Source organism: Numenius arquata, chromosome 1 (assembly GCF_964106895.1).
Source record: "Numenius arquata chromosome 1, bNumArq3.hap1.1, whole genome shotgun sequence".
In the NCBI taxonomy this organism is placed as follows: Eukaryota; Metazoa; Chordata; class Aves; order Charadriiformes; family Scolopacidae; genus Numenius; species Numenius arquata.
The window spans coordinates 48,417,601-48,489,689 of NC_133576.1; the positions used below are offsets into that span (position 1 = coordinate 48,417,601).

Here is a 72,089-nt window from a genome sequence, read left to right on the forward strand (position 1 = left end):
GTATGAATCCCCAGAGGATGGGGAATCTAAGTAGGTGTAAAATCACTTTAGGAAACCAAACGGCAAAATTACTGTTGAACAATTGTCACAGTTAATAAGATTAATGATTGAACTGGCCAAAACCCACTGTTATTGTTAAATCCACTGTTATCTCACAGGGGGAGTTCAGGAGAAAAAAGTCCTACTCTGGCTAATAATTAACATGCATGGGCACGCCTGAAGGGTATCCCAGCCCCTTCCAAGAAAACTGCATGGTTGTGCAAATCATTCTGGCACGTGCTTTAATCACATCACTTTACTACACAAACCCACTGTGTGTCTCATCTCAGCAACTCATCAGATGGCGACAGGCACATGAACATATTCCCTCTGTTCAATGACATCAGAAGATCTTGGCTAGAGCTGTCAACTGAATGAAAAACACAATAATACCATGTAGTTCTGGAAACTGGAGATTTGTTAACGATTTATTTTCATTAGAGGCTCTTTGATTATGTTGAACCAAGTCTGCCTTTTATACAGTGCATTAAAATAACCCAGGGAATGCCAGAACACCAGCACTGTACACGGGCTCACCTGCTGCCTGTTTCTAGCGTGCAGCACAGTGCACTGGCCTTCCTTGGTGGGCTGCTTGGTTCCAAGCCTGCCACCCTGCACGCGACACAGCCCACCAAGCAAACACGATAAAGAAAGATTATTCGTTATCCTTCATAACATTATGGCTTTTTCTCTTTCAAATACCAAAGCACAGACTCACTCTGAATCTGTTTGTACTGTATCGCTGCTGTCTTCTAGGCCATCTTTGACCCAGATGGAGATATGTAAACCAGGCATTACTTACTAAACGACTAACTAGAGAATTTGCTCACTCTGTGCACCCACCCTAACCCCCATGCAGAGGTTTTCGTCAGCTGCACACTGGTCACTAGAAGGGACAGAGAAAGCCAGTCCAATCTCTGTACAAGGTCAAATTCTCACTGGCTTCAGGAGAAACATAATCCATACCAGAACCCTGGGTTAAACACGTGCACATGAAAGTGCAGAATGCATTAAAGTCTCACTTGGAGCCTTAATATCCAAGGCAGAGGGTACAATCCTTTCACAATTCCAAATGGGCAAAGTGAAAAAAGCCTGAACACCACTGAAGTGAGGAGTACCTGTGGTACCCCTCAGTAGCTAAAGTCTTTCAGAGTCTGCGTTTTCCCATGCTGGATCTTAGCATTAGTATCCCTTCCACAGGAGCTCCAGGACTGTCAATCATCTTCTGCCAGAGGTGCTGCTCTTCCCCTTGAGAGTCCATCCAGTCAACCTCCTTGCCATTACTTACACCTGGTAATTGCAAAAACATGAGGTGTTTTGGCATATTAATAAGCAGTTACTCAATACTTTCTTATGTGCTCCAACAGTCTAAAGAAAGATGACAAGCACTTCACACTACTCACCTGCACAGGGAGTTATACTGAAAACAGGTAGCTCCTGGAGAGCACCGATTTGTCATTACACCCCTTTGCGGTGCATGGTACAGAAACCTCCCCCCTCTGCACCACGAGCAACTTTCTCCTAACAGAGGAGGAACGCATTCACACCTCTTCCAGAGCACACCATCGCCAGCAGAAAGGCTGCTGTTGGACAAAAGTGGTCTTGTCCTCCTCACTGGGATGCTAAGAAACACTTCCAAGTAATTCCCAGTTCTTCTAGACTTTGCTAAAGTGCAACTGGGCGCCAAATTTTTGTGTCTCACTCAATGGTGGAAAGAACTAAACCATCTACGTATTAGATGGTACCTTCTCTCCCTTTTCAATTTCCCCAAGTTCCCATATACTTTCCATACACTCCATAACATTTCTGTCCCTCATACTCATGAATCACTTGCGGTGAGGAAGAAGGAGAGCAGAATAATAAAAGCAAACACGAGTCAGGTGGGACCTTACCATTTCCAGTGCTCAAACGGACACCTCCCAGAAAAATATTACTGGAGAGTGACTCCTTGTCCCACACAGTCAGTTCTAGACAGACATTACGTATATCCCTTGCATTCAAGCCACCGAAAGCAAAGGTATGATTCCACTGGGGGTTCACACTCTTTTTTATGATGGGAGTTTTGTGTTTTGTAGCTTTGCTGTCATCTGGGAGAAGGTACCTGGGAGATATGAAAAAGCAAGATTGAATATGTAGATGGAATGTCACATAATACTCACAAAGAATTACAATCATGTAGAGGTTCAAATAGGATCAGAACCCTGTTTCCCCACTGTTATTAAATTAAGCATATACCTGAATTGCATAGTTTGCACTTGTGCTCCATTTGTTCTTATAGTTACAGTGTCAGTTATCACCAGCAGAAACTAAAATTAGGTCTCCTTACTCCATGCCTTCGGTCTTAACCACAAACTTTTTCTTTGAGTGAGACTAAATATAGACAGGATCATAAAAATGTTGGCTAGAAAGGGCCTCTGGAATCACCTAGTCCGGTCTCGCTCTCAAAGCGGGAGAGAGGAAGACATTTCTTTCTCCAGAAAGAAATGGACATGACTGATAAGGAAGGAACTTCAGCAGGTTAGCATTATTGATTTGAGTTGCCTAATCCCCCTAATGAGTGCAGAAGCACTAATGCTGTAAAGTCTGACAAGCTTTTCACATTTTACTTTTAGTGGAGAATTCCTTTAGTGGAACTAAGTGAACTTAATACTCTTGTTTCAAAATCAGAGGTCTGTACAAATTTCCATAGTCTGTACCTTCACCTCCTTCAGCAAAGCTAACAGAATAACTTTGTGGTTGCACATGAATACTAAAGGGTCAGACATACAAACAAATCGTAACGCTAGATGTTGATCAGGATCCCTGTGCAGGCTTTTACTTGACAACAAACATGAGCTGGTTTACTGCAGCAGGCTAACCTATGTCAAATTATCTCAAGCTAACAGTGCAGAGTAGACCACTGCAGCACCACAACCGGTTCATGGCGACTTGGTTATGCATTTAGCCATGACATGTGACAGATCTACAGTCCAAGGAATCACAGAATATTTTTGGTTGGATGGGACCTTTGAGATCATCTGTATTGAATAATCCGTGTCAGCAACAGCAGACACCACTAATTAAAGATAGTCTGGAGAATTATTGGTCATGCATTGCTACTGCTAATTTAAAAAGGCTTTGACAACGTTTTCTCCCTGAAGTCTGTTGCAAGCTCCAGTAAGATCAGAGAGTCTATTTTCAGTAAAAGGAAATGCGCTCACACATAGCAGGAAAAGAGATGGCATGGGAGAACAAATACACAGGAAGAATAGCTCAAACTTTTTCTACATGAAGTGTATAAGGTTACTGATAGTTTGAAGCACGCTACAAAATCAAGATAAATTCTCAGCTCCGCCAAGGAATTAAAGGCAGGATATTTTCTACAGTCACCATTTAGTAATAACACTCAAACCATTACTAATGAACTAGAGCATATCCAAAAATCAGCAATTCTGACAGCTAGTATTGAAAGCAAAAACTGGCAAAAAAAAATGTTTTAAGCTATCCATTATTTCCAAAATTTGACATTTCAAAAGCATAACTTAAACTTATGAAAAATCCAATATAATGAGGCATGGGCAAGTATGTTCGTTTTATTCAAACACAAGTATACCCTATATGTAGCATTTTCTATATAGTCTGGATTTTGACTGTCCAACTCAAAATGTTGCTTGTATAATAAAAAGGTACATATATATGTCATACTAAACATATTTTTACGTACCCAAATGCATACAGACATATAAGTGACACAGACTGTGAGTTCCCTAATTTACAACTTCTTGCCTCCAGGAGAGATGAATAAGCCTCTCTCTGCTGACTCAGTAGAAGTGTTTTATTTTACCAAACTTTATATTCTATAACAGCGTGCACATTAGCACAGTGGATACTTATGTATGAATGGTTCTTGTCCTCGACTGAGTAGTATTTAAATATCGTTGTATTTAACTACTGGGACAACCCGTACCTCTCTACCCTTATCCCACAGCATCCTTCTCTTCATCATACCATTTTGAATTGTCAGTTGCTTTTCAGGACTGACACTCCATGTACATATATATTGAAAAAAATTTGATCAGCCAAAATATGATTGTGTGCAGCCATTAAAAAAATGGGGAGAAACAAACCACAGACCCTTTCACGAAAGTGTCAGATGTGCCTCCTGATTTCACCGCTGTTAAATTCTTTGCTTCTTTGATGAGGACTTCTAATATACCTCCAGATGGCACAGGAGAGTCTCCCTTTTTTCCTTTTTTAAAGCTCTTCTTTCCTATACATAGAACAGAGTTGCAATGTCATCAGAATCATCAGAAATTATATGTACACTACAAGACTGATTTGGAAATGTAAGTCAGCTTGGCTAGATTCTTTCGCTCATTTCCGGCAATGGGATTAAAGTATTTCTTATAAGGAGATTGTGATTCTCTATGGGTAAAGAAACTAATAAGGCAGGGGCAGAAAAGTCACTCCATATTTGATAAAGGACTTGACTATGTAACTATTCCTTCCTGGACACAACAGGGTGCCCTATCTGAAGTTGTTTCCAAATACAAGTATTTGTGGATTACCGTGCTGAACACAAAGAACTGCACGTCCTTTAAGTCCTACCTTCTTGTCAGAATCTACTTCCGCCACTGATGCTAAGGCAGCCCTACACCACAAGTAAGGTATAAAACCTCTGTCCCAAAGCTTAAAATGCAGAAATACACCGCATGTATTCCACTTGTAAGGATGCAGTGCTCCTCAGAGACTGTGACAAAAGGACACAGCGAGCACTGACACACTACTGCTTTTGAACAGCAGTGTGAAGGCACTTGTACCTGCTACTGCTGCAGATTTTAAGAGGCTTATCAGCAGGGATCGTACACCCTGACTCAGGCTGAAAACCTCAGAAAAAAAGATCAGGAGTGATGTTAAAATTCACCAATTTAAAAAAATGCAGATAGTGTATATCTGGGCTCAGACAACAATTAGCTTTTAAGAGAGAAACCCTTGGAATTACTACTAGCAGAGGCAATATCATCTGCCAAAAAAAGAAAGAGAAAAGTCTAATATACCTGTCAAATCCTAATGCTAACAAGCAATTTTGTCACTAAGGCAGTGATATACCTGTGTTGGGTATATCCCTGTACACTCAGGTGTTACCCAGTGATTGGTTTCATTTCAGATGACTGCTGTTCCTCATGCTACTACAATGCGAAGAGTTAGTAACTATTTTCCCCTGTTCATTGTTGATAAAATAATGTCTTACCCTAAAGAATTCAATAATATTTTACAGGACTGAATTCCAGCAGTAACACAGCAAAACTGAGCAGAGGTAAAGCAGTGTGAAAAAAGAGTGAAAATGAGGGGAGAGGTACACTTAAGGACAATTAAGCACACAGAGAACTAAGTGAAGTCTATTACTTTGATCAGCTATACACTGTATATAACTAGCTGAAGAATGATGGAGACAGTTTATTTCTATGTGGCTGTCCTTGATCATGTTATCTAACTTCTTTTTTTTTTTTTTTTTAGTTAGGTCATAGCCATGTATCAACACTCGACTGCACACCCCTCTACCCTTCTCTCTCCTTAGCTTCAATGTAAGCGAAGAGTCTGAAGCAGGAGAAACACACAGTTCAGATTTTCCCCACATAAAGACAAGCAGTATATTTAAGTATGGTTTCAATCTTCACTAATAGCATTATTTCACCCTAGAAAAGCATTTTAATACTCAAAAGGATGTAATCATATGCTGCCATTAATGCTTGTTTTACCTTGAAACTGCCCTAGAGGAAGCATTAGGTTTCTGTCTGGGGGAATGTAACGTAAAACAACTGTCAGTTCTCCTTTATATTGAAGCCCAACATCTGTTGCAACCTCCACCTGAAAAGAACAAAAACAAACAAGCAGACAGAAATACAGCTTAAGTTAAGCATTCACCTTCTCCTTTTGATTTTAACTTTTTTTGTACCCATACAGTGTTTGAAACACTTCTTAAACATATCAAGACATACCAACCCACTTTCAGATAATTAGACATTCCAGACTGAATGCAGTCACATTTCAGAAAACTTGATGAGCTAGGGAATGCAAGCACTAAGGAGAATAAAGCCACTTGGCATTAGACATTCTTGAGTGAACATACACAGGAGAGCGATATCTAGCATCAGTAAGTGAAGCACACAAACAGAAAAAAACTTGAACTTATTTCTGAACATATAAACATTAGTTAATCTAAGCGGATGTGCAGCTCTTATTTCCCCCGATCAGGATTTTAAACCATAATTGGTTTCATATATTTTAGAAGCGTCACTACTGAGTCACTCATGGAATGGAGATGTGGGGAACCAGGGTGGCGGAAGAGAGCAGAGTCCAGCTCTGAAATAGAAAAACATTTTTGAAACCTGTTACCGCCAGTATCCTTTTCCTTCTCTACACAGCTACTATTTCTTTATCTTTTTGTTTTATAAATGTTTGAATCTTGCCCAGAAAGAATGCATTCAGTACTCTTCAGGCCTTCACTGACCTGTGCTGAACTTCCATTCATATTGTAAGTTGGAAACTAAATTTTAAAAACAATAGATGCAACGCAAAGAGAACATGGTGTGTCAGTTCAAATTGACTTCTCCTATTAAAATAAAGGGCAGTGAAAAAGAAGTTTTGCACATTTACATTAGAGATCAGGTCTATGAAAACCTTGGGCTTATGCTAACCTTGCTCAGGGATGCCCAGTAACGGAGGTGGGACCACCCAGATGCTTGCATTTCTGTGCTTAGGTTTGGGTGCAAATAAACAAATCCTGTGATCCATCACAGCGACAAAGCACATGTATAAAGAGAGAGTGCCCTGGAGTGCTAAGACACACACCCCCCAAGGTACCACACAAGCTTCTAGAGAACTGCTTATAGATGAATGTCTGTCTGATCAGTGACCGTATTTCTCCGAGATGCATTCAGCTTGTTTCCTGACTCCCCACAAAGGCTAAAATTCTATCAAGAGGAAACAGAACCAAACCCCACACCAGAAATACATACAGTGATGTGCACAGTCAGCACTGCCTTTATACCATAGACTCCAGGCCAAGGCACTAACCATGTTCAGTGGGGCTAAGGCTGTACACAAGAACGGGACAGGAAACAAAACTATTTTAGTGATAACAACATGGCCCTTCTGTGACTTTGAAGCACTTTTACGGCAACACAGGTATTCCTGCAGTGACTCTGAGAAATATGGTCCTGTTTCCACCACTGTCTGATGCCAGCTGCTACAACAGAGAACAGAAGAAAACCTGTAGTAAAGTGCTGTGGGGTAATTTGCACAACATCTAAATCTTGCCAGTCAGGCATCTCACTTTTAGTCTAAACTATGTAACTTTAGGATCAAGTTTCCCATAAAGGCAACAAGGATAATTTTTTTATGTTCTGCTGGTGGACAAGTGATGGCATAAGTTCTTACGTCAGGAACAATTTGTCAGTCTCCTCCCCAAACCCGCACATAACATGGCTCTAGACTCTGTCCCCTCTTTAACCACAGAACTATTTTCTCTTCTTTTTCTGATTTAACCACACTCCTCTTGAAAACCGACATTCGATGCTCATAGAAGAAACAGGGCTTAAAGTCTCCAACCTTTTCACTAAAGCAGCTAAATGATTCATGATAAAATAAATAAAGCGCTGTAATAAAACCCAGGAAATGTTTCACTGCCTTTCCTGTCTCTATCAGGCAGTTCATACGGGAGGACAGCATGTAATTTGAATGTGTATTAACCCATGCTTTTTTTCTTCTTTTTTTTTTTTCTCAAAATGCAGTAATTGATTTTTCAAAAATATTATCATCTTTGCTGATCAGCAATCTCAGCAGCGTTTTAAGTTTAGAAATATTATTTGTAACAACTTAGGAGGCAGACAAGACCAATTCTGCGATTGCTTTCTTTGGTAAAAAAAGAACTCATTTAAAAAAAGAACTAATTTAAAAATCCTTTTAACAGGTTTGGAAATAATCAGACAACACCTTCCAGCTGGAATGGCTGAAATGCCTAGCGCCTCGTTACTTTTTTCCTGAGCAGGAGAGCTTCATGACTGTCTTTTTTCTTTCCCCCTGTTAGGGTTAAAAGAAACCACCCATATGCACACACAAATCCCCAAAGACTGAAATGAGATGACAAAGAGACAACTGCATGATAAGAAGCTCAATTTCAGACCAGCATTGCATACAAACTGCGAGCAAACCAAATACTAGATGTGTATCTTACTGTTGTAGACCAGCGGGTACTGAATAAGAGCAACATCTGAGCAACAGGCAGAGCTATGGCAGAGGTGAAGCAGACATTTCTTCTGCTTCAAAAGCCCCCCTATCAACCCAAGAGGAGTAACTTACACAAAGCAAGCTTGTAAGGAAGACGGTATAATCCTTGCCTGGACACAGTGCTGATTGAAACACGTTCGCAGAACATTGTTAGCCTCTTTCTCTTCCTGGTCTCGCCTTGTCTGGACCATGAAGGAAGGTGGTCACCCTTATTGACAAAGCTGAACTAGGAAACTGGGAATGATCTTCCTTGCTACTTACAAAGTGTGAGGTAAATGTTCAAAGAAGAGACCAATTTCCTTATGTATCTTCTGGGAAATTATTTACTAAACCATAAATTTGTGACAGTTTAGATGTAAGCCTTACAAAGGGCTATACCTAGAAATTAGTTATACAGCAATCAGATCCATCTCCCAACTTGAGAGAAAGGCACAAATCGAACACTCCCTCCTAAAACCCTGGATATAACACTAGTTCCTTAAAAATAGTGAACACAGAGCAAACAAGTCATCAGAGTCTATCTCCACATCACTTGCAGTAAAACCTTGGATTTTTCTGCATCAAGAAAAATATGCTTTCTGAAATGGCAATCTAAACCACTGGAATTTGTGGGGATTCTGCCTGCTGCAGGAGCAAGCAAGGCAGAAGCCTTTAATCCTCTAGCTTACAATAGCTCTTTGAATCTCTTCCAAAAATAAACACCTTTGCCAAAGCAGGGGGTGCCCTGGAGACAGAAGTCATCCTAGCCTTAGCTAAGTACAATGCAAGTCCTGTTTCACAGACCAATTGATTTGCCTGCTGAGAACCCTTATCTTGTACCTTCCTAGTTAAGATGAAGAAGAGATTAATAAGTCATTTTGTCACAGCTGAAAAGCGTGAAGCACTTTGAACTGAAACAAAAAAGATCTATTTCTTTAATAAACTGTTAAGGGCTGGGTAGAGGGGTAGAAAAGTCTTCTGGTTTAAATGCTAGTTTTAAAAAATAATCAATTTCTTTACTAGGTCATTTCTTCACTGCAGTTTATTACAAGATAACTTAATATTTTATTTAAAAGCTGGGGGGGTTTTGTTTGTTTTTAAGTAGCCAATTGTGTGTAAAGTTCTCATGAAGACTTAAAACCCAGTATGTTTTGATTGAATAAAGAACAAAGATATTATTTTTATTACCATATTAGACACTCAAAGTCACCATCTTATAAATATGTTCCAAAGGAAAAATAACTAAGCCCTGCTAAATTTGTTTCGCAACACTTTCATTGGCCCCTGGAAACCCTTACCTTAGGCTGGAGCACAAACCACTCATCGCCCTGATTTTCGAAGTTCCAGGAGTCAAATGGAATTTCTACCTCCCCAAGGAAGCTGTTGCGTCCAAATCTGTCATAGTGCCAGACAGAAAGCTGCAGGGTCCTGGTTTCTAACTGTGTGTGACTGATGACATACTACCAACAGAAAAAGAGAAAAGGAAACTCTCAGAATAAGCATAAATAATAGTTTCCATGGGGCCTTTTACAGCTCTAGCTCAATTTCACAAAGCCCACAGCAGCTAACAAATGAAGCATGAAAGAGATTTGTTTTCTTTGCAAACAAGATTGATCTAGCTAGAAAGCTCATGAGGTTAATGTTAAACCCACCTCTTTTCTTTGCAGTATACATCCAATTGTAATTAATGTTACTATTATAATTGTGTTTTTTCTGTATTATTTACTGGGTACTTATGACTATAGAGTAAATTATGATGCTTAAAACTATGATCCTGTTAATTCCTTAGAAGTTAATGTAAAAGAAGCAGATCAACATCAAAGTTTAGTTCGTAAGAAGAAACCCCACTGGTTCTTTCATCCCTAAAGAGAGTCTGCTGTACACTGCTTTCTAGAAATAGTATACTCTCCTTTTCAATTGTATCTTTGTAACTTATGAAAAATTGTTCTGAAAACAAGAAAAACTGCATCTGCAGAACATGCACCGAGCATATCAGTCTTAGTAACCATTGTTGGTTTTGAAAGCTATTAAAAAACTCCTCTGAAGAAACAGCATGTTCTAGCAAATACACAGAAAATTACAAGCATCTGGAATTCTAGCTCTGCACACTCTGCTTTTAGCAAAAGGCCCATTAATTCCCTGAAATTCACCCTTCTCCTAGTGTTAGCTGAAGAGACCCAGATGTCTTTTGGTTTTTTTTTTTTTTTTTGCATCAGGAACAACGTCTGGACACAGACACGTATTCTCCAAAAGCTGAACCAGTCAAGTCGGTTGGCGAGCCACACAAGCAGGCTATTCATCTATAGATACGTCTACAATGCTTAAACCTAGATGCCACAGTTCCACTGTGAAAGATTTAGCAACAACTGAATAAAAGCCAAAGAGGGAAGTTGCAGACAGATATAATTATTTTTCTTTTCTTTTTTAACAGTAGTTACAGTTGGGAGGAACAGATGAAGCTCTTGCTTGCTTACCCACAATTGAAGTAAGCTCTCTTTGTTACAATTTGCATTTTTAGCAAGCTGCTAGATCCTATCCTCACTGAGTTCCCTACCAGCAAACGTGCTTAGGGCTATGGTCCTTGCTAAATAGAGTCTAACGCCTTTTTTTTTTCTTTCCCCAGTTCAGGCAAGTCTTTACTATATGCCATTTAAAAAGGAGGCTATACAAGAGGCTCTCCCCTTGGCAAGCAGTCTGGCCGGACCAAGTGTGTATAAGCCTGCAAAATGGTTTTGTAGCCAGGTTAAGCCAAGTATATTGGCCAGGGAACGTCTATTGGCCTCTACTATAAGAAACTTATTTAAAACATCACTGAAATTCCAAAAAAAAAAAAAAATTCAGAAGAAATGAAAAAGAGTTTCTGGCCTCATGACAGATGACTGGGATAACTCTCGTCAATTGACAGGAAGGGGAATCACCAGGAGCCTTGCGGTCCCGTGAACTGGGCAGAAACTCTGCCATTCCCTCCTTCACCACAGAGTCAAGGAAGTGAATAAGCAGCTCATGAGGAGCTCAAAATACTTCAGCCTCTGTAGTGGATGTGGGTAAAAGGCAAGGAAAGAAAGAGCTTGGGCATTCTGCTCCACCAGTCCTCAAGGAAGTGATTTGTCATTGTCTTTTGCAAGAGAAAATTAATTTCACCACAGCTTTTTAGGAAAGCAGGTAGTGAAGCCGTTGTTGGCATTTTCTTACCAAAGTCAGTTCTGCTTTAAAAATAAATAAAAGCCTCCAGAGAAATTCAGATCTTACTGCAAAAGGTTATTTTCTCTTCGGAATCAGTTAGATGGGACGTTTTAAGCCAGATCTACTTCAGCATCAGTTGCTAACTTAGGGCATACGGAATATTTGAGGTGCTTTTAACAACTCTGAGCTCAGGTTAGATGGGAACATGAACAATTTTGAAAGAGACCTAAGGAAACTAGTAGAAGTTTTACCTGTAAAGGGGAGAACCAAACAAAACCACTTCCTCAATGCTGAAAGCCAGAAATTACAACTCATAGGATTACTACATATTTTTGCTTAAATACCTTCCCTGTTGAGGCATCTCTTCCAAATTCTAATCCTCATACTGGAACACATATAGAAAATGCTTGTGAGCACAAGCGGAACATTCATCACAGCCTGAGAGAGAGACAGTGTTCTCACCTTCAGCGTTTCATTAAATTCTGGATTGGTGCTGTTACTTTTAATTTTGGTCTTGCGTTTACTTTGGCGGGACTTATCAGGCAGAAGGTATGCTTTGACATATCTGCAGACCAAGTAGTAAATTATTAGCAAGGAATAAAAACGACCAGTTTGAGCAAGGACCTGACATTGCTGCATCAGCAACACATATGAGGAAATTACTTTTTGCAGTCTAAACAACATACACGTGTAACAGAGAATAAGTGAAACAGAGAGAGGTGTGGTCTTTATCTACAAACATAGCAACTTTAGTCTGATAGGATCAGAATAACAAAAAGCAGAGCTAAATTAATTTACTTATTGTCAGAAATGCAGAAAGCTTTCCCTTTTGTAGTATATGATTACTGACTGGTTACTTATGTCAATACACACACTGAAAATACAAGAGAATGAAAATCTTTATACCTTACATATGATAGGATTACACATGATTAGAGACACTAATTACTACTTCTTGAGGAGAGTGTGTACATATTATATAAAAACTATAATGAGAAGCTCAGAAAACATTGTCCTTACAAAGTAAATCTATAGATGCATGAAACCAGTTACCTCTATCCCTTCCTCCGTCCAAAACATATACTTTAGTTTTGATTCTAGAAGTAAGAAATCAATTCAGCCTCCCTATTCCTTGGTAGTAAAAGGCCAAAAAATACAAAACAGGTTGATAATTTAAGTAATCATATTGTTTCCCCAGAACAAGCACACGTTGCCCTAGTAAATATATTGAAAATGCATTTCCCACAGGGAATCCAAAATCAACCATCATCAGAATGCTGCCTTGTAGCAGCTGGATCCTATGTGTTCTCAGGCTCACATCACAACCCCAGGCTACATCACTGACTACAGCACGTGACAAGGTGGAGGACACCCCTGGCAGAGCCTAAAGGGAAATTATCCTGTGCTTACGGATCAGTCCTTTGCTTCTTCTCATCTGCAACAGCCAGGTTTCTGCAACTTTTCACCAGGATGTTGAGGGCACCTGTTTTGTAGCTGTAGTTGATGCTCAGAAGGATTTCGCCACTGACCTTCACGTTGCCATAGTCACCAGTTTCACTATATACACTCAGCATGCTGTTAATGCTAGTCTGGAGGGGGAGAGAAAAAGGATTTAGAGGTTTAAACAAATTACTCTTTTCCAGAATCTGTTTTTTTTTTTTTCATACAGCTACAGCTTTGCAATATTGTCACACTTGTTAGGACTTGTTATGAAAACAGATATATCATAGAACAGAAATACCGCCATTTGATGTAAAAGGGAATAAGAACTATAATTAATAGGAGCTAAAATGTCTAGACAGTCAATGTTTTTCCACACAGGACTCAAACCTATTTATAAACATGACTAAATCTAAATTACCACCATTTAATTCATGCATGAACTGAAGAGCAGACAGGCTACATAAATTGTAAGCTCACATAAGTTCCAAGCAGGAAAAAAAAAAAAATCACCTCTATGGCTCAGCTGTCTACCTAATTTTTACTCTCATAAGACAACTGCTGACAGAATCATTAGAAAAAGTTATAAGCATCCTTCCTATAATGGAGGCATAAATCTATATTTGTTTAAAGTGAAACTCACCTCTCATTAGCAATTCTAAAAGAATGAGCAAAATTCACTACCCACCATTTCTCCAATTTTCCTAAATCCAAAAGTTCAGCAGTAATCCCACAAAATTTTCCACTGCAACATAATGTATCACCCTTCGATCTCCTTTTTTTCATTCATACCGTGCAGAGCATTGCTACGGGGATTTTGTCTTCCAAAAGATTACAATTAGGAAAGAACTACATGTTTTTAAAGAAAAACCAGAGCAATACCTACACTCTCAGAATCAGAAGCATTCGAGAAATCTGGTGCACGCTTTCTTTTGAGACATTGAGCGAGATTGCTCAAAAACATATATAACTATCTAAATCCTAGCACATAGGAACCTAGCAAGACACATAGGTACTGTCTTCGACAAAAAGGGAGAAATGAGAGAGAAACCTTAAAAGCAAGCTAAGCAGAGGATTCAGGAGAACTCACAGTATCACCATCTTTTTCAGGCACATTTAAATACGTCCATTTTCTGTCAGAGCCTTCTGGGGAGTTCTTTAAAGAAGGCAGTGCAAAAGATCAAAAGAAAAGAGCATTAGATAGCTGCGATAAGAAAGAATAAGTACAGTGATAAATCTTTACCTATACAGACAGGCAGAGGAAGTTTGCGTTGCAAAGCCATAGCGAGAAAGAAAGAAAAAGGTATGACCAAATCAGAGAAATGCTAAAAGTGTTTTCCATATACTTTGAGTATATAGAATATATATGAGTATAAGTGTTTTCCATATACTTGAGTATGACTCGAGGTAATTAAATAGAAATGAAGTATCTATCGTATCAAAATAAACAAACTACACTTTAGAACACCAACTCAACAGATTCGGATATGTATTGGACTGTATTTGGATTTGTCCTCATTTACGTCTGCATCAAGTCAGTTCTCACTCAAGCTAGTTAAAAGCTAAGCATTCATCTATTTGCAGGATTGGCAATTTTGTAAGAAATTGCATTTTCTCTGTGGAGTTTGTAAGAACAGATACAACCACATACAAATATTTAAACATGTCACTTTGGGAAAACATACAGTAATAGAATATTCGAGGAAACACATTCTCCCCTCTGCTTGCCAGAGCAGTATCTGGAAACCTCACAATGACTTCAAGGGAAACTACACCTTGATCTACCTCTTCCTCTCTCAGCTGCAGGGAAGAAGAAAGAGCACAGTCAAAGGGAAGTGCCACACAAAAAGAAAAACTCAACTCTCAGAGCGCCTTGCCTAAGGGCCCTGCAGCAAAGAAAACTGGAGGGATAAGCAGGCCTGTGTCAATATGGTAAACAAGAACAGACATGAAAAAACAGAATGAGCTATCATTATCCATAGAGTTAATTTTATACATCATGTAGGAATAATAAATAGCAAAAATGGTGGTGGTTTGTTTTGTTTTGTTTTTATTTCTGCTGGCCTTCTCTATTCTTTATTTAAAAAGAAAAGAAAAATGCTTGTCCTTTTGTACCTTTGTACAATCAGCTAAAATTCCATGAACAGGACTTATTAAAATTACTGAAGAACTAACAACACACACTGACAAATGTGCCGTATTTTCTCCTATTCCTAACATGCCTCTAGCTAAATTCCAGCCTTTACCATTTATGCATTTCCACCTCTAGCATACGTGAAAATAGGTATCCTTCCTTGGACACTGTTAGTGAACTTAACAGTCTCAGTATGTGTTACAAAATGCCTAAATTTCCTGTAACAGGAAAGTAACAATTTGTGTGCCCACTTCAGAAAACAAACAAGGTTATACCAACATGAAGAGATGGACAAGTTTTTCTCTACTGAATCTTTAGTTAAGTGGGCAGCAAGGGATAAATGATTGGGGGGGGGGAGGGGAGGGCCGGGGGGGGGAACCAACATAAAATCCTAACGGATAACCTCTAATATAACCCTAAATAGATGACCTCTGATGACAGAATTTATGCAAATACAATTTCTAAATTGCTTACAAACCACAGACAAGATAATAGAAATTTAGTAGGAGTATTTGATATACTTTACTTTTGTCCCCACAGACTCTGTTCGGTGGCATTTACATTGGACATCACCTATGCTAAATGTGATGTCCTTAAGAAATCTACTCATTTTCCAGTTTCATAAGTAGTACACAACCACACATATGGAGGATGCAGATCCTTATTTTAGTACCTCACTAAGAATTATATTTGTTTTGCATCATGTCTTATCACTGTAGTAAGGCACTGGAATAATTCAGTCTTACTGATGTGATGCATCTTGACACAAGCACATAAATGTGTTTAGGAGAGGAATCGGTGAAGGATGCAGGGAAAAATAAATACACAGTTCATATATTAGCTTTGGGAAAACTTAAAAGAAAGATACCTAATGCTGAGATACAGTTCCTTTTCAACATCACTTTTCATTTCCATTTTTGCTCACTCATGTTACAGGTGGATAACAAGTATCTTTTATCCTTCGAGATATCTCTTCCTCTACCTCAAATGCTCATTGTCAGAGTACCCGTTCTTTACTTTAAATTCTCATATTTGAAAAAAGGGGAAAAAAAAAAAAAAGAGCCTATTGTTTATTAATAACATTATTCTCATGTGACTTAATAGTAGACAGTCATTTGACAGATAAGTACACAAAAAAAAATCTGTACAGTGCAGAAGGCTCAAAGGCTTACAACAAGCAGAGTAAAGGTAAAAATAAGAGAGAGGGGGAATGTTAATTACTAGTAACACACACTTAAGGGGAATGAAAAAAGAACCTGTAAAATTAACCTGCTCTTGCAGGGAGCAGAAGCTTGCCATTTGCAACTTTGCCATTAACGTAGCATTGCAGTGACATTAAAAATCGTGTCATGGTGAATACAGAGAAACAAGAGCACTGTGATGTGAGATTATCTCAAACTTACAGCAGTGGAAAAGCTGTGCTCTGCTTAAGAAAAAGGTCAAAGGGAAATCTACAGGAAAGGACAAAACCCAATGCCCAGGCAGAATGCTGCCTACAGTACACAGAGGGAAGGCTCTCTGAATGCAGTCAATTAGTGGCCTAAACAGAGAAAGCACTTAAGCACCTGCAACCTTCATATCAATATTCAGAGGAAATAAAAATAATTCTGTCTGTAAAATCCATGGAACCAGCAAGCATTGGAGACAATGAGTCACAGTCAGCCTTGGGTAACTGGGTCTAATTAGACCAGTGTCAACAGACTACACTTGCTCAAGTCTGATTTGGTGTGAAGTGCTGCACGTTTCCATTCTGTCTGTTCCTGTGAACTACACAAATTAGAAGGGAAAAGGGTCTGGACACGGCCAGATCGACGATACTAAAATGCTCTGATGGCAATTTTGTCAGCCTTTTCTCCTTCCCAGAGATGCCAAGCTTGGATTCAGTCAACTCCATTTCTTTGTGATCGAGAACTTAAATGGCACTCCTTGAGCCCAGCTTGCATGGGGACTAATGGGGATGCAGCCTAGAAAGGACAGTTCATTGGTAACTGTCACATACCAAATTTTCTCTTCCCTATTAGCATACAGACTCATCTCTCTCCATTCTCGTCAACTCTCATCTTCTACCTGGATTTTGTTGCAGTTTTCTGGTACTCTATATGCTGACCAGAGCTATTCTTAGGCACAAGTCATGAAGAAGAGTGGACAGAGGGGGTTCCGCGACTTTCCTGAAGATGCTATTTAGTTGCCCACATCCTAAGTGTCAGATCCCAAAAATCACAGAATCACGGAATTGTCAGAGTTGGAAGGGACCTCTAGAGATCATCTAGTCCAACTCCCCTGCTAAAGCAGGATTGCCCAGAGCACATTACTCAGGACTGCATCAAGGTGGGTCTTGAAAACCTCCAGAGAAGGGGACTCCACAACCTCCCTGGGCAACCTGTTCCAGTGCTCTGTCACCCTCACCGTAAAGAAGTTCTTCCTCATATTTGAATGGAACTTCCATCTTGTGCCCGTTGCCCCTCATCCTATCGCTGGGAACCACTGAAAAGAGTCCAGCTCCATCATTCTTCAACCCACCCTTTAGGTACTTGTAAAGATAGATAAGGTCTCCCCTCAGCCTTCTCTTTTCCAGGCTAAAGAGCCCCAGCTCTTTGAGCCTTTCCTCATCAGGGAGGTGCTCTAATCCCTTAATCATCTTAGTTGCCCTACGCTGGACTCTCTCCAGTAGTTCCCTATCTCTCTTGAACTGGGGAGCCCAGAACTGGACACAGTATTCCAGTTGTGGCCTCACCAGTGCAGAGTAGATGGGGAGAATGACCTCCCTCGACCTACTGGCCACACTCTTCTCTATGCAGCCCAGGATTCCATTGGCCCTCTTGGCAACAAGGGCACGTTGCTGGCTCAAGGAAGTTTGCTATCCACCAGGCAGTCATAAACTAGACATGTTAAAGGCTACTTTATCATCCATTTTCTTCCCCAGTCAATAACAGACTGCATAATAAACTGCATAAGGTTTACTATATCAATTGTTGCATCTCAAGCACCTGTTACAACCTGAAAATGCAGCTATCCTTTTAAAACCAATGTTGAGTTGCAACAGTTTGACAACCACAAGACTCAAACATCTGATTTACAGTGTATAGTTTGTGGGTATGACAAGAAACAAAAAGATATAAAAGAAAAATACTACAATTATTGCAGAAGGTAGACAGTTGTTACCAACCAATATCCCCAAGTATTTTCCTCCTCATGGTAAAGAGAAATACTTTTCAGATATGGGTGGCATAGAAATCACGTCATGAAAAACGGGAGAAGCTGGGCTAGAGGGTGGACAATAATGCCATGGAAGTGCAAACACGCATATGAGTATTTCTGTCCCAATAACCTGAACAATCAGAAAGTGGTATGTGATGGAAGATCCCACCACAGTTTTGTTCTCTTCACTTCAAGAAAATTGAGATTGAGTGCTCCTCTACAAAGCTGAGCAGTCATTATGGTTTGCCTTCTCCATGCGTCAGCTTGGTGGTAACCTGAGCATGTGAGGAAATCTGCTGATGAGTATGCAAAATGGTTTTCTCTTTCCATGCACTGCAGAGAACAGCATTTTAGCTTTGAACAGCATTAAAAATATAAAAAAACTATCTAAATGTTAAAGGATGTTTCTGAAGTGCAGGATGAAAGATGGTCTTTTGCTAAGTGGTATGAAATTAAACTTCTTTTTGGAGGAGCAATGGTCTTTTGTGGCAGAAAAAAGCATGTGTTTTCTACTCAAGATCTTACTGTTGATAATCCACTTGCCAAATGTCCGTGTTTCCTTGAATAACGAGAGGCCACTATGTCATCAATATCTTCTGTTTCATCCAGATAATCCTAAATGACAAACAGGCATTTTAGTTGTGTTCTGCTCTGTGTTTGGTCAGCTTCTGTCCCTTATTTTTGTTTCATATATTTCCCACTTCAGGAAGATGGTGCAGGATGCATTCAAAATTCCAATCTCTAGAGGGATTTTGATTTACATTTTCCACATCTTTGCGCAGGCACACAGCATAAAGGGAAAAGATGCTGTTAGGTTTTCAGGGTTCAGTTGCTTAAGAAGTGAAAAACTTGACACACATGCTTCATATCTTATTCTGGAGACACATACCTTTGCATGGCCAACAACTGTGCACACAAACAAAACCCACTTCCATGCCCACTTACAATGCCATGTGAATTACCGTATTTTACTTACTATTATTTGCATTCAGGAATTCAGGTTTGGAAATGGGGACATGGTGAGAATTTTTCAAATCTTAACAAAAGAAATGAGTGAATTATGGTCTGATACCAGTGGCCAGGGGATCACTGATACTGGTTTATCTAAAGACATTTGTAACCAGAAGCCAGAAGATGATTGATTTCCTGGTTACAGCCCAGGTTCCACAGGTTCCATGTTTTTATGGGAAATTATTATTATTTCTTTTTTTTTTTTTTTTTACAATCCAGCAACCCGGTTTTCCAATTATTATCCACATTTTTTTCAGTCACACTTTCACATGCACACAAATGGACAACCGGACACGTTGCATTACACTTGCAGCCTTTCACACTGTCTTTGGTGACAGGTGACGATTTCATGAACACGATCATTAGCACAGACCCACGATCTAACAGGCAGTGCTGAAAGCCCCAAGTTATTGTCAAACCACGTGGGAAGAAACTTGTTCTGACATCATACACACTGAATATATTTGAGGGTAAGCCAAAAAAAAAAGAACCAGTTGATGTGCATGTTTTAAAAAGAATTAAATTCCTGTGTAATTTTAATATTTTTTTTAAACGGGGAGAAAAAAAATCAGTAATTGCACAGCTTCATGTATGTTCTTGAGTTTTAATAAACAAGACTGAACTGTAACATCTTTAGCTCATATACAGGAAAAAATAATTTTCATTTTTTAAACACAGCAATAAAGTAAAATCTACAAAAAAACCTTAAAATCTGGTTAATGGTCCTAATAGGACTGTTAACTTTTACTTAAAGTTACAGGGAAAAAACCCAACAGAGAGCTATCATCCTATTAACCGTAACTTGAAAATTTCAAGCATTTCCTTAAACCTTATGGCAGGTTTTGAAAGACTCCGCTTTTATTTTAAATGAAAGTTAAATGTTCAAATTCCTTATATCTGCTTTGCAGCTATAAAAATCTCACACATGGTGACCTACCTCACTCTATTGCTAAGTCACCTCTCACCCTCTTAAACTGAACAGAAAAGTACTGTATTCAAACTCAGGAGTCTCAAAGACTTCTATGCTAATCAGAAAAAACAGAGCAGAGAAGAAATCCTGCTGGAGAGTTGAACTGTCATGGTTTACGTAGAGATCTGCAGAGCATTTATCACTGGCATGCATAAAACTAGCTGTTACGTCTCTTCTTTGCTCCAGTGACTGAACTGAAATAAAATCAGATGAAAGTGATGCTAAATTTTCTATTACTACTTTCCAATCATAACTGCATATTTAATATTAAGCAGAGGGAAATCAGGAAAAGCAATTACTCTATTTGGGACCAAAATTTACATACTGAAGCAAAAATTGCTCTTAGCTTCATGTTCTTACAATAAGCCTCCTCTGCTGGTCTCTTTCTAATCTATTCAGGGCACTGCTACCACTCCACAGGAAAAACAAGTCACAGATACTTCAAGGAAAAAGTCCGTGGAGACTCAGGCACAGCAGAGCTAACTATTTCAGGGAGACAGAGCGCGAGCTGAATCCTTCAAAAGTAAAAACAAAAAACCCACCCTAAAATAAAAAAAAAAACCAAACCCATCCCATCCTTCACTTCTACTCTCCTCATCGACTTCAGAGTTCAGAGGATTTACTCAAGTTTAAAGTTTGGCACAAGAATACACAACTTAGTTTCTTGCCCACGCAACACGAAGAAGCAATTCTGGTAACACATCCAAAACTCATTCCTTTACAGTTGTATACATACCTGAGGGCTTTAAAATAAACAATGCTACATTTTTATTGCTGAATAATTAAATACAGGACAAAAAAAACCCAGTAAAAGAACATTTTCAGACTGGGGTGTTTCAGGTTTAGGCACTCAAGTATTAACAGTGCTTCACAAAAAGTCCTAACGACAGTTAGTTGACTACCAAATCAAAAACTAAAAAAAAAAAAAAAAAAGTTAACATTCATTTTGCACCACAATGATTATGTTTCTCAGGAGGTGCCACAGAACTGCAACTACATAATTGGTTAGTGGTATTAACTTATTATAGTTAGTGCTAGTAGGACGTTAATCTCATGGTCTCCAGTGGGGGTTATAAAATGCACATTATCCAATTGCTTCTAATGAAGCAGCTGAGCGTGTAATGAACGTTGCTTGGTCAGGAATTCCAAACACACCTCTCTAGATAAGGTGCTCACACTTGAACTCAACACTAGATTTAACCAGTTCCCCACACTCCTTGATAAATAGGTACTACAGTATGTGGGTTTCTAGCGTTGTCCCTTTTCACTGTCAAGAGAATGGTAAGTTAGAGAAGCAAAATACCCATTCAATTTTCCAGCTGCATGTGTAATGGGTTTTCCTGGATAAAATTGGGAGCAAAGCAGCTAAAAGCCTTTTCCCACACTTTCAGCCAATAAATTCCAGCAATCTGCTTATCCTATTGACGTGTGGCATCTCCCACATCACTGTCAGCTCCCATCACCCAGAAATAAGAGAACGAGGCACCTCAGCCAACTCCACCAGCTGGCCAGGAGAAAAGAAGGTATAACTTTTCTCAGGCTGCAGAAGCTGTTGTTATTTTAATCAGATATCTTTCTTTTTGCCTCTTATATCGAACACCAAAGAAGCTAAACTGTAGCAGGAACACAACCTTTATATCAAGACTGCATACATAATGAATATAGGGCAAGACTCTGAAGGACTCCTGTGAGTAAAACTATCCTAAAAACCACAGTAACGCTAAAGCTGATGAATGCAGTCAATTGTCTTCATAAGATAGAACAAGCAAGAACATGAATTAGAGAATTATGAACCCTGTTGTGAATGAAGTTTAAAGGGGAATTAACACTCTCACAGACTGCGGAGCAACTAAATCAAGGTTATGTCACAGGAGAAGTCTCCTATGTTAGCAAAGAAACTAGAGACCTGCTGAGATGCAATCTGAAATTTCATTCAGAGTCTGCAAGAAAAGAAGGAGGGGAAAAAAAAATTTAAAAAAAGCTCTGAACATGATTTTTTTTTTTTGTCTTCCTCAAAGAACAGAAAACCAGTCTGGATTTGGAATCTCTTGAAAACCTACCTCAGAGAAATTACTAGGTGATAACTACTGCACCATGTATAATTAGAGCAGAAAACTAATATAAAGGTATTTAAAGCCTGTATTTTCTTATTACAAATATTATTAAAAATATTAAAAATAATATTGCTTTTCTTCTGCAATTTTTTCCAACTTCTCAATCAGTAACACATTCTTTTTCTTTGCTACAATTAAAAAATAAACCGCTTTTTTTAAAGTTTTTCTTCCACAGAAATCTGACACACAAGAAGGGCTTGTTTTATTTCTTTAAAGATTAACCCAAAAAAGCAATGCTGCAGACAAATTCTTCTGAGTGCTTACAATCCAAAGAACAGATGGGAAGGCCCAACATGTTCTCCACCAAGCCACAAGTATCAAATGCTACAAGAAGGACATCATCTCCAACGTCCAATGCTTTTCTGAAAAGAGCAGATGGTAGGGAAGGACCATGATATTAGACAAAATGCATAAACCATAACACAGAAGGTTATGGTTTTTTTAAACTACAAGCGCACATTTGGAAACTTCAGAACAAACTATGATATAAATAACTCTTCTTTTTGTCTATAAATAACTCTTGTCTTTTGTACCCCCTCATGCATATCTAACAAGCCTGGAAAATCTTTTATAGCATTGATGTACATCTGCAACTTGTATATATTGGATAAGTGCATAAGAGAGAGGGAAGTTGTGAATCACTTCAGGAAAAGCAGCCCGTAGAAGACATAGAAAAAGGCATGGACATGTAAGGGAGAAAACAGTGAACAGGAAGAAGAGGCAAGAAAGAGTGGCAGAACACAAAGTTGGGGCTGCATTTGCTAAAAAAAAAAAAAAAAAAAAATACAAGAGGAAAATCAAAACCAGAGAAAGGTTAAAGCCTTTAAACTATAGTATTTCTTAGCATCAAAATTAAACTCTAGGAAAGTATGAATTAACAGAACTTTGGAGCATTTGTAACAGTGTCTGAAATTTGTTTTCAGGCCAGATTTATTTCACCTGTAAACTCAAAAACCAGCAAACCAATAACAAACTGTAACAGTGATTATTCATTGGAATCATTCTATAGCCAGTACACTCAGAAGATGAAGCTGTTTAAAAGCTCATTAAATATCCCTGAAACAATGTTCTGCATTATTTATATTTTATGTAATTATACATACAGTGCTGATTTCAGAAGTTTGAACAAACAGGATTTCCACCAGATAAACATTTGCATATTTATAACTCACCAGTTCCTGATCTAAGGCACTAGGTACAGATTTGCTTCTTATGCTCAGAGTATCCTCATTTCCTTCAGAGAAAGATTCACTCAAATCTATCTCAGATCGGCTACGATCTGGAAAACAAAAACAATTAAAATGTTTGCTATAATTCTTACAAAAAATATTCTGTTTCAACTTCCACACTTTAGTAAGTTTTTGTCTCATACACAATTGTTTTTTAAGAAAAAAAAACCCCAAAATATTTTAGGTATCTGTCACAAACTCTATGACAACTGAAGACCAACAAGATAAATGGAAAAATATGCTTTCTGATACTGTTCAGCCTTCTGAACAATACTTTTCCCCCTGTATTATTTATCTGCTGTAATTGTCTCCTGTGGACAACACTATAGATCAAGCTTTTGACTTTATCTGGTAGGTCTATTGTCCTGGAATACTGAAAAACCTGCAGTCTAAGCATTCACAGCGATTACCACACTTCCCACCATCACCAAACTCCCTCCTCCAGTGTCTGCTTCAGAATTAAGCAACTAGGGATATGGATAGACATAGAAAGTACTTCTGCCATTACTGGTGTTCCCTGTGCAGAAAGGAGGAGGAAGCAAACAAGTCTCGCGACCTGCACAACCTTCTTTCAGTCTTACAGGTGTCTCATCCACTCTATAGGCACAGGACACATTAGATTACTTGAAGAAAGGTTTTCTTAGTCCTCCCCATATAAGCCTTTTGTGTGACTGTTCAGTATATTAAGAAAGAAAGAAGGGGAAGAGAATACTTCTAGATCCTGCAGGTAGGAATCTGGAAAGTTATTAACTGTTCATCTTCTACCTGGGTTGTAGCTGATGTGACAGGAAAGGTCACTCTCCTGAGTTTAATACCCTTTGAGATCCTCCAACAAGGAGACAATAAAGAGTCTGAGGCCCATTCCCAGGTTGCCTGCAATTTTGCTCTGCATCCATCTGCTCTGGTAACATGAGGCCAGCTCTTTTCTATTAGGAAAACCTTTTATTTTATAAGGTAGCAGAAACAGGAGAATTTTCACTTCATAAAGAAGTAGCAGTCTAACACCTCTGCCTGGAGTTTCACTGTACAACATTCTCAAAGAAACTCTGACGCTTTCAAGTTGAAAAATCTAGGGTGAAGAACGTTATCTCCTTTGATTACCTCTGTGAGACGTGCCACTATGTTTCTGCTTTGGGCTAAATTCAGCTGAAATGAAGTGAGCCCTGATGTGCTTTAGAGAGAAACCTGTAAATCTGAACCCACTCTGTTAGCCACGTAAGAAGCCAGCCAAGGTCCTGGAAGAAGCAAAAGAGTGCAGGGTGCTCCTGCCTCCTATTTCAGGTAGGAAAAGGAGGATCTTCACCCACTGTGGCAAAGTGGCTCTGACAGCACCTTCCTGGGCAAGCCTCATTTACCTAACAGCCTCCACTGAAACGAGGCAAATTACAGCTGAATAGACTGCTGCAGTGCATGGCATATAAAAACAAAATGACATGAATAATCTGTAAGGGGCTTGTTCTCCGACAGCTCTGTTTCCCAAATTTGTTTCTGGGTAATGTGGGTGTGAAATGTAACGGCAGCAGCACAGTAGTATTTTACACAGATTGCAGATAGGTAGTATTTCATACAGTTGACCACATAGAGAATGATTTAACAATGTGCAATTATGAATGAAATCTTGTAACAATTGTAAGGGCATGTGATTTACCTAATAGTAACATTGTGCCAACGTTACTGGGGTTAAGCCTACCATTTTTTCAAATGTGAAACTCGAAGTAGTATAAACTTGGTTAGTAAAAGGGAAGAATTTTCAGAATGAATATGAATAAATTTAAGAAACTTACAGGAGAGCCGCAGAGGGACTCTTTGTCAGGAGATGTAGTGACAGGACAAGGGGTAATGGTTTTAAATTTGAAGAGGGGAGATTTAGACTAGATATTAGGAGGAAATTCTTTACTGTGAGGGTGGTGAAGCACTGGAACAGGTTGCCCAGGGAAGCTGTGGATGCCCCATCCCTGGAAGTGTTTAAGGCCAGGCTGGATGGGGCTTTGAGCAACCTGCTCTAGTGGAGGTGTCCCTGCCCATGCAAGAGGGGTTGGAACTGGATGATCTTTAAGGTCCCTTCCAACTCTAACCATTCTATGATTCTATGATCTGATCTTTCAACGTGCGTTAAAAACAAAAGGAGCAGAGTCACAAGAATAGGAATAATCTTCTGATGATAAAGGCTAGCAGAAAGAAGAAAAAGACTTAATACTTGCCTGATGACAAAGATACCCTAGAAACTGCAATGGAAGGTGTTCCAGATGCTTTCCTACAGTGCTTCTTTACTAAATCTTCAGGTACACTTTCACTTGCTGGAATTATCATGCCATTTTCTAAGCCCGTGTCCTGCCCAATAAGAAAAATGCACATCACATAAATACAAAAGGCCAGTTTATTCACCATCAGTCTACAAAAGCATCACTTCTATTAGCTCCCAGAACTCCAGTGCTTCTTTAGCATCCAGTTTGTTACTGAATATATTTAGATTACAATCTCATCTGCTCTGCTTAGCACAGATAATGCATAAAATTTGCACAATGATGTGATTCATGCATACATTCTGAGTTTGCAACTGAAGAATCAGAGCAACACATCAGGAGTGAGAGGAGGGAAATGAAACACTCAAATCTATTAAAAGTTCACTTAGAAATGAAAAGAAAAAAAAAAAAAAGGGAAAGAAAAGGTAAAACCTATTGTTTTCATACCAGCATAATGATTTCAGTCAGGGTAAAACCAAATAGACTTGAACTAATTAAATTATTCCAGTATAACCCCTTAAATAAAGCAAATATGCTTGACATCATTATGGCACTTTTCCTTCCTGTAAAGAAATAGCTAATGACATAACTCCATCTAAATTAAATGGGTTGGCCTTTTTCAACCAAATCTAAATTCGAAATAAAATCAGGCTGTGTGCCAACGAGAATATAAATAAAACAACTATTAATTTATCTGCAGGTCCCAAAACTTTCCTTCATATATGCTAATTTATGTTTTATTAGGAAAGATGATATATTAGACCAAATATTTGGAAGTTAGAAAAAAATTGATGCGTTCAATAGGGCTCTGAGCTCAAATACTCATCTACTTTTTTCCAAACATTAATAGTAAAAGGCACTACCTCTCACTATAAATTTCACTTTCCTTGTACATTTAAGTCATGGCAACTTAAAATAATTTGCTAGTACAATCCTGATTTCTTAAGAGGGGTGACTGAAACAAATTCAGGATGGGCGTCTCAGTCAGGAGGAGCTGTTTGACAAGCACACAGGCTGTCTGGGAACAAATAAAGTGTCTGCATCTGGCTAGAGGAGCCACATCCGTCTGCTTGTTACAAAGCTCAGACATGGCCACCTACATCCCAAGAGGCCTAACAGCAGGAATCCCACTATTCATTTTGATACAGTGTCTAGCACACATTTTGTGTTACGCCATAATTTATGCAGAGTCCAGTGTCCAAATCCAGAAAAAGCTAAAATCAGCACGGCCTGATTTTCCGCAAGTCTCGAGCTTGCAACATTTCCATTAGAAGTTAGTGGGAGCACGGTGAACCCCGCATGATGGAAAGTCACATCCTTAGTTCACAGCACTTAATCGAGGCCTGAAGTGACAAAAACGCTTACTCCTATCCCTTGCGCTTCCCACTTCAGAATCTGTAACTCATTATGTAATGATGGACATTAACAGTGATTTTTAAACATAAGAAAAATGTCTGCCAAGCCGAAAACATCACCTATTGAGCACAACAAATTCTATTTTAGTAGAGACCTTCACTGGTCCCAGCAGAATTAAGGAAGAAACAAAATCTCTGTCAGGCTTGTCCTTTCTGGGCTACAAATTGGTCTAACAGGGCAGATACCAGCCAAGTCAACCTGTTTGGTGTCAGCTCTACCTGACTGTACTTACCCTGCTGTAGTCTGTGGTCATGCTGCGTGTGCTCAGTGCTGGGGACCTCGGGAGGGAAGGTATGGAAACATTGCCTCTGCTCACAGGACCCACGGCCCCTTTCAGGTGGCCTGCAGTGGCCTCTGCATCGCTGCTGTTCAGTGAAGGAGTGCTCCCTCTAGGATGGAGAGAAGACCATTAAAGCGTTATTGCCTTGAGCAAACCAGGTCAACCCATTTAGCAAACCACTGCAAGAAAACAGCCATCATAACAATTTGCTAGAATAAAATCACCGTGGATGAACTGTGTGACCCGTTGCAAGGAAACGGTCACCTGGAAAGAAAAACACAGGCAAGGGTGAATTACAATTACTTTATACATAGACATGTTTTCAGCACTTCTACCAACAGTGTGAATAGCCCAAACAGACGGCTCTTGTTCAAGGTGCAGAAGCTGCATTTCTTTTCAATGCCCATGCTCTTGTCAACTGCACTCGCATCCCAACAACGGGTGCGACAACTCATGTAACACTTCCTACCAGTCTGCTCCTTGGTTTAAAGGAAAACTACTGTGACATGGGAGCTCTGGCCACTTCTGCAGCTGATGTTAATGCCAGCACTATCTCCAGGAAGTCTAAAATCCTTGGCTATCTGCTCTCTGTCCTCTCCAGAAAAATAGAAACTTTTTCACTGTCATATTTATATTACAATAACTACTCTTGACCCATACTGGCCGACTCTTTCAACCAGCTTGGAAAGCTAGGAAAGCTGGACAAGTCTTTTTGCCAGGTTTTGTATCAGTAATAGTGACAAAAAAATATGTGTGATCAGCATACCAGAACCCAATTGCTGTCTAATACCACAACAGGCAGAAATTTTTCCATGGGACATTTTCTATTAGAAAATACTGATTAGTCCATGTGAACATTAAGCATTAGAAAGGGTAAGCTGTTGCACTTTCTTGACCTCTTGGAACAATGAATATTACTTTAAAATGTACTACAACACATTTCCAATTAAAGTTTTATTTTCATTTCAAATTTGATTTGCAGTAAAAGTAGAAGTTCATGGCTTATCTACTCTTCTTTCTCTAGAAACATCAGTTCAACATTTTTTCATTTTTCTTGGCAATTCAGAGAAACTTCAAAATGTCTTGCAGTACAATAACAGTTCTGCATATGTTCCTACTTACTGGTAAACAGGAATCGATGCAGGAATTACAACCTTTTCCATATGGAAAGTACAGTGTCAGAGGACAACAGCAGTGCAAATTTGCTGGAGAAAATTTTCGGAACGTATAGTACAAATGCAGCCAAAATAAGCTTGCTTAATAAATATTTCAGATCTGCAGGCATCTTCATTGTGCCAGACAACATCTGAATTTCACTTGGTTTAGGCTTAGAGTTTCTGTTTAGAGTAACTGCAGTAAAAATCTTCTCTACCACAACGGAAATTTTTATTAGAACTACTGCTGAGCTGCGACAAAATACTCTGGAACACAACAGCTCCTGCCTCACCACTACATTAAGCAGTGAGCACAGGCTCTAAATCCACATCGGTGGAGTTACAGAAAATAAGGAATACAGAGGAAAACCCCAAACACCAGGACTGCCTACAAATGTTGTGCAACCATGTTTTTATCTTTTAGTGAGTATATGGTAATGTTTTTAACAACTACCATCCAATTTTGTATATTGACAACCATAGATAAAGCATAATAAACACGCTCTTATGCATGTGCACGTCATATACATGCACTGATACTTTTTAATTTACTGAGTTAGTGATCAACAAATCCTACTAAATGTGCTTTGGTTGAATTTTAGTCCTATCTGTTTACATAAAGATGCGTCTTTGGTGCTGCAAAGTTAGTCAGTAACCTTGATTTTTCTGTCATCTGGATCTCACAAAGCTGTTGGACTTAGATGCACACAACTTGATTTCCAAACCTGCCAGTGGATGGCAAGTAGCTAAAATGTTGAAAACCTGAGTTTTATTGCATGTTACACCACTTTTGATAGACTGTTGTGACTTTCTATTAAAAAAATTGTTGTTACAGCTTTTTTTCCCCCCGTCACTGTGTAAACTAATGTAAATAAAGAGAAGTGTTCAGAAGTAATAGTGGACAGGGATAAAAGGCTTGAAAAGGAGTCATCAAACCTGCTAAATAGACCTCTCCTTTCCTTTGCCCTTATTTCAGTCTGCTATTAGAGAGAGGTTCAACACATTTTATACACATATTACGTAGACAACAAAAGAAAAATATTGTTATAACTTGACTATGCCAGGCATTTCCATGTGGCATACACGACCCCAGTACGATGGGGTAGTGTGCCCATGTAGATAAACCTGAAATTCCTATACTATTTCTCCTAGAAGTATCCTGATGCAGCCTCCCAGTTCATTCCACTGCAAAATCAGTACACATTTTTGCTGGAGTAGAAATAAACCAGCTGAAGAAATGAACTGGGACTCCCTGTTCCCAGCTCAGTAGACCTTCTCTTAAACCAAAACCTTTAGAAAGAATAAAAATTCTCTGTCAGTTTCCTGGCTGGTAGGTGAAATACTACCAATTTTGGCAATGTAGCTAAAAAGATGAGGGCAATTACAAAAACCAGAAATATGCAGGAAAACCTAGGACAGCCACAGTGCCAAAAGATGTTGTTAGATTCTTTTAATTTGCAACTCAAAACAGTTATGGAGGGTATCCTGGGAAACTGCTGTTATCTTTAATAATTACTACTCGGTTCTATAAATTAACAATAGATGAACTAAAGCAAGCATCCTCAAATACCTAATTAAAGTATTTAACTAGGCATGTACAAGACAGGAATTTTCATCCCTCTACTGAGAGACATGATCTGCTTCTCAATCTTTCAACAAACTAATATTAGAAAGTGCCACATCTTCCATAGACAATAGAATAATTCAATCCCCCTACCAAAAGCATCTCCTGGCAACACAGTTGGGTTCCTATGTACTTTGACAAGGACACTGATTTGGCCAGGTGAGGATGAGATGATGGGTACAGAAGGAAGTTGCCATAAAGACCCAGTACTCCTAATTAAATAAATCCTGCACCCTTGCTCTGGGTGAAAGCTAGAAATTGATGCTTTATGTGAAAGCCAAGCAAGGCAACCAAACATCAAGGTCTTTTTTTTTTTTTTTCTTTTCCTAGAGTACTTTATTCTATTTATCCTTCTGAGCCTGTACACAGAGCTTATCAGGTGCTGAATTCTATCACGCCAAACAAAATTATTTTGCTTCATTTTTGGTTAACTGCATGATAACTTTCTTGCAGTCTGATATATCAAAACTGCTGCATAGATGCCTCTGGGACAGCAATCACGGAAAGAGAAGGGCAAACAGATCCTCTGAAGAAGAAAATATAAATTATAAGCAATTAACATGTCATTACTGAAGAAAAACTTTAGAACAAAGGGCCTCAGTTCTGTAACAGGAACACAGTTCGTCAATTAAAACCCAGGAAACAAAACACAACCAGCTGAAGACAGGAAGAGAAAAGGAAGATGGATAGAGATAATTTTTAGGGTTTTTTCTTTTTAAAAAACCCCACTATCTGAGAAGCAGAGTTTATATTAATGCCGACTGTTCAAAGACACAATGCAACACAGAGGACTGGCACACATCCCCAGGTCCATCCTAGCTAAAACTGTACCAGATTTCTGCTGCTCACCTCTCAGAGCAAGGTGTTGACTTGCCACTGCGCAGACTTTGGGTTTCAGCTTCTGAGCCTGTGTTCCTTTCACCTTCATCTTTTGCATTTGCAATTTCTCCTTTGGTAACCGCCCTAATTACCTTCCTGATGAAAACAGGGAATAACAAATTTTAAAAGGTGTAAGGTTTTTCCCAGGAAACAGCAACCTGACTGAAATACTCTGATGTGTGCATTCTATTTATTTCATCTCTCTGACCTATGGACAACTCTGGATATAAGAGTTAATAGGGCACCAAATCTAATTATTAAACTGATTCCTATGAATAAAAAAAAGCATCATATTTTCTATAAACTGCTTTTTAAGATACAAAACATTAAAACATCCCTCCTACTCAACATGGCCACTTCAAGCTTTGAACCAGAGGTGTCTTCTGTGAAAATTCCTCTCTCTATTTATTTTTTTTTTTTTTTTACAGTTTATACATAGCAAAGTATTTTTGATTAAGTATGTGTATTTTCCCCTATTATACTATTCTATTATATGTATTTTCTCTTAAAGATTTCTTTGCAATTTCTACAATTATATGCATCAATGCCCCAAACATGTCTTTTTCCAAAAACATAACATCATCCCTTTATCCTGCAACACATGGCCTAATAAGACAGAAATGAAAGAAATGAAACAAAGTTTTGAAAAGTGATAGTATTCTTTATAAACCTGCAAACAACAATAGAGTGTTGCACTATCCCATTACACTGTCAGTAGGAGTTGGCCCCAAAATGGCTTTGCTAAAACAAAGCCACTTATGAAATACATGAATGTGAAACGTGAGGGAGGAAGAAGGAGCAAGGAAGGAAGAGGTGGAACAATGAACTACATCTAAGAGAGGCCACAAAATATACTAGGAAAAGCAAGCCTAATTCTTGTAGGATTAAGTTTCCTTTATGGGGAATATCACCACCAGAAAACATTTCAGGCCACAAACTGAAAAAGGCTGAACACCACTAAAATAAATAACAGACAGTTATAAAAAATAATTGCTTCTCATAGGGGAATATGAGTAATAGATTTGCACAAAGGATTTAAATGAAAAGAGGATTAGAGAAGTAAACTTTAATGCACTTTTAATATAGCTACCAATTAGCATGATTCAGAGCAATATCTAGGTCCTATTATGGTAGATTCCCTAAGCTGGTTCTTTCTTCATCTTAATTTGAGAAGCCAGAGGCGTTCTGATGCTCTTTTCCACCAATATTAAAGAGAGATAAATCACTCATGTTAATTTCTGGAGTCACTAGAACAAGTAATCCCATACTCAGCTCCCCTGAGAAGTAAAAAAAGCTGTAGAAAGCAACCTACCTACCCACCCTATATTTAGGATCCATAATAAAATGTCTTCTTTCTTCCAACAGAAACAAAGTTTTCCAACTACCAGCCCAAGGAGTTCCAGCCATGATATGAACATTCATCAGATCTTCCTTCCCATTCACCCAATAGCCTCAAATTACATCCAGACACCACTCGTGCAACCATATATTCAATGCATCTGTCCGTGTCCCCTGAGAGTAAATGAGCACTCCTCTAAGGGCACAGCCAAACTAGGGTTTCACACGTCACTGAGAGTGCAAGATGAGCAGCACCATATCTGTTTATTCACTGTCACGCACACAAAAAAAGGGGCACTGCTTGGCTGTTGGACTGCATTTGCACAGCTGGAAGCTAAAGAAAAACTTGACTTGTGAGCAGAACTGACCAGTATACATAAAAAAAACAGGCCCTCCAAATACTATTTTTTGCATTTGCTTGTTCAGCAAGCCTGCCTTTAGGGACACTCTGTTACTTCTGAGCATAAACAAGAAAAATCCAGAAGTAAAATTGCCTTTTTTTTTCTGCTACCTTTATAGCTGAAGAGTAATTACTGCTGCATTTCCTAGGAAACAGCAGTCTAATTATAGTAACTATGCTTTTAAATGAAGGCTGTTTCTAACTCTGTGAAGTTTGAGGCTGATGTGGAATGCTGGAGAATCTCAAACGAAAATCCACCCAACCTTGCACAGCTGTTGCGTGGCTTATCAGTTTCCTAAAGAAAAGGCTTTACCCTATCTTTCTAGGTCCACCGAAGAGTGATTTATGCCCAGTTGTGGAGGAGACTGGCACATCCGGTCTTTTTTCTTCATTCTCTTGGGGTTGATCTTTAAATGTTCTTCTTTCTTCTTTACTGGAAATCGTATCTTCAGTGGAGGGACAAAGAAAAAAAAGAAGTGAATGTTTGCACAAAAAAGGCAGCACATGTCAAACAGCCTACAAAAAAAGATTTTCCATTTTTCAATATTAAATAAAACCATATGATAAAATATCAGAAAAAAACCACCTTGGGGGAGTCTTTGGCTTTTCCTTTTATTAAAAGAAAATAAAATTTTACATAGCTTGAAATGTTTCTCCTTATCAAGTCTTGTCTTGAACTATGCTTCTGAATTTATCATTGGCAACATTTAATAACCAAAGGACCCGAAATATAGTTTTGCTGTGTATAGTATTTTCTGTGTTAAATGTTTTCCTAATTAAAATGTTTGTTCAACTAGGAACAAGGTGTAGGAAACATGGCTTAAATATATATTTTTAATATACCTATGAAATAACAAATTAGCAAATCACAAAATACCCACTTTAACAGGCTGCATAATATCAAAACCCAAGGAACATTAGATACTTGCCAGTTTGACAGCTTCTGAAGCACAGTGATATTGGCAAGATCAGCATTTTGCCAAGCAGTATATTTCCACCAGGCATTTTTCCAATGGCAGTAAACCAGTCCCTTCTCCCTCCAAACTGCCCATACCCATCACCTTCCTACTGAAAGTGATAAGTGCTACATGTGAAAACAAACTACCTAAGTAACACCTTCTATGTGCAGAGTGAAGTTGATAAGTGAAGACAGAAGCATTAGCATTTAGGAAAAACTCCCGTTTCTTAAATCAGTGGTTCTGTGGTACCATAAAAGGTACCACACCAGCTCAGAGACGTGGTACATTTGTGGTGCTTGGTCAAGATGGCCAGACTGTTTATTGTACCTAAAAGTGCAGGTGTAATTTGTTGGAGATATCTGGGCAAAAGGAAAGTCAAGTGAGAACTGAGAAGTACTAAGTAGTCTAGATATAGCCCATGCTCCAGCATACAGGGCAGGAGTTAACATTTATCATCTTTCTTATTCAGAGTTGAAAAATAAAAATGGAATACTTTTTACACACCACCATTACAAATAAGAGAGCCATAGCAAAACAATGGCTGGGTCAGATCTCTGCATACAGCCAAACTTCCTGGCAGGAACTGAGAATGAACTTTTAGAGCTTCTGCTGCTGGCTTTACAGGTAAATAATACTGTCCACCTGTTTGGACAGTGAGATTTTAAGTAGCTCTCTGTCTCCATAAGATTTATTTATACCTAACCTTTCCTATATATTAATCATTCAGAAAGCATTGCACAGTAATACCCAAATATAAAATTAAGATTAAAATACTGATTATACTTACACTTCAACAGTGAAGCATACCTTCAAATACAATACAAGTCAAACACTCTGGAAACAAGATTTCAATGTGTTAAGCACAAGCAAATCTCTCTCTTGTGGTCCCTACCTGGGAATTTGTGTAGGATAGACTGTCTGACAACATCAGTTCCAAGATTTGATTGTTTGAAGCGCTTTGCTCTCTCTTCAAAAAACCATTCTCCTGTCACTATCCGTAGCTGTCTATATGGGGAAACAAACAAACAAAATAAGCCAGAGACACATCCACATTTACAAACTTGGCCAACCAAAGCTACTGCTTAAACCCTTAGGTCATCTGTCAACCATCATGCACACAAACTCTGGACAACATTTGCACTGTTCAAAATCAAGAGTAAAAATATTGACTGCAAAGCTTGGGATAGTAGGACATGCAGCAGAAAAATAATAACATCTTGCTTTGTAAATGAAAAGTAATCTTCAGTACATGGAAATTTACTTAGCAAAAAGGTGTTTCACCCACATTTACCAGATTTCTGTAGAAAACATGTAACATACCATCTCCCTAGTCCTTTGGATAGTGAACTACACAACCTCACAGTTTTCAGTATCTCCAAACTGACAAGAGATGTAGAAAAAACAGCAAAGGGAGAAAAATGCTCACCAAAGCCCCTGCTAGCCAAATCAGCAGCTCATGGACCCAGCCTGGTTATATGCAGGTTGCTGCAAGCCTATAATATTTTTTGTCTCTAAGCTTCATATGCTGGAACCACATGCAGTTTCTTCACGTGATAGTGCTGTTGTGAATATGTTATGTGTCAGAGGCTCCGAGCAATGAACTTTTGTCTTTGTTACTGTTCTGGATAACGCTGGCTTCAAATTCCATACCTATACTAGCAACAAAGAAATCCTGTACTGGCATTGCTGTTTTCCATAGGTATATTTTTATGTTGATTGCTAGCCTTTTCCTGAATTAGTTTCATTATGGTAAAGCATCACAATTTCTGCTGCCTCGCTACATACAGTTGGATGGCAAAAAACTACTACTCAAATAAAAAGCAAATAAACAAACAAAAACAACATTAAAAACTGATTTAGCTCCAGACATGTGCCTGCTTACTTTATGCTCAATAGGACAATTTATTTTCAAATCGATACCAGAAAAGAAATCATCTAGTCTCCTGGGCATGAAAATTACTACAGATAGATTTAAAGCACTGATCAATATCTTTGCTGCTAAATTACTTTTGAGTCATGCCCGAATGGAGAGTCTGACTTGGGAAAATACTAAGAATTACAGAATAGGATCCTGTCATGGACAAAAAGACCCCAATATCATCTGTTCTTCCTAACCTATTAATGAATCATGCACCGTTGCATGAGTCATTAAAAAAAAAAAAAACAACACGTGTCCACAAGCATAGAAATAGAAGATTATTGTCTTATCTTGTTGTTGCAGACTCCTAGTGACAAAGCCCCATATAATTCATCATCACAATCAGTCAGTCATTATACAAGGCATTAAATAAAATCTCTACGTTTCTACTCAGAATTTTTAAATTACTTTTGTTAGACACAAACACTGGAAAGGACTCGTTGCATTAGAAACTATGCATTGTCTGGCTAGTATGAAAAACGGTTTTTCTCTGAATGTGTGTTTTCACAACTCTTTTACAGCATACACTGTGTAGTTTACAGCATACTGTGCAGTTATTTGTATACCAAGGTTTACAACAAGTTTAGTGCTTTATATCAAACCATAAACCTTTCAGACCTTTGACTGCGCCATCATATTCCATTACAATATAAATGACATATTACATTGCAGTATGTACACAGTTCATTCATTTTCTTTCCTCGGCTACTCCCAAGTTTTACCATAAAACTCCACAAGCTCCATTTTCCCCCTGGATAGAGATTTTATTCATCCCCAGTATCTTACCTGCAATGCTTAACTTGATCAAGGTCAGACTGGGCACCCCCCACTCCCTTATCCAGACAAGCACCTTTACCCTTCTTCAAGCCTGGAACAACCTAAAGGAGGTGGTGTGACATATGCCCGGGATTTCAGCAGCATGGCTGCTGCACCATACAAAGCTACAGGCTTTTACAAGCAAAAATTTGTAGTTATTTCCATACCCAACCCTGAACTATGCCACTCACCTCGGCTACTGTGGTTCATGGACGGACAACCCCTCTGCCACAGGGTCCCTGTAAAGCCATCTCCTACATTTTCTGGCCAGATGTGAACAGTGATGATGGAAAGAAAACCTCCCTGGTGCCTCCTGCATTACAAGCTCCCAGGGGACCTCAGCAGGGTGGAACAGTGGCTGACACTAGGGTGTCTGCTTGTTTTACCATATATTAGTCTTCTAATCTGATGTGGACATTCAAACTTGCAGCAGCAGGAGATCGAAGGAGCTACAGCCAAGTGAAGGACAGTTGCTGTGGCTGTGGAAGGAGTCTGGGAAGGAAAAGGATGGAGGGCTGCTGGGCTGTGCAAGAAAGGATCAGCAGGGGCACTGTTGATGGATAGATGAGGTCCTCCACCAGCATCTATCCCTGGGAGAGGGACCTTCCTCTCTTCCTCCACTCAACTGAAGTTTGGGTCACCCACAGCCTTAGAGCTCACCATCAGTCTCCCTCTCCCTGTCCCCACTCATCCTCTGCCATTCCAGCAACCTCTCCTACTCCTCCCTCTGGGAGCAAAGCAGCCTGCAAGCGGGGAAGGGCTGGCACCAGGCCAGGGAGCGAGGCAGGAGTACTGTGGAGAAGGACTTTCTCTTCCTATTGCCATCCCCTTGTCATAGTAACTGCTGACCCCATACTCATCGTAGTCACATAAGGCTGTTCAGGGAAGAGATAGGTTAATCTATTTGGGCAACAATGGTTGACCTGTCTCCTGGCAAAGGATGAATGAGCAATCTACTTCTCTTAGTAATCTCTCTCCTCATATAGTCACTTGCCACCATTAAGTAGTCCTTATTACACTGCTGGTCCCCTCTTGCTTAGCCAAAGAAGTTTGGGGTCATCACTGCATGCTCTGGCAAACACAAATCAGACCCCTAAGGAAAGAGGAGGGTGCAAATGATCCCTTCGGCAGGCCTGAGCAGACAAGGGAGTGTGACAGCTGCTACACCGATGCAGCTGAACCATGTGCTGGTTCAGCTAACGATGGTAAACTCAGTTGCCCATCTTCTTTATCTGGCTAATCTTATTAAGTAGTAATAAGATCCACATTTTAAATTGAGGTGCCAACTCCTCGGCAGGGCTACTTCGAGGAGACCCACACCCATTCCGCTCTGGCTTCACCAAGAGAACCAGGTCTGTGGTAAAAACACAGACAGCTCTCTCAACTGAGGCACGAAACACAGCAAATAACAGGCGTATGGCCTTGTTTTAGTCAAGTGCTTCACCTCTCTAACTAATCCTGTTACCCACAGCCAAGTGGAAAAATTCAACAGCCGTGAATAGCCAGCCATTGCGAGTGTAGCATGGAATCATTCTAGAGGCCTCAACCTTCACTGCAGACCTTTGCCCTTATTATCATCAATGTTACTGTCAATTCTGGGATCCTGACTTCAGCTGGCAGTCCTCTTTTGCAAAAATGTCCTTACCCGACAGATGACCTCTACAAAAATATCACATTCTAAAGAAATAAGGGGAAACCCCCCTAGGCTTTGCAGCTTTGAATTTCTAGCGCATTAATATTGGATGTATTTTTCACATATACTGAACAATTCACAGAAAGACTAGTGGTCATGTTCTCTTAATCGTTTCATTCATACATGTCAGGAGTAGCTATTAAAACAATTTTTGTTCTACACATAAATAGAAATGAATTCAGACTGATTGCCTAAGTCTCTGACTCGAAGTTTGAATTTCATAATTGCGTTTGACATTCTGAATCAAAAATTGAAGAGCGAGACTTCACCAGTATTAGAATAATGTTATTTTCATGCATTTATAATTATGACAAATGGAGACTGTCTTTCCTACTGAGATAGTGCTTCTTTCTTCTATTTCCGATACAGGACTTAAATGAACCCATCACCGCTAAATAATTGTTTCAGTGGGAAAAGAAACAAGGGCATTTACTCAAAAGTATATCAAATCAGTGCTCGTAGGTTTGGGGTTTGTTGTTTTTAAAATTGGTCCAAGGTCCATACTGACTATAAATCACAGTATATGTATGCATTTTCTTCACTTTTGTTTCTCAGTTAGTACATAGCATACAAATTCCTACAACTACCTGAAAGGAGGTTGTAGAGAGGCAGGGGTTGGTCTCTTCTGCCAAGTCACAGATGATAGGACAAGAGGAAATGGCCTCAAGTTGAGCCAGGGGAGGTTCAGATTGGATATTAGGAAAAATTTTTACACTGAAAGGTTTATTAAGCATTGGAATGGGCTGCCCAGGGAAGTGGTTGAGGCACCATCCCTGGAGGTTTTCAAAAGATGGGTTGACATAGCGCTTAGTGATATAGTTTAGTAATGGGGTGGTGGGGGGGAGGAAGGTTTCTATGGGTTTTTTTTGTTATTTCATCAGGGTTAGATGTTGGTTGGACTAGATGATCTTAAAGGTCCCTTCCAACCTAGATGATTCTATGATTCTCTGAAAGTAAAAAATATGTGTGTGTTCTACCAAAACAGAGTTTAGACTGGCCTTCCAAGGTGTGCAACAGATGCTGAAGTAAGTAGCTTTAGAAAGAAGGAAAACAGTGTTATAAACTGTAATAGCAGCAAATTTTGCACTATTGGTCTTTCCTATACTCAAAACAGCTACAAGAATTTTAAACAAAAATCATGTTCAAGTAGCTAGGTTTAGTACCAAATACTTTAGGGTCTGGTTTAGGTGTCTGCTAAAGTCCTTAATTACTGATCCACCTACTCACATCATCATGGGAGAGGGAGTACATTATGGTTTCATGCTTCTTCTCCATGATCTTGTACTAAATGGATTAACTTCACTAATGGACTGCTCAGTTGAAAAATGGGACATAACACCTGTGGCCTACCCCTGCCAAAAACTCATTTTCCACTCTCATTTTTGCAAGGCACTTCATGGTTAAATGCCCAATTATAAAAAAATCCATCTAAGGTGGAAAGTCCCAATTGTTACTTTTATTCATCTCTTTTGGGGAAAAAAATCCCATTGGTAGAACAATTTCACTATCCATTTGATCATGCTAATTATTCACATGATAATTTCCTAGTCCACATCCACAGTAGAGGAGAGAGATTTAGTCTATCTTCCCTTCCTTCTCCTGTTCCTCAAGTTATTTTCGTTCCTCCTTGGAGTAAAATTTGGAAAAAAGTGGCAAGACCAAAGGCTGGCTAAACCTCAACCTATACATGAACATACCAAACCATATACGCTCATCTTTCTATGCGTTTAATTCCACAGACTATTTTCTATAACATAAATTAATTCCAGAGTAATTTTTAATACACTGCAAGGCTATTAAATAGAAATTTTTGACCCTATTAAAAGATAGCAAACTTGCTTAGATATTACTAAAATTAAAAGAAATTATAAGAAATCTGAAAAGCATTTGCATACCAAAACATTGAAATGCCTCTGTTTTTATGCTCCTAATGGGAATACATGTTACTAAGATGACACTTTAAGACAACATAATTATCTCAAAGATGAAGATCAATTTCCCATTACTGCTTTGTTCTGCTGCAATAACTTGGACTACCTAGGCACTTTATCTTGCTAAAGAACTCAATCAAAATAAAGTCATTGTTCCCAGATATCTAGACACATTCATAGTGAGAAATTCAGACAGCATCAAGATGCAAAATCAGCTTGTCAGCAGACTGCTTGAAGAACTTGATTCCTCTCACATTTCAGATGCTAAATTTAAAAAATAAACTCATCATATTTTACGAAGATGTAGGGGAAAAAAAAAGTGACCTTAATGGAAAGTTTCTCTTTTAGCACCTAAGTCTGAAAGCTCCTGATGACCTCAGTTCCTTGTATGCAGGGGATGAAGCAAAAATCTTCCTCTTTCATCAAGTGCATTGCTACATACAAGCTCAATTTACTTCATTAAATACTATAACGTGACCAAACACACAATCACATAAATAAAGACTGTCCTCACTAACTGCAGAACTAAGAATTTGGCAGAAGACTTAGCTCTAACCCTTCTTGACCTTTAAATGCTTTATCTTGTAACTTTATTTTCGAGCTGGTAATAACTCCCATGGGGGACAAAACCAGTAATTTTCTTTTTATAGACATTCAAGGGGAATATCCTTTTTCAGTTACTGTAAATTGTAAGACATATAAATAGCAGTTTGTTATAGTTAAAAATACCGATGAACAGCTCTCACTAGTCACACTCAAATGTCTTTCCTCAAATTCACCAAATCTCTTTTTGAAAGTGTTTTAGAATGTAATTACTGTGTTGTAACGAGCTTCCTCATCACCATAAGCTGTTTTTCAAGCAAGTCTGATTTCTGAGAAATGGCAGATGAAATGCTCTAAAGATTATTTTGGAGGAGAGAAATCAGATTGGTTTGTGGCCAGATGTCATCTGGTTAACAGATGAACATTTATGTTGTATTACTAAACAAACTGGTATCTTACCCCTACAGCAATCATCAGGCTACTATGTAATTTTTTTTCAATTTGTTCAGAAAATACTGTGTTTTATCACATCCGTAAAAAACTAAGCATCTTGAAATTACCTGATCCTCAAGTCAAAGTCAGCATACTTGAAGTTTCCCAACATCTTTTTAAATTTTTATTTTTTGTTTTGTAGCTGGACATAAACCTACCAAAAATGTTAAAGCAATGATAACATTTGATTCCAGGCTATGTGACAGAATGCCCTTTTGCTGTACTACAGGTATCCCAAACTTCTGTGATATGGGTGGATAGGCAGGACTCAAGATGCTCAGAAGGAAGGAAAGGTCAAAATGGATTCAATGAAGCAACAGGCAGAAGGTGACTGATATTATCTACATTTTCTTTTATTGCCACAAGATGTTCTTTGTTTCAGAAATTGTTTTGATTAACTGTGTAATTCAAGGGATTTCTGCAGTAAATTCTGTAGTACTTGTCAACCACTCTTTGAGTCTGATACTGGGTATTGAGTGTGTTCACTCAAAGAGTGGTTGACAACAGTTAGTTTTTCCAATAGAAAAACTTGCTTCTGAAGATATTCCTGCAAGTATAAGTGGTGATTATATAACAGGACTTGCACAGGTTACTACTATCACCATCACTTTACATGGCACTTAGGAGATACTCTTGAGGACAATTTTGGCAGGACAGCCAAAAACTAGTATAGCACCAGAACTGGAAAGATTCCATGAAGGCCATGAATCCTTCTCCCTGCCTTTTCAGGGTCTCACAGTATGTACGACAACGTACATATATATTATAACAACAGTATAACCCGGCTCTGCTAATGGAACAGCTACAGCCTATACAGATATCAACATTAATCTGGTCTCATTCATCAAGGCTGCAAAAAGAAAAGGACAAGGGCAAAAAAAGTTTCCTAACACTTTTTGCAAAGCCACTAGCATGGTGAAACAATCCAATTTGACAGACACAAACACTGTATGCAGCTCATTACTACAGACCTAAAAGCTTTTTCCCCTCCTCCTTCCTTTTGTTTGCTACTTATACAGCATAACTGTCTCTTAACACCGGATTCCCTTTTCTTTTCCTTGCCACCTGCCTTTTAATCTTGCAGAAGACACTATTCACATTAACTTAATCAGCTCCTTCTTCAAATGTAGTTAAAGTCTTAAAATTCTAATTTTCCCTTCATTTCTTTCTTAAGTAAGACAGAGGAAAGCAGAACTGAAAGAATTTAAATTACACACAATGATTTAACTGAAATACTTATCTCAAACTTTTATCTCTATACTGCCCACACAGAACATAATCTCTCTGTGTAGCAATGCAAAAGGCATTTTACAGATCATTAACTGTCATTATAGTTTTGCAAAAACACTGCATATGAACAAAGGATAGAGATTTAAATTTAGTAAAGATGCCCAACACAGACAAAACTTTAGTACTTGAAATGTTTAGCACTTTGCAAACAAATTACACCATAATTTTTTAATTACTTAGAGGCAGGCTTCAACTGGAACTAATTTTCAGGATAATTTTTAGGACCACTACTTGGCCTACACAATTGCAACACAATCACAAGAAACATGGGTGACATATGTTTTGAGCTGTTATCTCATCCATCTTTCAGCCTCAAAACAGGACCTTTGCCGATGTCATCAGTCCTGAGAGGGGTTTATCCAACCCATTTTTAAAACAAGATTCTGCAACTTCTCCAAGTTATATCAGTATTCATACCACCTAACCTAAATCCTTTCACTGCAATTTAAGTGTCACTTTACTTTTCTTATCCAAGGTGAGTAAGTAGAACAGGCTGTATGCCTCCTCAATGTAGCTGCCTTTTCTAGATTTAAAACTCAGTTATTTTCAGTTTTCTCTTGCCTTGGTCAAACATTTCTGACTCCTTCCATTACTTTGGACATACTGTGTGCTAAGCTTGCGATCACTGAACTTTCTACTTTTCTACTTTCTACTTTTCTACTGAACTTTCTCCATTTGGCCAACATAAAGTGTGCTACCCGAAACAGGATTGTGTCATGTATTTTACAGGCCATAATTCTGCTTGTACATCCCTGTGTGATGCTGGACTTTTCTACAGTGGAAAATACTGTTGATTCATGTTCAGCTTTTCATTCAGTACAATAGCCAGATCCTTTCCTAAGGAACAGCTGCATAAGCTGTTTTTATCCTCATTTTATGTTTCTGCAGCTGCATTTTTGCCTAAATGTAGTACTTCCACATGCCCATAAGGAGCCACCACTTGCTTTTCCTTCAAACCACTTCTCAAGACTGTAAGCATCACTATGAATCCTAATCCCGTCCTTCAGCATGCCTGCATCACCTCTCAGTTTTACGTGATCTGCAGGTTTAATCGGCAAACTCATCTGCCGCATCAAAGTCCTTAACTAAAATACTTAACAGTGAAAAGCTATGAAATACGCTGCTCTATACCACTGCCTGGTTTTTTGTTTGGATTTTTCATTTTGCGGGTTTTTTTTGGCAGTGAAATGATCCATAACTACCCTGAGAATGGAGCTTTATAATTTTCCAGGCAGGTCTGCAATCACACTAACAGAATTTATTCCAGGGCATAGCTCCCCTTGTTTATCAGCTTATTAGAATGGCACGAGAGAAAGTATCAAAAGGTTCACTTAAGTCAAGTTATAAAACATCAACAGATTCTCCTCTATTCACAATGTCTGTCACCCTATCAAAGCAGGAAATTAAATTGATTTTGACATTATTTGTTCTTGAGGCAGCTCTTAGTCATCAATCTGTTATCTCTTGGCTTTCAAACAGTACAGCAATCATTTGTTTCAGGTTTTTTTAGAGAAATTAAAGGTAACTTGACAGGGTCAACAAATCCCTTGTTCTTCCTTTCTTCATTTTTAAAGAGTAGTATTGTGTTTGCCATTCTCCATTCTGTGATCTCACCTGTAACCCATCATTTCTGAAAGGCACAGCACTGAGTTCACCTCAGGAACTAGCTGAAGTGAACTACAAGGAGCTCAGCCAGGCCCCTACCCATTTAAAACCATTTCACAAAATCAAGCACTGGGACATGTTTCATCTTAAGACGTGAGATGTTGTCCTCTGGATGTCCCCCACTGGATGCAGAGAAGGTTAAGGCATCTAGTTAAAAGCAGATGTTAACCTTCTAAAGCTAAAGTTAGAAGACACAAACCCTAAACTCCATGTCCTGCTGTATTAATTTTTCACTGTCAGGTAGCCAAAGTCTGATGTAACAAGCAATTTGGGTTCAGTCTCCAATACAATTTACAAAAAGCCCTATCTCCCTGATCTCCAGTTTTTACATCAAGTTACATAACTGAGTTTTGTTGCCCAATACATTTCTCCTTTCCTTCATGGTTATCTTACTGAGTCAAACTACAAAATCCCATATTACCATACCAATCAAGGGAATTATTCTTCCAAGTATACACCAAGTAAATATCTTTGAACACATAACATCTCTTTTTGTTTATTCACTTGCTATCCTGTGTTAGAATACTGATTCTCTGCTTTTCAGCACTATGATCTGCTCCCCTCCATTTCCATGCTCGATATTCCAACAGTGAAAAATGTGAAGATTAGTCTGTCCCCTTTTGTTTTACCTCCCACCAGTGAACAATTTACTTTAGAAGGATCACTAATAGAGACATTATAAACACAGCCCTCTCTCTACGTGCAGAGACGTTCTGTTACTACTTCTGATTTGACTCACAATTTTTTACATTCTCTTTCCTTACAGATCCACCTACCACATCAGAACACACAGACCTCACTTGTTCTTAATTCTGTTTTGTTAATTTTGAATTACTTGATTCTTACATTTGTATCTTCATAATGTGAATAGACTGTCACTGCCTTGTAACTAATTTTCTCTTATATTCAGAGTACTCCCCACCAACATCTGTGATGCTTGCAGCTCTCTTTAGAAAGCAAGCTAGTTGAAACTGGCTTGGAACTGGAAAAATAGATACTGCAAAATAGTCCAGCAAATAAAACCAACTGATAAGCCTCTTCACCTCTTCCCTTGTGTACTTGCCATGCATATGCTTTTGTGCTAAGAGGATGTAAAACAGGGACACCAGCACAAAATTACTTACACAGTGGTAATCTCTAAATGAATTTTTGAAAGCTGCACAACTTACGCAATCTTGGCACACACTGAGCACTTCCACTGCCCGTCGGTTGCCACGTCACGACACTTATTGCAAACTCGAAGTTTGCAGGTTTGGCACAGGTCTCCTCTGTCAAAGATTAAGCCCAGGCTTTTCTGACAGCGAACACAGACTCTGCTGTTGTCCTGTTGACATTGACGGTTTCCACCTTTCCTTCTCACTTCCAGAAGCTCATTTTTCAATTTCCTAGAAGTAAGAAAATAAAATCTTTTAATTTGGAGATACAACTCAATGATCTGTAAGAACTTTTTAACAGATTAAGTTTTAGCACTAAAAACTGCAAGACACAAGTAAATACAATACAATTTTTTTTTATATATTCGCTGTATTTTTGACACATATTTGACAAAGAAAAATAACTCTACCCTCCACCTCTCAGACATGCAGTCAAGAGGAAAATCTTGTGGTAGATCAGTATAAGTAACCGCAGACAGCTGAGCAGTTCTGGACAATCGGTAAACCATCTTTGCTTGTCCCTCATCAATAATTCAAGTCATGCTGAGCCCAGGTTGACAGCAACTCAAAACTGGGACTATCCTGTGCATTCACAGAAGAAAACAAAGAAAATCTTTCCCGTAATTTGTGTGTATTTAATACTATGCCAGTGCAGAGTTATCTAGGAATGCATACACAATTCTGTACTGGTTATTCAAAGCCTAAAAAAACCTCAAACCATGTAAATATATAGTGGTGTTACGATGGGATGTCAAAATAAAAAAAAAAAAATAAAAAAAAAGAAAGGAAAAAGTCAGTTTAAATAATGCAACTTGCAGATTACTAGTTCTGCCACTGACTCTGCAGGATAAAAATACTTGCACTTAAGACCTACCTTTGAAGGCCGCAATTTCAGTGGTGCATGATTTGGGTCCTTAATGAGAAAATAACAATAAATGAGATATAATTATTGTATTTCCAACAGAAAAAAAAGGGAATTTGAAGAGTCAGGGAGGATGACAGGAAAGGCAATTTTCTGTGCCTATCTTCCCAAACCAGGGACTCAAGCAGGACTCCATCATAAGCCAAATCTATCACTAATAGCTCCTTGTGCCTTGATGTCTGAACTCAACTCCAGAGCTCTCCCTTCCACATCACAGCCTCTAGCTCTCACCTGTCCACCCCGACCCATAGAACCACCTAGGTTGGAAGGGAATGTTGGAGGTCAGCCAGTCTAAACCCACAGCCAAAACTGGGCCAACCAGACGGGGCTGATCAAAGCTTTGTCCAACTGAATCTTGAGTAACAGTGTAACTCTGAGTAAAGAGTCTACCATGTCTCTGTTCCAGAATCTGACTGATTTGATGTTATGGGGGCTTTTTTGTTGTTGTTGTGTTTGCTTGGGTTTTTGTTTCTTTGCTTTTAATTAAAAAAAAACAAAAAACAAAAAACAAACAACTTTCTAATATCTAACCAGAATCTACCAGAATCTCCCACATTCCAGGTTGTTCCCATTGCCTCTTCTTCTTTCACTGGGTACCTCTGAAAAGAGTCTGGCTCCATTTTTTCCGTATCATCACACTAAGGACTTGAAGATGGCAATCACGTCTTGCCTTTGTCTTCTCTTCTGAAGGCTATGCAAACTCAGTTCCCTTGGCCTCTCCTTCTATGTCAAGTGTGCCCCAGCCCTCTAATCATCTTGATGGCTCTCCATTAAACATGCTCCAGTATGTCAATGCCCCTCCTGTTCCAGGGAGCCCCAAACCAGAAACTGTATTCCAGGTGTGGTCTCACAATTGCTGAATAGAGGGGGGATAATCACTGGCCTCAACTGCTAATGTAGTCCTGTATGTAGTCAAAATTGTTACGTCCTCTCAACCCTTCTCAGCTGAAACTCCATCCACTCAGCCCCCAGGCTCCTCTTATCCTCTCATCCATCTCAATCTTTTCAGTAAACAACCTACAGGTCCCCTGCTCTCTTCAGGCTTTTTCCTGACTTTCCCCACCTCCCACCCCACAAAACCCTCCTATATTAAGCTCCTCCATCCTTTCAAACACTTCCTGCACTCTGCTCTACACAAGAATGCCTCCTCCCCAGGATCTCAGCTCAGCAGGCTAAGTTCTTTCAAAACCCAGTTTTACATGCCTGGGTGTTGCTGCATCCCCATTCCCTCACCCTTCCCTATGCTCTCCTTCATGCACTGCCATAAGCCAAGAGCCTCCAGAGTCCTTCTATCATGAAGCACTCCACTGAAATCACAATCTCTGCATACACACAGATGCTTTAAGAGGGATTAAAAAAAAGAGGCTACCAGCTTCACCTAAAGATCAATAAAAAGGTGTCAGGAACAAAAACACTTTGGGAAGATAAAATCAATAAAAGATTACAGGTTGCAGCCCACTGAAGGAGGCTGGGAGCATTGCTTAGACCACCAGGGACTAAGCTCTGACAGAATTAGGTTATTTGTGGATACATTGCCTTGCTAAAAGGTTGGTTAGCATTTTGCTTCCCACTGGGATCCCATGAACAACAGCTGCTCTGCAGCCACCTGGCCTGTGGATGCTCGACCTCTGACAGCTTTTGAAAGAGGGCATGTCCAATCCCTCCAGGCAGCGACTACGAATCCTGTCAAGCGTTTTCCTCTGTTGGTCTCTATCCAAAAGTGACTTCTTCATTCAATTTTGGACACTTCTCCCACATTCAATCCAAAAAGCCTCTCTCATAGCCATAGCCTTCAAAAGTCTGCCCAGGCTTCACAAGCTTTCTTGGTACCTTCCTAACTATTCTTGCAGCTTATCGATTGCCTCTTACATCTACCTGCCTCCTGCAGAGATACACTTAGTTACAGGTTTGTGTCGATTTTCCTCTTCTGTCAATCATCCAGTTCCAAATGGAGATGCGTGACCTGCACTACAGCAACTGTGCTGCAAAAATGCCATTGCGCACAGGAAAGGCAGGTGATCATCGCTTTTGCCACTGCCTCGTTGTATCTACCTCCTAAATAAGCCTGCCTTCAAACAACAAAAGTCAATTTATCTGCTGCTTCTGGACCAAGAACTAAAGGCCAACCCCCCCGCCACCTCCCCAGCTACCAGAATGCTCTTGACCACAACACCTACATCTGTACTAGGTTTACATGGCAAGGCTTTGGCAGTAGAGAGGGCTACAGCTGTGGCCTCTGTAAGTTGAAATCAGGGGCTGTGCCTTTGCAAGCAGAGCTGGTTCCAGCTGCCTCCAAAGCAGATCCATCACTGGCCAAAGCTGAGCCTATCAGCAAAACTGGTGGCACTTCCGTGATAACATATTTAAGAAAGAGTAAAAAATGCTGCAGAGCAGCTATTAGGCAAGAGGAGTGAGGAAAACATGAAACAGCCCTGCAGACACCAAGTCAGTGAAGGAGGAGGAAGAAGAGGTGCTCCAGCTGCCAGATTTCCCTACAGCCTGTGGAGAAGATCATGGTGAAGCAAGGTTGTCTCCCTGCAGCCCATGGAGGACCCCATGCTGGAGCAGGTGAGTGTGCCCTGAAGGAAGCTGCAGCCCATGGAGAGCTCCTGGAGCAGGCTCCTGGTAAGAACTGCATCCCATGGGTAAGTGATAGCTTACTGTGCTTTGAGAATGGGGGTGGGATCTCAGTGACCCACAGGTAGTATGACGCCATCATTTTGGTAATTTTCAGTGTGTCCTATAGACAGCATCCAGGTGTCTAATGTTGAAACAAAATGCTCACTGAACTCCTTCCATTCCAGCCTTCTCCCCTCCTCCCTGCAACTTTCAGGCCCTTTCGTGCTTAATCAGAAGCATCACTGGACACAAAGTCTGTGTTTTAAAGAGTTCCAATCTAAAATAAGGAAATCTCTACCAGCCTAAACCAATAAACAGTGCATTTTTAAACAAAAGCTTGCTTAGAGATTAACATGTTGAAAAACTTATCAACATTCTTTTGACATTAAAAAGGCATTATTCCTACTATCCAGTAGTGGTGACAGAAACAGTATTTTCCTCTGCTTATGTGATACAAAATCTTGAACTCTTCTCAGATGAGAGTTGATCTGCCAACAGCATGAGTTCTGAAAAGTGGTTTTTTTCTTGTTTTTTAATACAGAGCTGCCTTTCATGACTGAAATAAAATAAGTCAACTGGCAGCTTCTCCACTCACTTAATCCAACAAATAAAATAGAAAAGTTAAAAAAGCAAGCAAAGAATGTAGCCAGATACACTGGATATGAACTTTCTTGTGGGATTCCCTATCCTATTTGTTGAATTGAACTACTGATTGACTATAATAAATATGTTTGGATCTTAAGAAATTAAAGAATGAAATGTCTCAAGGGCCAGGAAGAGTGGGAGGAAGTGGGCGAGTCATCTGAAAAAAGCCTCTAAACAACCACAGCCTACCTGCACTAGGTATACAATACTGAAAAGGGTTAACAAGTACAGCATATAGCTGGCCTGACTTACCACTACTCTTAGCTTCCAAGACAGCAATCAGCTGTATTCTAAATACCCAGTTTCCTTTGCCATTCTAACATTTGAGCTCTCCTTAATATTAAAGGAATCTAATTAAGCATACAGTTTGATATTTGTAATCTCAAATATTAAACAAGAATTAATCTTTATCAATCCTTTCCTAGTAATACAAAAGAGAAAATAAACTCAGCTGAAGTCAACTTAATAAGCTGCTGGAGAAAAAGAATCCTATCATACACTGAAGTTTCTAAACCATCTATTACAACAGATGTTTGATAGAAGATGGCTATTAAAGACAAATTCATTACTGACAAGGATAGCAGAATACTTAGCCATTCCTCTAACTCTGAATTTATGTCAAGATCTCTCTACTGTCTGTTAAAATACATTAAGTGCGATGGAGAAGAGTTCTGTTGCAATTAGTATTCCAAGTAGCACTGAATGACTTAATCTAAGCCTTTCCAAATGGGGCCTAAAAGGCCCTTATAAAATATCAAAGCAGGAAACAAAACAAACAAACAAACGGCTTAGCCAACACCGAATTTGAGAAATAACTCAGATCCTAGACTAAGTCCATCTAACAAGTAAATATGAAAATGAGATGCCTTGAAAAGATGAGGAAAAAAAGGCAGGCACCAATGACCGCAATTCTACAAAACCTAAACCAAGAAGCACCAAGCAGTTGTAGCTCTTGGCACAGTTGCCCACCACCTGCAAGAGACACAAAAGTGGCCCTAAAAGTGTCTGACTCTTCCCTACTGATGCCAGAAGTCATGAGGTAGTCAAAGGTGCTCGTTCCCTCACAAATGCAGCCTCCAGAGATGGAATATTCCCAAATCCTCATAATCCTGCAAAGAGGAAGAAGCAATGAGAAGCCTTAACAGATCCATTTTTTCTTATTGGTGTGCTTTACCCTAGACAACATTCATTCCCCAAATATTGACAAGCAGAATAGTTATACTGCTGAAAGAAACAAGACACTCACTGCTCAAGCCATTCACTTAAATGAATGCCGTGATTGGCCCTAACTCTGTAAGCATGATCCACTTGCTTTGAATCAGATAACTCCTTTTTAAAAAAACAAAAAACCAAAAAAACTGTTTTATTGTTGTTTGTTGGGTTTTTTTCATTTCAGTAGGATTTTGATAAATTTATCTCATCTCCTCTCCCTCTTTTGAACAACCACTATTGAATGCAATGGCATACATGATTCCTCAGTTTGATTTTCAAATTTCTCCTGCATCTTCCTTCTCCCCATTTCAAAAATCTTTTTCATCTTAAGATGTGGAATAGAAAAATCCAGGTATTCCTAATTTTTTTTCCATTCTAAATTCCAGAGTTCAAAGAGTCATAATAAAAAAATACAGTTAAAAAACTCCACAAAGCTGTTCTCAACCAACTATAATTAAAGACGTCAGCTGGAAAAAAAATTAAATATATGAAATTGCCTAGTCTTGCACCTGTTCTTAATAAAGTTCCATTTCCTACATGAATGAGTTGACACATCCTCCTTCTGAAGCTGTGCAGCTGTTAACTTAAATACTAGAGAATTTTTGTGTGTAGGAACTGGTATCAACACACTTCTGGAGGCTGAGGGAGAAAGGAAATTTCCTCCCCAGACTGATTGCCAGTACCTCCTCCAAATTCAAGCAGATTCCCTCCACCGTCTGACACAACATGTGGAAAGTAAGAGTAAATATTATTGACAATTCACAAAAGGATGGAGTATTACCAATATCCACTGAGATCTCCTTGCATTGTAAAATTTAGCCATTTGAGTACCTGAAGTATTTTTTAGGTTCTTATTTTATAAGCACAGATTTTCATATTTTGCTTATGTAACAGACCTGTATGATAAAAACTGCCTCAAGAATGTCTGAGTGCAGAGGTATATTGGTGACAACGAAAGGAAACAGGGAAAGGCAAAGAATGAATTTACAAAGGAAAAGAGAACTGGCATAACAAATGGCAGAACAGAAGGAAGGAGGCATGGAAACTGAAATGGTGTTGGATACTATAATGATGACAAACTTCCACAGATGAACCTTTTTCTGAGTAACTACCTCATCCTCACAAATAAAATGCAAATTGCTTGTGGCTTCTTTCTAGTCTTTGATAAAATAAATTGTACCCAGAGTATGAGAATCAATCACCATCACAAATTCTTTCACCAAAGGAGTATCTTCATACTTGAAGAACACTGGAGAGCAAAACAGGCATCTCTGCCCTTAAAGTACTGGGAACACTAACTACTTTTTGATGGAAAAGTCTCTGGTTCAAAGAATAACAATGTGTTAAATTCACTTGACAAATGAGATAGCTGCCAGACAAGCAACCTCCTAACTTCCCCTACAAGTATGGATGAGCAATATGCTTTAACATAAGGACTCTTTCCTTAAAATATTTATAGGCTGTTTCGCAAAAACAGAGACCGCATACAATAATATATGCTCTCTTGCAATCATTTAGTGCTTATAAACAAGTCCAAATGTATAATCAACAATCAGTAAATGCCCATTCAAAAAAAATACTCAGTATTTTTTTTCTAAAGTACTTACCTGTAGTTACCACACGGTGGTATCCATGCTAACAGTTTCTCCTACATTGTAATGAAGGTAGTTAATACCCTGAATTGGTTCTGTGGATCTCTTCAGACACATAAGAAGGTGCCATTTTAGCTAACTGAAAAGACAGGAATGCCAAATTTCCTTTTCAATACAGAATGGGGGTTGGTGGAATTCTTACACTACTTGTGGCAACCTAAATGCTAAGGGAATGATTCAAGTAATAACCCAATAAAGCCTCATCCTTGGAATAAATTGGCAACTTCCTTCTTTGTTCTCTCAGTTCAGCAATTGTTACTCTGGTGTCTCCTCTTCTAAAAGCATGGTATTCACAGCTTTGCTTTGCAAAGAATGAAAAGAACCTTTGTATTTTAAATGCTGTCTAGGAAAATAGTCAAGGTAAGAAAGCAACGTAGGTTAGCATTAAATGTATCACGCGTGTATGCTCTGTGGCAGCAGAGCAGAGGTGAAGAGCTAGCTCCAAATGCAAAACGCTATGACCATCAGACCCAGTTCCCACCACAGCTGTGGAGGATGCACTGGGGCTGCTGTTGGAACAGAAACAAACCAACAGCAGTTAGATGAAACACACCTCCTACATGGTACACCCAGCTTGCGGCAAATACATTCTTTCCATTTAGTAGCGATTTCATGACTTGCGACACTACACATTAAATGTGATACAGGTTTTCATAAAAAGGGTCTTAAAAGAAAAAAAATATTTAAAAATAGTAAAAGGATAGGGAAATAAAGAAAAAGATACATGTTTCAGACCAAAACACTCAGTTCAGAATGTCCTGACTGACATTATCTGGATGCAAGTTTCTCCCAGCAACTCACATGTTAAAAAAAGAAACACCCTAATTTTCATCTTGGTATGGTCAAGTTCACAATTTTTCGCTATTTTAGCTCTATGTAATTTACCGATTTCACCCAAATAATCTTAGCATTTGAAAACAATCATGATGGTCATTCGACTGACGTCAAAAATACTGTAGAGCAATGTTTAGAACACTGTAGGTTATTTGCACAAGTAATCTACTAACAGCTTTAAATCAATATTCAAAGGAAACTTCCAGTCACGCAAGATGCACACTTAAAGTTAAGAACATAAACCCTAACATTTATTAAGCTGGTTGCTTATTTGTATTATCAAAACTAGACCACAGAAAGACTACTTGCTGCCTTCTGTGTTTCTCTCGCATGTAGGTGAAACATTTGTACATCAAATAAAAATACAAGAACAAGCCACCTGCACTCCAGAACACAAGTATGAGCAGTGACAGTGAAAATAACTCTTAACAATTTCATTATTTGGACATCCTCCTGCACTTATTATTGCTTTCATGTTGAATAGAAAAACCCTTTCAAGTTACAATGGCTTTTGAAGCCTAATACGAACAGAAAACACGATTACCAACTACTAACACAATAATAAAAATTCTTCAGTACAACGTACAAGAAAGCGTCTTGCCAAAATGAAAAAAGCCTTGAAAATAAATACAAAGGGACCTGTTCTTCTGCAAAGTACCTCAATAAAATATTGAACAGATTGCACCAAATGGAATTCCTAAGACAACAAATGTTCCTCTGAAGTATACTTATAAGCCATAATTAAAGATATCCTTGCCAAGCTGTATTCAGAAAGAAAAATTATGAAGTCTCCTAGGAAGCAGTTACCTACCTAGTTCTTTATAGTTTGTATATCTTGGATGTCTTTTATAGACTACATTCCACCATTATCGGGCACAGTATGGTCTAGTGACAATTCTCCAAATATACTCTTAATCTGAAACCAATTTGAAACAAATTGGTTCATATACAGGTGCTAGAAGTATGCATAAGCATCACATCCTAAACAGCATTATATTTCAAATTAACTTCGTTTTCATCCTTTTCTTTAGGTGCTCTTTCCATTTGTATCAAAACACAGATAAGCCAATACCACCTATTGCTTTATTGAACCGCATCCTCCAGAGGTGCCTTGGGTTCTCAAACTCAGTAGTTTTGGCAGAGTGACTTCCAGTAGTGTCAAAAAGCGCAGAAAATGAGGAGGTTTAAGACATCATGTTAAAAAAAACAACAAAAAACCTAAACCAACCAACCAAAGCAAATCTCCTATAAAAACTCAGGAATTTCAACTTTCCACTTGAGATTGGGAAACAACAGTAGTAGAAAAGAAAGCTTTCTGGGAGTTTGAGAAGTTAACTATCTGCACTTCATACCAACGCCTTTAATTAATGACTACTGGCACTTCCCACATTTCCAAGGCCACCACCTTAGAAAACTGAAATACTCATTTAGAAATGCTTGTCCTATTACAAAACAGAGTACAATGCCTGGAACAAACAGCGCTCCATCTGTTTTCTTGTGTTCTGTTTTCTTCTTCATCTGACAAATCACGAAGGCGATGAAATGAATGATTTCCCCACACCAACACAAAGAAACACCTTTCCTTCCAGTCTTGCAGCAGAAGCACCAACCAGTTTTAGCCCACTCCATTTAGATGGGCCACTCTGTTTCCCCAGTCAAATGGGCTGCATGCCAATTGGGGCATTGCACTTAGACTTGGTTCTCTCAAGGTAGAAAGACTTCCAAAGCCAGTGGCTAGCTCTGCATGGATTTCCAAATAGTAGTTTTATACAAAAGAAACCTCAGCAGGTGCTGAATATGCATCTCTGCAATGCACAATGTTTAAAGTGCTTTTTAGCAAATCAAAGGGAAGAACAATGCAGCCTGGCCTTGGAATACATGAACAGAAACCAGCAAAGGCTGGAAATCTTTCCTTTGTCATCCATTACACTCAGCAGCCTCGCCAACACCAAGTGCTGCACACATCCACACTAAGCTCATTTCTCAGAACTAGCACTGTATAAAAGTTTAAAAGGGCAGTGGGTAGAAGTGAGAGGAAGCAGCAACAACGTACTGGAAAAGCATATGAACCTTTACAGAACTGATGCTTAGCTGAACTAACTGAGTTAGTTCAGATGAATTTGAGTCATCTAAAAGAGCTGACTCTCTGCCTGCCTCCACACATTGTTCTCTAAACTTTGATTTTTACCTTTTTTTCTCAGAAAAGAACACATGGACTCTCATAATACACTGAGTCTCTACTTCTTCCATCAGCGACTTTTGAGATCCATACCCGAGAACTTCAATTTTATTTATTTATTAGTAAATCTCCGTCATTTGAAAAATGAAATGTCCCTCCTCCTCCCTATTTTGTAAGTACTGCAACAGAGAGAAAAAGGTCATTAACTCGCCTTTGCCCCATGATGTATGGAGTTCTGTACAGAGGCAGACACCTACTTTCTCTCCCTGCAACACCTTCCAAACTTCCCCTTTCCTCATAAAGCATAGAGTTCCTCTCAGAGGAAGAAAGTTCAGGAACCTTACTAAAGCCTTCCATTCACAGGGGGAAAATTCAGCCAAACTGGGCAAAATCTACTGAATCTGAAATTTAAAAAACTTTGCCATATATTTTTGCACTTGTTATCTTTCTTACCTTTTTTTCCTTGAAGTAATGGGAAAAAAAAAAAAAAAATCTTTTGTTTGCCACATACCAAGCAATTTTCTTTCTTTCCAATACACTTTAACTGTGCTGCCTCCCAACACTCATCCTTCCCCCAGTGCATCTAGAAAATCTTTGCTAGGTGCCATAAAAATATCTGTGTCACAGAATATATTTTTTAACAATAATAAAAAGGGTTACCTTATCCTTTTATCTTCAACTTTTTTCAGATATTCATCTCTCTTCAGCACTCCCAGTATTGTTTCCCTTTCATGCTCCAACAAGAATGACAAATTGATGATCTCCAAGTGCTTCGTCATGATTCTTCAACAGCTACTCTTTCAATGACTGCTTTCTCCAATCAATTCTTCCAATGATTTATTTGCACAAGTCCAAAGGCACGTTTGTATCAGTCTTACAAGATCCACACAGTCAAGGCGTATTTTAAAAAAATACTTCTTTAAGTTAACCAGGTGTCAATATTGCATTGCTTTGCCTTACAACTAGGCAAGAAATAAAGGCTTCTTCATTGTTTCTTTCTCAAGAAAGCCAGTCATTTTCCTGGTTACTGAATGCCCCTGTGTCCTTGCTGATGCTCACTGGCACGTTGCAGGCCTTCAGACTGCACTCACAAGCAGCTGCAGAACCAGCTTCCTGGCATAATTGTAGTTTGCAACCACAAAATAGCTGGGTATATTTATTTCAAACTACCTGAAAGTCAAAACAAACAAGTGTAGGTGATTTTGACATTACCATCGCAGGAAAGGCTTAATCTAGTAATGGTTTGAAAGCCACGAAGAAATGGCTTGCAGACTATCAGGTTATCTCAGAAGCTACTTATATGTCACGTTTCCTATGTTGCTGTTTATTTACTCACTAATGTTTGATTATTATGCTCCCACGAGAGCTATGCAATTATCCTCCTACTGCAATACATTTAAATGTCTATATTCACCTTGTAATATTTCCATCCTAACAGTAATAAGCATAGGGGCAGGGGGGGAGGAATGATTCTACTCATTTCCTTGAGATTACTTTAAGGGAAAAGTAAAAATTAACAATTGGAAGGGCTTCAGAGGACAGCACTAAAGATAAGACTCACTCAAAACAAGTATAAACCTGCATCTCGGCAAGTCATCCATTACACTTGCTTCACAGTCAATTCAGAGAAATAGGAACTTTCAAGGAGTGATTTATCCACTTACTGCAGACATTTAATTTAGAATGACATGTTCTAGAAATGCCCATTCCCTTCCAGTAAATACAGCAAGAACTAAGAGTGACTTACTAACATGCAACCACCGAGAAGACAAATTTATCTTTTTTTTCTTTTCTTTTTTTTTTTTTTTCCATTTCTATACAGAAAATTTCCAAACAAAACCAGAAGAGACACCCTTGTCCATACTGGAGCTCTGAACTTGCCCTTATTTGGAAAAAGAGTCATCAGGAAGCTACTTGGAAAATATCGAAAACTTCTAGTTAACTTGTTGGAAAATCCAGCCTTCAGAGTCTCATAAGTAAACACAGCGTTTCACAATGAAATAAAGCATGACCTTCAAGACACTTTTCCTTAAAAAAATTAAGCTATGTGAACAGATGCACATTGTGCCTTGAAGCATACACATATTACATACAATATACGAACATAAACCCATTTATGCACAAAAAATGCATCTGCATCATCATACATAAGTGCAAATACATATGTGTGTATACATAGGTGCACATATGCTATAAGGTAATGCAGATATATATCATCTTATGCATGCTGGAAGAACTAAGCTTTTAAGAAATGTAACTTCAGTTTGTTTGTTGTTAAAGCAGCCCTTGCTTCCCTAGCTTTCAACAGTTAGCTCGGAAAGGTTTTAGCAAAGAGAATTGAAGGAGTATTGTTCACAGTCTAAGACAACTATGGGTGTAAGACAAGATGTTCTTCTGTTTCCCTTCCTGACAACCACTGAAGCAGCAAATACTGTTGCCAATGGCATCAAATGAAATTCTTGTGTTGCTTTTCACCAGCCACTTCAGAATATGTTTTGAAATATCCTGTTCCCCCAGTTATCTGACTATTTATTAATAAAGGATAGAAATGTCTCAATTCAAGTTCAAAGGAGATTTTTTCCTCATATTAGTCTTACATGAGCATGGGAATTTCCTCAGATATCTTTTCATCTGTTTCAATTAATCTTTAAAATTTTTAAATTAATAAAAATACCATAAGTATACAAAACTGGCATATAAGTATTTTCAACTTTTTTCCTTTTTTTTTCCTCTAAGAAAACAGTAATATAAATCTCACTGTTTCTGCAATACAGATCCAACTACCAGTGTCACTTTCATTGGGTAAGAAAATGGGACAGAAGAGTCATGCACAAACTGAAAGCACACAAAAAAAATCAATGCAAGGCAGAAATCGCCAATTATGAGCTTACTATTACTGAAAATTGGGAAACGAACAAATCACAGACTACTACTTCTGGCTAGATTTCTATCTTAAACATACAAAAGCCAAGAGAATTAGAAGAGTTAGAATTAGAAGAGAATTAGATTAGAAACTGAAAAGTGAAATTACTGAAAAGAAAATGGCTTCTGTTTTACCTCAAACCAGGACAAAAACACACATGGAAAAAATTTACTTTGATTCTCTGCATTTATTTTAATAGAAAAAATAAAATACTGGACCGTTATGTTTATTCTTAAATTCTTGAAAATGGTGTTTCTATTAATACTGTAATGCCAAGTTACCTGTGAGCAAAAGGAAGAAACCCAACATGTGAATTATACTTCGTTATTATCAAGAAGGCTAGCTTCTTTCTTGAGCTGCCTAGCAAAATGCCTGGTGAACAGTCCTTTCATCCCAACTGGATCCTAACATCAGTGGGGTAGGGAGCATGGGGTATTGGCATAAAACTCACAGAGCCAAGTTCAACAGTCAGAGAATAAGCGAAGTTGCTTGGCTGGTCAAGGTGCTCCGAATTTCTGTTCACAAATTTTCCTCGCAGGGGTAGCATAGCTCACACACAGCAGTATTCTGGCAGGCTTTGTTTTTTGGGTTTTTTTGTTTGTTTGTTTTAAATGAAGAAAAAAGGCCAAGTTTTATTGAAAAAATGGAAACCCAAGAGGTTAAGGGGAAAAATGAGCAATACAACTAGAAATCTAGGACAATAAAAGTGTTAAAAATGGTCTCTGACAGCACCATTATTGTCTTGATGATGCACTACGGGTAACTAGGGCTCTTGCAGAACAGCGCAGTGGTACAACAAGCAGGCTGACAAGAACACTCTACCTTGTAAGATGTACTCTGGTACTGGGAATTCAGGGAAGAGAAAAAACACTTCAAAGGATTAAGTTGACATCTGGCCATATTTTCTGAGCTTTTTTCTTATAAATCTAAAGAGGTTACTACTCCTATCCAAAAAGCCACAAAAATTCCCTTTGGCTAAGCATATCTGGTGCCTTGAATGTCCTGGAAGATTTTTCTCTCAAATACAGGGAGGCACATATGAAAACCAAAATTACTAAGATGACATACCATAATTGGGAATCCAATTATTTAATTTGCTACCTGGACCATAGGGTCCAATATGTAGACTCCAGAGCAGAACTAAGCACTGGTAAGAGCGATGAATTCACGAACTGTCAGATTAGATGGACTTAAAATTTAAGGAAGTGCTACTTTGTCCTGTGCCAGATGTAAATCAGCTGAAAGATCATGCCCTATTAAGCTTCTTACAGCTTTCACCAGTGAGGAAATCCTAAACCACAGAACATGCACCACTGGCAGCAGAGGCAACGTGCAGATAAAAAGCAGGTAAAACCTAAATCCCACATGAACAGAGATCCTTCTGAGCCACAGATCAACAAGCAGTCACAGCAACCGCTGGCTACTCTCAGGAATAGGTGAGGAAGAGGTTGGATTTGGGGGCCAGCACCAGAGTAAGAGGTTTGAAGGCCTGGAGAGTGGAAACACACCAGAAGAGGTTAACGAAAGAGAGAACGGAAGAATTATACTTACTTCTCACGGGCACAACCTGACACTGCAACTGATCTCCGGGTTACCACTGCCTTCCAGATGAATCACCAGTTACCACTGCCAGATGAGACTGGCTCAGAAAGACCAGAGCAGAGTCACTGGACAGTGGTCTAGTCAACAAAATTCTGGTACTTCATGCTGACAGATGACCTTTCAGGGGAACTATGTGAATCTTGAATAGAAATTATTATAGTCTTGTTTGTAAAGACAACAGAAACTACGTTAGAGTTTGCAATATAGATAATAATGCAGAATATCATAATGCTTACCAAATACGCAGCTGGATAGATGCAAATTACATTCATGTTACCCACACTGACAAAAAGATATTTGTAGCAAAAACTATTCTTATAGAAAGACTATCATCAACTGAAGTTTTATTCTACTCACAATGGGGTTTCTTCCTTCCTTTCTATTTTTTACTGAGCATACCTGGGAATAGATCCTGAAGTCCCATTTATGACAAAACCTTGTGTGTTTTAACTGCTTTTAGCATGTTAACAGTAGGATGTAGCAACTGTCAGGAAATACAAATTTACCTGCTTATGTATTCAACCAATTCTATGTAGGTTAAAATATCTCATGAATTAGCAAAAACATTAGCCTGGAGAGCTGGGATGGCAGCCTTTTTAATGATCTCATACTCAGTATTAGGAAGACACAAAACCCTCCAATGACGGTCTTAAAAACCAGCATCCTCAAAATTCCCTTATTGCTTCGTCGGGGGAACACAGTCTGGAGGACACTGGCAATACAGCTTTTGTGTTTAGGGCTGCAGTAACACATCTGCTGCTGAAATAGGCCAGTTTTGCTGTGTGCCATCTATTTAACATATGTGTACCAACCAGGTAATTGACATTAAGATTCAGACCAACTTTACCTTCCAGATTTTCTTCTGCACTATGACATTGGTACTCAAAAATAAGAGATTTCCTAACCGGACACTGCCTAGCTGCTGAAGCTTCAGAACATATCCCAAGAGAAGCTCATATTTGTTCAGACAGGATTCCTTCTAAACACATTACACTCATGACGTTTGCATAGGTGACACTCTCTACCCCAAGCCGCAGTTAACTTTGCATAGGTCAAGTTTTCCCAATTCTTAGATAAGGTTACTCTTGCAAGGCTATCTTTTAGGAAAACAGTGCAAGTGTCTTCACCCTACATGAAGCAGACCTAGTCAAAAATCCCTTGTCCCTGCATCCTACTTCATTCCTGTCTGATTAGACAAATTCTGTGCTGAAACTCTGATAACACTGCCTTCATTCTGCCATATGCTGGTACAAGAGGTACCAAAACATCACCTGCCTCACAGCAAGAGACCTTCTGGTTTAGCTCTGATACCTTTTGTGGTAAGTGGTGGGCATTTCTGTTACACACATAGTTGTTAAACAAAAAGAACAGCAATAGAAAAACCAGGAGGAACACTTGATCTATGGAAAAGGAGACTAATAACTAATGAGATACTGTTTTTAACAAACTACCACTTAAGACTTCCCTGCTTTAGACAACACATGATGAGAGACCAGGCCTATATTTCACCATCAGATTTAGTAGTAAAATTCCTCCTTCTCCTTTCCTGCGCTACTTTTTGCTCTCTCTCAAAATAGTCCAAAATAGATCAGCTCACAAAAGCCGAATTATGAACTAACTTAGGGTTTAAAACCAAAAGACAACAGCTAGCATTTAGAAAGTGACAATGATCCTTTTAACAGACTTTTGATGTTTTATTAAGCAGCCCTGTGGCTGGTTAGGAAATGCAGTTGTTTTCATCCTAAACCGAGTGAAGATTTCACAAAACAGAGCATTTGGGGAACAATAAAATGAAGATTAGGACACATGGAAAAATGCAAAATCCCCTAATAGGATGGGGCTAGTTCTAGTCTACATTCAATTTTTAGACAGAGTATTAAATTCCTGAATCAGAATAATGCAACAACCTAACGTTGGACTTGCAAAGGAACTAGTAAAGGAGAAGGAATGAAGTGACACAACGCCAAGACAGTGTGTAAGTTAGCCTCTGGAACATGTTGTTGTTTTCCCTTGCCTCATGAAAAGAGCGAGAAAAACTGCTTACTGAGACCATCTGCATGCTTTTCCCACTTCTCTTATCCCTATGGAAAGGGATTTCTAGAATGGAGTTTTCTTCTCTGAAGCTATTGTTGAGGGAAAATATGTTAGAAAGAACAGACTCGTTAGCACACGACAGCTCCTGCAAAACTATAATGGAATAATAAGGTGCAGTTTATCCTGTAGGATACCTTCATCCACTATATGTAAGTACCACATCTATCCAGAAAGCATTTGCTCACCCTCCCAAAAGAAATACTTAAGGCTTGTTAAAAATAAAATAAATAAACAAATAAAAAAAAATTAAAAAAAATAAAAGGAGAAAAAGTGGGGAAGAACACGGGTTTTTTTGTTATTTAGGGTTTTTTTTGTTTTGCTAACTCCTAGCATAGCTGCTTGTGACAATTGGAAATACAGGACCCCCAAAACTGAATCTTCGTGAAGGATATTAGTTAAGAGCTACAGGATGTACAGTGAATCCACTGTAATCAGCTGCATTTGTAGATACCACAGGTGCAGTCACCACTCCTGTCACTGCCATGTGTATCCTCCCAAATCCAGCAAATCAACAGCTTCATCTGCACTCCAAAACTCTTTCCCCTCACCTCTCCCCCATCTTCTTGGGAAGGAGGAGAAGCATCCTCCTCCCAAGAGACAGAAGCAGAGCTGAAAGGAAGCAAGATGAAGGGAGCGGAATTATCTTCTTTTCTTTAATGGCGCTATTATCAAATTGCTCGATGCAAGAAATTACTCCCACCGCCAAACCATTATGTTTACTTATCCAGAAGTCAGTACGTGGAACAATTTAGTGACTCAGCAACAGAGGCAGAATTTTCCACGTGCACTGACTAAAGTGGTCCAGGAACCACAGCATCACCTCACATTGCTTGAGTGAAAGAACCTTCACCTACTGCTGGTGGGAAATTCTTGGCCAGCAGAGAAATGTGGTCTGCACTACACATATTTACTAGCATGCTGATATCTGGGACAGGCACAAGCAGTATTTCCATAGCGGTAAAGATATTCCTACCAGCAGTAGCCGAATGCAGCATGGTGTTGTGGACTGTAATTGACTTTTTCCACATGAGAAGCTGAGATATGTCATCTCTCAAAAAAGCACCAACCACTGTCCGAACCAAAGCTGCGCAAGGCAAATAGCAATGTTTAAGCAATGTCCCAGCAGGAGCACAACCAATGGCACTGCTACATCTGACACACACTTCAGGTGGCCACAGTTCCCACCGTCCAGCTTGGTGCTGGTACTACATACCATAGTGTGCTGAATCTGGATCCATTGCACCCAACTTTGACCCTCGAAGAGAGACACATTCCATATATGCAATGCTTAAAACACGCTGGTGCTGTGTCTCCTGGTTTCACTCACGTGTGGGTCTGAAATAAAGTTCAACACTAAGATGGCATCACTAGGTAGCCACCAAGACATGCTCCATGTTGTCTTTTATCTTTTCTGAGGCCCACAGCTGTAGGCAAGCCTATGATGGAGGAAGGACAGCAAGGACTGCCAACATTAAGTCTAATAAAATGGCAGAAAGAGATTAAAAGTTTCCTGTCCTAACAAGTGCTGTTAACAATCGTAAAGTTTACCATGCTGAGAGTGTAATGGCCAACCTGTCTCCTGGTTTTAACTTCGCATACTGCTTGCAGACTGCTGTATACAGGAGCAAGAAAAACCCGCTTCACTTCTCAGCGATGTGTTTGCAGAGCGCACACGCCCAGGTAAGCAAACTAAGTGCCAGCAGGTACTGAAGCACCAGGAAATGTTTGTTGCACAGAATCAATAAATTCGCGAGGCTGAGGAAAAGCAACTCAAGACACCGAAGTCAAGCGGCAAGAAAAGCAAAGCAAGTCAAATTTGTTGACTGTCAGCTCAGTTAATGGCAAGTGAATTAGACTAAGTGAGAGGTCTAGTCGGTATTACAATGCAAATAGTAAGCAGATTTTTTGACTAAGAATAAACTTCAAAGATCTTTCGATATAACAGCTGGAAGATTTATGAACCAGCAAGTCATATATTGCATTAAAGAAAGGGTCACGTATGAGTGGCAGCAACATTGTTTGAAGAGACATTAAAAGCATAGAATACCATCATACAAATTCGTATTAGTGCACTGGAATGAATACAAGCTGAGAGAAAACTGATTCTTTAAAGTCTACCTCTCTAAGTCATGTATTATAAGCATGTTTGACTTCATAGTAATCAGAAAAACTCAGGTTCATTAATCAAACAAAAAGAATGGATTCAGAAGCAGTTCATTTTTTAGGTCAGGCACAGTTCCAGCTTTCTGGTAATGTCTTGGCAAAGCTGTCACATACCTACAGGACTGCAGATCTCTCTCCAACCACAGTTAATGCTTTTGAGCTATATCTAGTTTCCAGCACTAGTGTAATAACATTTCCAAAACCAAAATCATAAGTGTTTAGAGACTAAAGTAATAATGTTAAAGCTCATGAAGTCTATGAAGTATTCCACCTTACTGTGTAAAAAAGCAGTGCATTAACATGCCTGATTTTACAAATAAGAGAGCTAAGACTAAGCTCAGCGCTGCTGGTTTGACCATTCATTAAACCATGCTCCTACCACAGGTCTCCCCCTGCTTTTTTTTCAGCCTTTACCAAAATCTTCATGTAACGTGAAAACACATTTAAAAAAAAATAAAAATGACATTTTCCGTTTCCTTGCTGTAGAATTTTAGGCTCACACAGCTGCCAAAACAGTTGGGTTACATATTGCATGCAACAGGGAACACCGATGCCCATTGAAATCTACCTATGGAGTACACCACTCGGTTGGGTACACCCAACAACCTTGTGTTATTTTTCAAGCACACTACGCTGGAAGAAAGGCAGCATGCACACAGGCAGGAGAGCAAGTGCAGAACAGACCAGAGGTAGAGAGTACACCAGACGGCATTTGTTTGTGAACACAAGCCCACGCTCCCCAGAGATCCTACAGAACAATGAAATGAGAGAATTTAACCCCTTAGGTAACGCCTTGGGATAAACAAATATCTAATAATCTTCTCTGTATTACACTGCTTTAGCTAATATACTTACAAGCAGGAGGCAAGGCATGGGAAGAATGACACAACAGGGTGGCAACCTTTTTCTTTTGTTTTGCTCATCATTGAGTAAACATGGTTCACTTTCCTGGCTGAGCATTTAACCAGAAAAGAGGATACCTCCCAGGGTAAGAATGGAAATAAAATTAAATGCGTCACCTAGCAAAATTAAACCAAACAGATCTGAACCAAAGAATGAAGGAAGGAAATATATTTTTGCTATTGTTATGAAAAAAAAAATCTATGTAATGTTAAATCATCCACAAAAATATGACTTAGGGCTTGAGTCATCTCAATCCTATTGCTTAGTCACAGCATGTATGAAGGCAGTATCATTCAGCACTGAACTTTACCTTAATACATTTAAGTTCTTCCCTGTGTCTGTATAACTTCTGTGATGAAATGGAAAGAAAAGCAGTGAACTGAGGTCTAGAATAGAACAGATTTATACACAGTTGTAAACCAAGTTCTAATATGCACCTTACATACTTTTTTTGATAGCTGGATAAATTATAAATTTAATCAAGATTCACATTTATGAAATTTAACTAAGAGAACTGGAAGGAAGTTTCTCAACTATTTACTTTCAAAAATTTGTAGTACCCTTTCCCCACATCAAAATCCACAGAAATGGATGAGCACAGTTCGAACATTTCAATAGCAACTTGTTTATAAGTCTTCAAGTTCTAATGTTTTCACTGATTTTCTGAATTAAGAGTACTCCAAAGAAGGTGCCTTGACTTTATCAAACATTTCATTTTGCAGAAAAACTCATGACTGTCAATCTGAGTTTTAGTCCACTTAATAAAATTCCGTTACTGACTTTGTTTTCTTCATTTCATGAAGAAAAATGAAGTTATCTCTGCAAGAGGGCTGCAGGAAGATTGTTGAGGAACTGCAGCCAGGCTGCAGAGTCAGAGAAGAGGGAAATAACATTTAGAAGAAGAACCATTTGGAAAAGCATCCACCAAGCCAGTGAGACCCTCTGAGTCTGGGGAGAAGGGAACCCCGGAGCTGGCATGTGAGTGTTCTTAATGAGGAAACATACACATGGCATGTGTGTGTAGGAGGTGAGAAATCCAGTTCTCCATTATTTCAGCATGTTAGATGCTAAGTGCTTGTTGCCTTTCTGCAACAACAGCATGATATAGTAACACTCATTATCCACTGTGTATGTTAATAACTTTCTATTTGATTTAGCAAAGCATCTGGATTCAGGTTTTAATGAAAAGAGATGTTTTGGGTTTTTCATGCACACCAAAGGTATATAATTATACATTGTGAATCTATAGGGGAAATCATTGCAAATCATTGAAGAGGAGAGATTTAGATTAGATATTAGGAAGAAATACTTTACTGTAAGGGTGGTGAAGCACTGGCCAGGTTGCCCAGGGAAGCTGTGGGTGCCCCATCCCTGGAAGTGTTTAAGGCCAGGCTGGATGGGGCTTTGAGCAACCTGCTCTAGTGGGAGGTGTCCCTGCCCATGGCAGGGGGGTTGGAACTTGATGATCTTTAAGGTCCCTTCCAACTCAAACCATTCTATGATTCTATAGAGGTGTGAAAAATCTTTAGGACATTCATTGGCCCAGCATGGGGTGGTGGGGGTGGACATTGGACTAGATAATCTTTAAAGGTTCCCTTCCAACTCAAACCATCCTACGATTCTATTCTATGATGTCTCTTCTTTATTCTGACCTAGTCATCCCAACCTCACTTTATAAGCAAGAGAGAGAAACAGGCATTTCTAGGGCATGACTCACATTATCTTCACGAGAAGATTTTTAAAAGGTTAGATGAATCCTTGTCTAGTAGCATCCATTTCTCTCCACTGATTGTGAAGGGGATGCAGCATGACTACCTCAAACACAGGCATACAAGACACGTGAGCTAATGCATCCTGCTTCTCATTTGCAGCATAAAATGAACTGTTTACAAGGACACTTATCCAGAAACCTACCAGAGGATATAAACAGCTTAATCAGAAAGTGGAATGAGCTTGGAGTGTTGTCTTGCTTTGTTTTTCATTAAATACAATGCTGCAATGTCTTTCTCTATAAACAGCAAATAAAGCTAACAGGTTACTTAACTCCTGCCATGAAACGCGTCAGTGTGATGTCCCAGTGTGTCTACCTCAAGATGAGCATGGCCGGGAAGTCTGCATTTGTAAGCATATCAGTTTGCAAAATTTTTGTGGCTGGCAGGAAATAACCCCACAAAAACCCAGTTAGAAATTGTAATCTCACTTTCACAGGTTACAGTGCTGTCAGTCTGAAGACTGGGTTGTGCACTAGCTATCGGATCCTGAGGATCGCTTTCAGCAGGGCGCAGAAAGTGGTGGAGTACGTGGAGGTTTTCCTTTGCTTCCCAAGGTGTGATTTGCAGCATAAATGTTACAATGTAAATCCAAGACAGCTCAAAGTAGTAGCATTAGGTCTGTAGGGTGCAGCCACGTGTATCTTCTATGACTAAGGACCAGAGCTTACATTGGTGAGGAAAACTACATGCTGCCATCTGATCTTCTGGCATCCCAATGAATGCAATGAGCAACTTGAGCAAAAGCCTATATAGACTGCTTGACAGCAGCATACACAGGATCAGCATCCTTTTTCACATGTTGTATAACAAGCAAATAAAAGTGACAGATTTCTCCAAAAATACTTCTTATCAAACAAAGGGAACATCTGGGATGGTTTTCTTTGCCATTTTAAAATGCTTTGCTCTCCCAGCACAACCCATCCAGTTCCTTAGTTGTATCTCTCCTAAGAAAAGGGCATGCAGCTGAAGTTCCCACTGCTGAACAGACTGTCTGGCTTCAGGCTACTTGGCACAAAAAGCAACAGCAGAGATTCATCACAAGTGTGTTCAACAGTGGCTAGCAAGCAGCAGCCAGGCACAGGGCTGGAGGAGTGAAGTTCAAAGCTACAGAACGGATCACTGTATGGGAAATGCTCCAAACTAGAAGAAAGCAGATGTAACTGCTAAAGATGACTTTACAGGACATGAGAGAAGATATAGATTCCCATTTCAGAAATACCTTATGAGACCTGAGGTCTCAACGAGTCTTTGTTAGCAATCTGAATTTTTCAAACATAAAGGCTATTTAACGTACACTGTACTATGATACTTTATGCTAACTATAAGAAAAGGATCACAAGCTTTCTCATCTATCCTTCTGGCTATGACCTGTCATGGTAATTCCATACTAAAATACTAGTGGGTCCTGTACAAACAGCAGGAAGACACAGAAACCCTCAAGAAGCAGCTCCTACTCTGGACATAAACAAACCCTTTATCATTTCTCTTCACATTCCATTTGTTACCATACTTTAAACCTCTCTCCCTCTTTCCAACTAGGTGTGTAATTCCAGTAGCACTACAAGCAAAAGAGTTCAGGAATCTGAAGGTGAGCTTCCAGAGTTGCTACCTGCCCTACAGCTACTCTTCCAAGCTTTTGGAAGAACAAGTGGTGGGCACAGGCACCAGATGACTGGTATACTAGCTTTTAGGTGAAATGACAAAAGAGAAATTATTCAGGAGAATGACTGTGCAGGGCTGCACTCACAGGATATTAATCATAACCTGACCTTTCTATAGCAGCTTTCTGCCTCCTTTTGGCCAAGATTTATTCCAGCAATCTGCATAGCAAGTATTTTGGCCTTTTGATTGCATTTGCAATACAGACAGCTTATGCTGTACCAAACGTATCATTACGTGAGGGTCAAACTACTCACTGGTCTGGGTTTAAGATGGAAAGAGCATTACTGATGCATGCTTCCAGTAAGAAATCTATGAAAGATCTTTCAGAGTAGGACAAGTGGTTTCTGAGATGGTCCTGTGTACACAGAGTATGCAGCCAAAGTTCGCCAGCATGGAAGGGATGGTGGCTCCATGTCCTCACCTGGAGAGCATATGCTCTCCAAGATTCTGGGGACATCATCAGGAGATGCTTAGAGTAATCTCTCTTGCCTACTGCATCTTGCTAACCTACAGTGATAAGCCCATCCCAATCTGACCTGTAAAGCCAAGTTCCTCATTTACCAATACAGGTTCTGGAAGTTAAGGATACATTTATGGAAACCTCATTAATAATTTATCAGTATGAATAGAGTTACATTTTTTCCAGTGATCAAATGCTGGATCCCCACGCTCCACAGTTGAGCATTTCTCCTTATGCATCATGTACGGCAACTACAGTTTAATAGATGCCCTCAGGGAGTATATAGGAGTGATAAGGACAGTTTTAGTTTGGGACTATTGAAAGGTTAATAAGATCTACCTATTCAATCACTGACTCACTCACACAGAGATCTGGAGTAGGTTTTGTTATTTTCCCCACATTTATTAGTATATCAGCTGCCTGTTGCACACAGCTCATGCTCTTCAGCCGAGCAGGCACCCTCAAAAGCATTCATGCATGCACCTTGTCTGGGGCAGACTAGCTTATCTTCCAAGAAAATCGGGAAAAAAAATCCTTCCCTACATGATAAACCCAGATGGTTGAGGAAGAGAAAAGGACAGAAATTTTTCTGTGACTTACTCCAATATTAGATCAAGTGTTTCAATACCCATTCCATTAGTATTGAAACAGCACTCACCAGCAAATAATGGCCCACTTTTTCACATGTAGACTATTGGGTACCGATTATAACTGTTTGGGTCACCTCAGAAACTGCAGAGGAAGAACCCATCAACATTGGAAGTTATTTTACAAGAGAAGGACAAGAATTCTCAATTTTTAAAAAGTGCATGGTTTTGACTCTATTTATGTCTTTCTTTCCTTTATCATTATTGCAAATCAGCATGCTCAAACACACATCTTTTCCTCTATTCTTTAAAGCCCCTACAACAATGTTTCCAGAAACCAGAGTAAATAAATGTAAACAAAAAAGAGGTCTTGACAAAAACACTTTCTGATCATCCCAATATTCTATAACAACTCCTGCCTTTACCACTTGTGAATATTAGTGCTATTCCAACCCTCAGCAATTAAGCTTGTGTGCATGCACAAAACCTCTAGACAATCTAGGTTACTATATTGTGAATGCTATTCCTGAAGTTCTTCAAGAAGCAGAACAAAAACCCCTAAGCCATGAAGTCTTAAGCATAGCCTGCAGTACTGCATCAGACTTTCAAATGTTCAACACCTTAAAAAGGGTCCATTTTTATTCTGCTCATGTGGCAATGAGAAAGTTTAAAAAATACACAACCACAAATGTTTTTTTCCACTGGACTCCTGTTCCATTCAAGACACGTAAAGATAATGGCAAGGCAGCTGCCCAAAGCTTCTTCCAAGTTTCACCATTCAGCATATAGCCTATGCCTCCTTTGTGGCACATTTTCTCACTCATGAATACAGAATTAATAGAAGACGACTTTGTCCATCATACTTGTAACACATGTATCCAAGTACCTTACAAACACAGATCTATATGGTATTTTTGATGTATTATCTCAAGTTTTAGATAGAAAAGCAAAATCCTTTAACAAACAGGACTGGAAGGGAAACATTTTGGTAATTTAATGTATCTTGATGGCTGGACACTGCAGTTACAGACAGACTGATTTTTCCAGTATATTGAACATCCATAATCTCACATGACTTTAAAGACACTTACAGAATCATGGAATTGACCAGACTGGAAGAGACCTTTAAGATCATTGAATCCAACCATCAGCCTAACACTGCCAAAACCACTAAACCATACCCCTAAGCACCATGTCTCCCCGTCTTTTAAATACCTCCAGGGATGGGGATTCCACCACTTCCCTGGACAGCCTGTTCCAATGTTTGATAACCCTCTCCCAGCACCTTTGAGTGTCAGGACCTGAAGTATAAAACAGTTCACCTTGTTATAAAGAACAAGAACCCTTCACTCATTCTCTTCTTTCCTTGCAAAGGCTTCCCTATGCCCCCCAAAAAGTCACAAAATATCTTTTTTACGGGACACCCCCCCACACACATTTATCCATTACATATTTTTATATCTATATATGCACACACAGACCCCATTGCAGAACCGTAGAGCAATGATTTTATTTAATACAAAGTGACAGTGACACAGGCAAACTGATAAACGGGAAAACCAGTTATAAGCAATTTGATTACACTTCTATATCCAAATTCAGCAGAACATGTAAAATCAACCAGAAATCTGAAACTGTTTTCTGCAACATTCGTTTAAAAGCAGCAGGACTATTGTAAAAGTAATCATTTCCAACAAAAGGATAGCAAGAGACACTAAGAAAGTCAGTCCAAGAAGCTTTCTAGCTCTGAGATGACATCTTCTTGGAAGACATGAAGGAATACACATTTCTATAAGCTTTTTTTATAGAAGCTTTAAAAAAAGATGCAAAACAAAACAAAAAAAATCAAAGTAAAGTTAGAATGTTATTAGAGCTGCATAATGCACAAGACAAAGCAGTAAAATTCAGATAACATACACTACAGTTTCAAACTGCTGTTTGAAAGCAAAAAATATAACCAGAAGCTAACAACATAAGTAATATAGCTTTGTCTTTGCCACACATGATCTACTGAATGAAAAGCATAGCCTCGCAAAGAACACACCTCAGGCTATTAAAAGCATATCAAAAGGATAAAAAATTCTCCTCTGCTCTGAGGGCATTGTACTTAGTAACAGATTATCGAACCTTTTACTTCTCAACTGCTTCAAACTTTACCCAAAAAGCTACAGACCAGCCCCAACAACAACAGAGGTTAGCCTGATCCTTTTATCACCCTGCCTGTAGAGGTAATTCAGTGTTAAATACTCGTTAATAATACTTGAAGACAAGTTGGCTTTACTACTTTAATCCACCACTAAGAAAACTGCAAGATTTAACTGAAATAGTAGACGAGATCACCCTTAGAACAGGCAGTTCCTTCCCCTTTTAAATGATGAGTCCTAGAAACTCTTGTTACTTCCTTGCAAATACACTGAGATTCACAGCCTTCCTCCTTCCACTCCTCCACCTCTTAAATCTATAAATAAACTACCTGCAGCAATACCTAACAGCCTCAAAA

The 72,089-nt window shown here is 39.0% G+C and overlaps 1 protein-coding gene across 1 annotated transcript; it reads right to left on the bottom strand.

Annotated features, from left to right (window-relative positions):
• Positions 1–1,186: 1,186 nt before the first annotated feature.
• SYTL5 (synaptotagmin like 5) lies at positions 1,187–56,202 on the bottom strand. The gene is made up of 17 exons (XM_074147643.1): positions 56,084–56,202; positions 45,376–45,591; positions 34,751–34,863; positions 33,213–33,345; positions 31,132–31,257; positions 27,457–27,613; positions 25,767–25,896; positions 23,509–23,615; positions 18,767–18,856; positions 14,000–14,065; positions 12,880–13,058; positions 11,932–12,034; positions 9,585–9,746; positions 5,778–5,886; positions 4,153–4,288; positions 1,932–2,140; positions 1,187–1,329 (listed from the first exon to the last, which is right to left on the bottom strand). Exons 1-17 carry the CDS (start codon positions 56,200–56,202, stop codon positions 1,187–1,189), a joined length of 2,298 nt encoding a protein of 765 aa, XP_074003744.1.
• Between the last annotated feature and the right edge of the window lie 15,887 nt (positions 56,203–72,089).

What these genes read in the sequence shown, in the direction of transcription:
- SYTL5 (XM_074147643.1), bottom strand. Translation starts at nt 56,202, where the DNA reads ATGACGAAGCACTTGGAGATCATCAATTTGTCATTCTTGTTGGAGCAT. An exon ending in TGGCAAGTGGATTATCAACA is followed by an intron (nt 14,066 to 18,766) that starts GTAAGATCTTGA and finishes CCTTCTTTAAAG; the next exon opens with AACTCCCCAGAAGGCTCTGA. An exon ending in CCGTTTGAGCACTGGAAATG is followed by an intron (nt 1,330 to 1,931) that starts GTAAGGTCCCAC and finishes TGCAATTACCAG; the next exon opens with GTGTAAGTAATGGCAAGGAG.